At 35.4% G+C, this 72,089-nt stretch overlaps 2 protein-coding genes and 1 long non-coding RNA gene across 3 annotated transcripts; all 3 read right to left on the minus strand.

Moving 5' to 3' along the window:
- Positions 1-3,661: 3,661 nt before the first annotated feature.
- LOC149408890 (uncharacterized) lies at positions 3,662-39,251 on the minus strand. The gene is made up of 12 exons (XM_089650336.1): positions 38,973-39,251; positions 31,666-32,755; positions 28,962-29,017; positions 26,433-26,528; positions 23,725-23,896; positions 19,257-19,402; positions 17,048-17,199; positions 15,280-15,790; positions 8,683-8,857; positions 6,904-7,026; positions 6,387-6,575; positions 3,662-4,444 (listed from the first exon to the last, which is right to left on the minus strand). The coding sequence occupies exons 1-12, from the start codon at positions 39,120-39,122 to the stop codon at positions 4,260-4,262; spliced, it is 3,045 nt and encodes a 1,014-aa protein (XP_089506462.1). The 5' UTR covers positions 39,123-39,251; the 3' UTR covers positions 3,662-4,259.
- A 16,799-nt stretch (positions 39,252-56,050) lies between these two features.
- On the minus strand, positions 56,051-60,338 carry LOC149408891 (uncharacterized). The gene is made up of 2 exons (XR_016305352.1): positions 60,151-60,338; positions 56,051-56,235 (listed from the first exon to the last, which is right to left on the minus strand). It is a non-coding gene; the product is annotated as an uncharacterized LOC149408891 (long non-coding RNA).
- Positions 60,339-61,880: 1,542 nt separating this feature from the next.
- Positions 61,881-70,687, minus strand: LOC149408892 (secretory phospholipase A2 receptor-like). The gene is made up of 8 exons (XM_089650337.1): positions 70,573-70,687; positions 69,943-70,197; positions 69,100-69,285; positions 67,460-67,717; positions 66,121-66,330; positions 65,554-65,811; positions 63,694-63,915; positions 61,881-62,756 (listed from the first exon to the last, which is right to left on the minus strand). Exons 1-8 carry the CDS (start codon positions 70,625-70,627, stop codon positions 62,623-62,625), a joined length of 1,578 nt encoding a protein of 525 aa, XP_089506463.1. The 5' UTR covers positions 70,628-70,687; the 3' UTR covers positions 61,881-62,622.
- Positions 70,688-72,089: the final 1,402 nt, after the last annotated feature.

Consider the following 72,089-nt stretch of genomic DNA (forward strand, 5'->3'; position numbering starts at 1 on the left):
TTATACGCCGGATAGGTTAGGTTATCTCACTCTTACACACTTAGTTACTATACTGCCATTTAGCTTGGACAGTCTTAGCTAATCTGGACGCTAAACCTGAAAAAACCGTTAACGATTCCGGTAGGAAAAATTCCATGAATTGTAGAAGCAACCGTGACAACAGAGTTGTCACCCAACTTGTTAGAATTACCTGGTCCGTTTGTTTTATCCAATCAATCGTCCATCGACTTCATCCGTGGAGCCTTTATCAGAAGAATACTTATACGAAAGAATATTTAGAGTGGTTGCATAAATATATCTGTACATTATTGGATAAATCGGTGTTTCCATTTATCATGTCAAAATGCTTCAGATAGTGTAAATAAAAATGTTACATTTACAAAGCAATTATTTTTTGTTAACGTTACCACCCGATAATACCATATTATATCCTGCCACTTTGAGACCGTATTGTGTTAAAACCACAATGTAAATATTTAGTTAGAATATTTATTTTCAATTTTCAACTAATTGTAATCATAAGAGTTAATAGATAAATCTAAAACATATACAACTGAAATAAATATATGCATACGCAAATATCAGGTCTGCTTTTTCGGGCATACAAAATTTTTAAGAGAAATTGACTCTCGTTCATACTAAACTTTCCATTAGATTGTCTTCAGACACCTCTGGTATACTGTTGGGATCAATCGCAACATACCTCCTACCAGATGTTTCAAGGTGGCGATGACACAAGCAACAACACTATTTCAGATACCATATGGTATCCGCTGCCGTTAATGGGTTAACTTTAAACAAACATTTTAATTTTACGAAATTTTGTTTGTTTTTACCAAATAAGTGTTTTAGTTTTTAGCATTTTTGTACGCATGCACTATAATCCGCCGCTTTAACTAATTGGACACTTGCTCGGCATTTGGGGTGACAGATTAGTGAAAGAGTACTTAAGGTCGAGTTGTTTGAACATTTGATCGTAAATCAAATCCGAAGTGGATTCAAATGACGCAACCCAAGTAAATCAATAGATTGAACTGAGTTACAATTTTACATTTAGTTGAACTATACAGGGTGTTCGGGCGTAGAGTGCACAAACTTCGGGAGGTGATCCTACATGATGGTAGAAGTAAAAAAAGATTAAAATTTTTTTTCGAAATTTCAACATTTTAAGGTAGTTTTCAGGTACAAAAGTTGAATTTTTTGTATGGAGAAAATAATAAACTTCTATGAAAAAAAAATTGTGTACGGAACAAAGAACAATGTAATTTCTAAACAGTTATTTATTTTTTTAAAATCTAAAATTTTTAATCGTTGTAAAAATTTTAAATCAGAGAAAAAAGGCCCCTTTTTACACCACATGTATTTACAAAATTCCATACATAACAATAAATAATAAGAAACTTAAGAAATGAGATCAAAGTTGTATAAAGTTATGAATATTTGCACCGTTGAATTAATACAAATTGACTTTTACAGACTACTAAAAATAGCAGTGTCAATAAATTAATGACTTTTAAAAAAAGTATACATTTATAAGAAAATTAAATATAACAAATATAGTAATTTTGACATGAACCCTAAAAAGTTATCTGACAAAGTCAATAATAATAAATAATAAATTATTGACTTCATATATATGTATATTTTTTCAAAGTAATTTTTGGACACAAAACTTAGGTGGGTGCTTTGGTTTATTTAAATAATTTAAAAAAAAATTACAATTTAAATTTACAAAATATGCACCGAATAATAAAAAATGTATAAAACCTAATAACATTTATAATTTTTGTACATACCGGGTGTATCAACACATATCTGAAGGATTTTTGTACATACCGGGTGTATCAACACATTTCTGAAGGATTTTTGTACATACCGGGTGTATCAACACATTTCTGAAGGATTTTTGTACATACCGGGTGTACCAACACATTTCTGAAGGATTTTTGTACATACCGGGTGTATCAACACATTTCTGAAGGATTTTTGTACATACCGGGTGTATCAACACATTTCTGAAGGATTTTTGTACATACCGGGTGTATCAACACATTTCTGAAGGATTTTTGTACATACCGGGTGTATCAACACATTTCTGAAGGATTTTTGTACATACCGGGTGTATCAACACATTTCTGAAGGATTTTTTGAGTAAAAAATGAAGATGTCATTTTGCGGACTGATGATTTTTGTTTTCAATTAAAAATAATGCAACAAAGATTCTATCACATATCGCCTCTGGGTAGTCTAGCGGGTCACGTGATACGCACTCCATCTCATTCTAGAATATACCGAAGAGATGAGGCAGAGCGCGTATCATTGCGATGTGTTGCAGTGTATTCAATGTTAGAAAAATGTTTTTTTTATTAAAAGTATACAATACAGAATATAGTATATTATATAAAGCATTGTACTCCCAGGAGTTAATAAACTCATTGTGGGAGTAAAGTTTTAAATTTTAAATAGTAACTCCACACAGGAGTCCCTGAGGAAAATAATTTCCCTCAGGGCCTTTGTCATCTTTGGGAATGCTGTGTGGTGGGTCTTTTCAAGGAAAGGAAGTAGAGGATGTTTAGATAAGGAAAAAGTATGAGGAGCTGGTAGGAATCTGAGGGTCCAGTAGTCAAAAGGTCTCCCTCAATCAGTCTCCTCAAGAAATCTCACCCCATGAACACAGGCACCCCTGCTAAGTCACCAAACGTATCGAACCACTTGAATGGCAGAGATGTTGGTTATCCAACAAATGATTCTCGGGGAGGCGGTACCGATACCCCAAATTTTGTTGCATTTAATTGAAAAAATTTATCATCAGACGACAAAATGACATTTACATTTTTAACTCCAAATATGCTCTGGTATAACTAGTTAAATTCTTCGAGTACATTTTGATACATCCTGTATGTTAAAACCGGTATAATTATTATAAGTTACCATTTGTTTACTATTTGTAATTTTATTATGTAAATGAACAGATTGTATTTAAAAGCTAACTTATTTACATTTGTTCACCAACTGGCTTCGCTTGGCCCAATCTTCATCAGGGTAACCTTGGCGAATAAATGTAAATAAATAGTGGTTAAAAACAAATTTTACGACTCGTTTAATTTGAATACGTTAAACTACAAAGTGATAGCTTTCTAAGAAAACAGAGATTTTATTTTCAGTATTATATTATATAATATTTTATGGTGATTTATTTTTGGGGTTACCTCCCGCTTTAGCCAACAATTCGAACAGGATTACATTGACATTGACAGGCAGATGTATAATGGATGCTGGACATGGCAAAAAGGTATAATACCCCAAAAATAAGTCACTTTTTTACATTCGGCCGTGAAAACCTCAAATCATTTTTTTATTTATTAAATATACAAACACATTACAATAATTTACAAATGTAGATATTTCGAGGCTGATTGCGAAAAAATTAGAAATTTTTAACAAAAAATTGCCCAACTCAATTGAGAAATTATTTCTCGTGTTTGAGTTGGGGATCATATATATACATGGTGTCCGGAAACTCGTAGTACAAGCCGGAAACTGGAGAATGTATACCACACGGGGAACCCAAATAAACATAAAATTTTTTGATTTGAGCATTTTTATAAAAAAAAAAAAAAACAAAAATATATATTTTTCGGCTATTTCAGGGTTCAAATTTTTTCGTCATTATTTGTTTTACTTTTAAATTTTTAAATAGTTTTAATTAGTTGGGTACTTTGATCTTCAGTAATAATTTATAAGAATTTGATCAAAAAAAAAATCAACTTCTGACTCGATTTACTCGAAAACGAAAGCTCAAATCAAAAAAAATTGTACTACAAAATCGACTCCAAATGTGATGTAGATTCACCAGTTTCCCGCTTGTACTACGAGTTTCCGGACACCATGTATAATATTTGTAAAGAGAGACAAACGTTCCCGGGTTACGAATAACCTAATAATATATATATATCTTTCCACCATTATAAGTGGAAAGTTTTGCTTGTGCAATGATGGAGAACTTTTCTAGCAGAGGATTAAACATCTGGATCGGAACCCGATTCATTTGTCCACTTAGCTACTACCTGATATACATACACTACTACATAGCAAAAATAACAAATTAATACAATAATGTACTTTGGTTTTTCATTAAATCATAGTTAAAAATAAAAAGTTTTATTTTATATAATAATTTAGCATAAAAATATGAAAAATAATAGTCAATTTATTTTTAATTTTTTATGGCAACATTGAAATATTTTTGGTCAATGTAATTATGCTGAAGGGGGTGGTGTTGCCATGTAGTTAGGTTGAAGACAAGCCCTAAGAAAGTGCAGCATGGCAACGTCGAGTAGGTTGAACATGACATCTCTATTTATGAGGGAATTCTCGATTGACATTGTGAGCATTTTTAACGCTGCGGCAATCTCTTCTCTTCCAAATATGGTGAACAGGATGTCTGTAAAGTACATATCATTTTTATTAATTTTTGGAGTAATCAACAAAGTTTTTTTTACTAAAATAAATCTATTTTAAAATGTCTTGTTTGACTGAGGATTGAGCCCTTCTACTCAGGAACTTGAGTCGACAACTATTTTGTATATTAACTGCTGCAATGTCATCCGATTTCAGAGAATTGCTTTTGTGTCTGCATATCTTGATTACCACCAGAAGTGGATAGAATGTATTGTCATCGACAACGAGTCTATCTGTCGAGTTTCAGGTCGATCGGATGTCGGGAAATGGGTTAATTTCCGAATCCAAGAATTACATTCAATCATTACCGAAAACAAAAGTGAAATTCAAATAGATTCATTTAAAAATGCTAGCAACAAGTTTTAAAGTATAAAAACCCATGAAGAGATATTGCTAGACCACATTGCCATAAAGCAACTGCGGCGCACAATGGTAGTGTTGGGTAGGTTTGTATTAGTACTCAAATAAGGTGAGGTGTTAAGTGTGAGGCTTGATGCGAGGTGTGAACGGGACAAAAATAAGCAAAAATACTGTACAGCCAAGTATATTTTCATATCCTGGAATATAGCTCTAATACAAAAATATCGCGTACATGAAATGTATCTACACAAACACCTCACCACCTCAAAACATTTTTAGTAACACAAAATAAAACACTGTAGTAATGAAGACTGCAAAGTTCTTCAATATACAGACGTTAACTTGAGGAAGAAATATAGCAGATTCGGTAATGTTATTTAAAATTATACATAACTTAATCGATAGTCCTGATCTTCTTCAACGCCTATTATTTCATGTTCCTAATCGCAACAGCAGACAGTCGCGTACTTTTAATCTCCCTCTTTGCAAGACCAATTCCAAACAAAACTCATTTATCTACAGATCCACTCATTCATTTAACTTAAATTATTACCATATTGATTTTTTAACTCGACTTTACGCAATATAAAACAAAAACTCACTAATCAACATAACTCAAACTAGAAGTTCAATCCCTATATATTCCCGTCCTTTTCCTCTTAATCCTAATCCTATGTTTCCTCCTCCCCCCCCCTTTATTTTCACATTTTGTAACTAAATAAGAAATTAATTTAAGAAAACACCTCTATGACATTGTACACTATTCATCAGTGGAAAGTTCATAATTAATTATATTATAACTAACTTACAAACTAACTAACCATCACGACGGACCGCCAAACAACTCGGTCTTGGCACACGCTCCTTGCCTCATTCACATTAATACATACTCTTCTATTATTCTGACTCTTAACATGGCCCGACTCGAGTATCTGATTCACTTGATCGTGCCATATCTTCCTCGGGCGTCCCCAACTTCTGCTACCATTCGCATTTGCATCATATATCCTTCTTACACTCCTTTCTTCGCTCATTCGCTCTACATGCCCAAACCATCTAAGCGTCCCTTTCTTAATCTTACTCATTACGCTTACATCCGCCTTGTACTCTTTGCGGATCTCCACATTCCTCACACAATCATACATGGTTTTACCACACATACGCCTCAGGGATCTCATTTCAACAGCATTCAATCTACTTTCATCCTTTCTTTGCCAGTTCCATGCCTCACTTCCATACATCAGGGTAGGTACCAGCACTCCATTGTGGACTGATAGCTTCGCTTCTTTGAACAATTTTTTATTAGCGCCAACTGCGTTCAGTCCTCCATTAATGGAGTTACCTGCTATATTGTTATATAATTACAGATTTGCTGTCAACTTTTCGTAAAATATATAAATAAATACAAAGAAAAATAGTTGGGACAAATGTATTTTGAGGTGATGGATATATAACTTTTTTGTTATGGGACATATTCAACACCACACAACGGATACAAATCTTGCGTACCCAGTAGTAGGCATCTCCGGCACACCAGAGGTTAAAAACAATATTCAAAAGGTTACCGGGAATTTTTTGGATCAGAGCATCGCTAATCTGTTCAGCGTGGATTTCTTGGAGTGGTTCCTCCACTTCTATCTTGACGGGAGTCTCCTCCAAGTGTTTGGACAGGCTACGGAAGTTACCAATGATAAAGTCTCTCAGCCAGAAGTTAAAGGTGTTTAGGTTTTCACGGAGGATTTCTTCAACGACATCTGGAATAAATAAACGACAATAAAAAATTCTACACAAAATATAATTTTTTGTAGATTTGAATGGAAATTAATGTCGCTACTGACTTAATACTAGTACTGGGCGTTGACAATAATTCCATCCATCATATATTTAAAAAAAAAAATTTTTTTTTAAATATATGATGGATGGAATAATTATGATTTACATGTTTCAAAACCAATGATTTCTTTATCCGGATAAATGTATAATGAAAATTAACTAATTAAAAAATAGACAAACAAGTACATGTTTGTTCTGTTTACAAAAGGACACAAAAAGATGGTTAATATGAATTTATGGGTTGCTTACCTGCCATGGCAACACTGGTGCACTTGACGACGGCGTCTTTTTGAAGGGATCCCCCCAGGACGACAGAGACCAGCTCCATGCACATGTGGTAGAGCGGACAGCCGTTTATCAGCTCCGACTCTTCTACGAATATACATCAAAACAATAAGGCCCAAAGGGATATGCAAGTATTCAATCAAGTAGTTGGTGACTACCGCCATGCATCTATGCTGAGGTTCGTACACAGGTAATTTGAAACTTTTCAGTGATGCCAGAGATTTTAAACATAATAATCTCATCGTCACTTCTGTCAGACATTTTGTAACAATGCGTGAGCTTTAGATCAATGCATAAAACAGTCATAAAACAGACAGCTATAGCTGTTGTGAGGTTATGGAAGCTAGTTTCAACATTTCGAGAGGCGGTGGTGATGCGGATCTAGTAATTCCAGCAGAGACGTGTACGGACTGTTTGCGACATGAATGTACAAATCATAAACATCAGTATCGGATATTTGCGAATTCCTAAGATTAAATTAAAAATCAACGACTGAACATTAGGTAATTATTAATTTTAATTAGAATATAAATGCCGATATCCCCCGAGGTAAATAATTGTTCTTTATAGTAATTAAGTTGAAACGAAATGTTATTTCAATAATCTATCTGTATTAACGAAATTCATGCGAACGAAAACAAGGGTCTGCGTATTTTAATACATTACAAAAAAAAATTGTTTTCATTTTCGCACAAATCATTACAAAAAAAAAACACAAGCTTTGGCATATCTGGTGCGATTAAGGCAATGCACCACGTCGTGTAATATTTTAAATTGAGCCGCTATCAAAAACAACCCTTACGTAGATGGCGATAAGGTTTAAATTCCCGCTTTACACCATCCGCCTGTTTTGATTTATACAAGAAAAAAACATGGCCAAAAAGCGCTTTTTATTTTATTTTGTTGATGTTCAGGCATAAATATTTAATTTTTTTTCAATGATTTTATAAATAACTTAATTTTCCACATTATACAATAAAATCATAACCGAAAATGGGTTCATAAGTAGGAGATTTTGAACTTTAAAGCAGTTTTCATAGGCCTTTACATTATTTTTTTCTGGGCTTATAAAAAGACTTATCTAAAAAATACTCGATTATTTCAAAGGCCAAGATGTATTCTACTCGCAGTATTTAATTAAAGCATCTGAAACATTTCTAGGCGACCAAATTTTCGAACCAAAAACACATGATTTTGCATTACTACGTATGGATATCATGGAACTGTGTTTTTTTTCAAAATGTTTGTTAAATATTTTCTATTCTGTCGCATTCTTAACACACTTTCGGTGGGAAGGGTAGTTCTGCTTTTACACCGGTCCTACTCAAATGGCGGGAAAGGCGTTGCTGTCCGATAATTTATATGAATATTTTATATCAGTCTCTTTTTCTTTTTAAGGGTTCCAACAGCAAAAACTAAAAATTAACGTAAAAATAAAAAAAAGACAAAAAAATTCAAAAATTATTCAAATTTTTTTATTTTTTCAATAAACGACATGAACAAAAAAATGTTTAAATTAATTTTAATTTCTGTCAATAATTTAAGTACCAAAACCATCTTGAAAGTCAATCTAACCATTTGCCGGCTTCGGGGTATAAGACCAAAACTAAACAGCAATGCAATGGGTTAAGAATAGTAACCGGATAAAACAGAACATTATAAATTAATAGGCTAGGTTCGGTTAGTTTTTTTGCTCGTTTTCTTCAATTTACTGTTTTGTCATGGAACCTTTTAAAATATTACCCAAATCATCCTGCACAGTGCCGCTATTGGTGGCGCCCTGCGTGTTACCGGGGTGGCAGGTGGCACCGCTGTGTCTGGACCCCACCAGCACCTCCAGGGAGTCCTGCGCAGCCTCCACTTCCACTACACAAAATCCCCTCCTTTCTACCAGCAGCTTGCTTACTAGAATGCTCACCTGCAAAATCAAATACATCATTTTCAAAACAATTTTCTATGGAAAGAAGTAATAATTCATGAAAAATAAGAAATATTTTTTGAATAGATAGTCTCAATTGTTCCCCACTGTCACTGGCAGTGGGACTATGGCATCCACAATTGGGGTATGTTGTAAGACTGAAGGTAGTGGGGAGGGGAAGGAGATGGGGAGAGGAAGTATCTGGATATTCATATCTGGTCATCAAACATGGCTAAAACCATTTCAAGCAACTTATCGATTCAAATGGTGGTTTCACAGCATTTAGAACTCTTGAACGGTATTCATATGAAGAAATAAAAACACTACTTGTCTTACACCAGGGCGATACTGAGAGTATGTCTGAGGTGGTTTTACACTAGGGTAACACTCTCAGTATCACCCTGGTGTAAGACCACCATTCAGAATTCAACGTTGCTTGAAATGGCTTTGGCCGTGTTTGGTGATCAGACAAATAGCCAAGTACTGCCCCACAATTGGGGGTGACTACTTACTGGCAAATAAAGAAGATGTGTATAAAATATATCACAACAACAACACACGGTGAGCACATCAAATATTCGCTCTATACAAATTAATAGAAAACCAGTGAATTTATATACTCAAAAGCAGCGAAAAGTATATTAAAACGTGGCTTCAATTGCCCAAAAGTGTAACTGGTCTTACATCTTTAAAAAGAGTGATTTTAAAGTGTCAAAAGTGAAAACAAAATAATAATTAAAAGTGACTCGGTGCAAATATCTGGAAGATTATTATTGCTACCTGCCTTGTCAAACTTACTGTCTCGCAGTGTATTGTAACTACATAAGTACTCATAGACATATTACATAGGTACTCGGAGTAAACCAACTTTTCAGTGGAGTGAAACCATTGCAGTTAAATAATTAAATAAAAATAATAACCTTTTTTCTACTTGCAATCCAATTTTTACCATAATGGATGTCGAATCATGTATAACAAATGTAGAAAATGCTGTGGCTGCATTTAATACCTGTTTAACGGATCCAGCAAATAAGTTCACGAAAGACCAAATAACAAAACTAACCCCAATTACAAGTCATTTCTTAATAGCTATTGGTAGATTGGCGCAAACGGTGTCTAATAAAACTGCTAGTCTAGAGGGTGAATTACGGGCTTATAAGGAAATCGGAATAAATATCCCAGCCCCACAAAACAACCTCGACATTTGCGAGGTAATTTCTGAAATTAATGAGCGTAGCGAAAGAGCTAAAAACATCATTCTTTGTAATATACCCGAAAGCACTGAAACGACTGCGGCCAACAAATTAATAGATGACAAAAACAAGGTAACGGTTTTAATCTCTGCTCTCGATGATACCGCAAACCGTGATATGCTACGTGTTTACCGCATTGGAAAACCAAGTGTTGAAAAACCAAGGTCCCTTAAAATAGAATTCAATAACTCCACAACATCCAGAACATTACTAAGTAAACGTCATCTTTTAAAAAACAACACAAGGATATACCCCGATGCTACAATTTTTCAACAAAAACATCTAAAAAATCTAAGAGAAGAACTGGAAAAACGAAAGACAAATGGCGAAAATGATATTACTATAAAATATGTAAACGGAAACCCTAAAATAGTGCAAACACCGCCAAAAAACGATGCAAACTCAAGATATACTACCAGAACGAGCGGGGACTACGCACCAAATTAAATGAACTACGTTCTACAATATCGCTACACCATTACGACGTATATGTGCTGACAGAAACTTGGCTCGACTCGGAAATAAAATCAACAGAACTCGGACTCAACAACTACAAAATTTTTCGCTGCGATAGAAACTCTAAATCCAGTTCCAAAACAAGGGGAGGCGGAGTACTAATTGCAATAAAGAAGAAATTGATGTCAAGAAAACTCAAAACAAAAAATAATACACTCGAACAACTATTTGTACAAATTGATACCACTGTAGAAAAGATAATAATTGCAACTTTATACACACCGCCACTATCTGATGCCGGAAACTATCGAAGCCACAGCGAAGACGTTGAAAATCTACTCTACAAATATCCTAACTCTAAAATTATTATTCTCGGGGATTACAACCTCCCTAACCTAAAATGGAAAACAAGTGATAGTGGTTTCATTGTTAATGAAAGTCAAAATGATCGTGCACGTGAGATTTTAGATATGACAAATTTTTTAAATCTTTTACAACATAACTTTATATACAACATAAATGATCGCTTACTAGATCTAGCAATATCAAATTATCCTAAATTGTTCATTGAGAAATGTAATGATCCTCTGTTACCTGTTGATAACCATCACCCCCCTCTTTATATTAAGTTAAATATATGTGGCGTCGAGCCGAAACCCGTTGAAAAAACTCTCAACTACAAAAAAGCAGATTTTGAATCTATAAATTCTCATCTTTCGCATGTTGACTGGTCTTTTTTGTCTGATGTTAATACTGACGATTCCTTAGAAAATCTATATTCAATATTCTCCACCACTATCAAATCATATGTACCACTATTTACTCCTAAAAAACATACATATCCAACTTACTTCTCATCAGAACTAATAGCCTCACTACAACAAAAAAAAATACTTCATAAAAAATTCAAAAAAACTCTGAAGAAAATCGACTATACAAATTTCAGTGAAAGTAGGAAAAAATGCAAAGATCTCTCTAAAATCTGTTATAAAACATATATAAATTCTATCGAGAACACAGCCTTAAACTCGAACAATCTCTGGAAATTTATTAAAAAAATAAACAACGACAGCACAGACTATCCTCCAGAAATGCACATGGACGACAAATACGCCAACAATACGCAAGACATTGTAAATCTTTTTTCTGACTTCTTTAAAAATGTTTATGATGATGAAACACTAGAAGAAAATATTCCTTCATACACATTCAAAAAAACCACACATTTAACAGACTGCTACATCACCGAAGAATCTTGCAAAAAAAAATTAAATTCCTTAGACATAAACAAGTCTGCAGGCCCGGACACCATCCCGCCAATTTTCCTAAAACAGTGCTCCTCCGTATTGTCTAAACCACTAACCATTTTATTTAACCACCTACTATCCTCTGGATATTTTCCCGTCTACTGGAAATCCAGCTATATTATTCCAATATTTAAAAAAGGTGACGAGACTGACATTTCAAACTATCGACCAATATGCATACAATCTGTATTACCCAAAATCTTTGAATCTTTAGTTTTGGAAGAAATATATCCTACACTAACAAAATTAATAAATGACAAACAACATGGCTTCATTAGAGGTAGATCAACTACAACAAATTTACTACTGTTTCAAAACTATATATTGGAGTCTTTTTCTAAAAATAAACAAGTTGACTGTATATATACTGATTTTTCGAAAGCCTTTGATAAAGTGTCTCACAAAGTACTGATCCAAAAACTTCATGCTATAGGAATCAGAGCAAATATGTTAAGCTGGTTAAGTAGCTACATATCTGGTAGAACTTTACTTGTTAAAATAAAATCTTTTTTATCTAAACCATTTTTGGCCACTAGTGGCGTACCGCAAGGTAGTCATCTTGGCCCAATTTTATTTATTGTTTTTATAAATGACATAGTCAACTGCTTTGAAAATGTCAATGTACTGCTATTCGCCGACGATATTAAATTATATAAAGAAATAACCTCATTAAACGACTGTCAAGTTCTTCAATCTAATATAGACATGCTAAATAAGTGGTGTTCACAAAACAATTTATATTTAAATGTAGAAAAATGCAAAATTTTGACCTTTTCCAGAAAAAAAACATCACAATTTTTTGGCTATTCAATAAATAAAACAAATTTAGAAAGAGTAAAGGAAATGCGAGATCTTGGCATAATAATGGATGAGAAACTAGACTTTACGGCCCACATTCAACAAACTGTGAATAAGGGTATGAAAACATTAGGTTTTATATTAAGAACAATTAAAAACTTTAAATCTTTACAAATCATAAAACTATTGTACATATCCCTTGTTAGAAGCCTGATAGAACATAACTCCATAGTTTGGTCACCCTTCTACAATAGCGATGTGTAGGTTCAGCCGGATTGAGTCCTTGAGCCCGAGTCCTTTGCGGGAAGCGGGTCCTACTCCCACTCCTTTTCGTAATCAACCACTCCCAGAGAACTCGGTCTGGGACTCGGACCCGAATGCCTCCAATCAACGACTCCCAGAGAACCCGGACCCGAGAATGCCTCTAAGGACTTGGACTCGGACCCGAATGCCTCTAATCAACAACTCCCAGAAAACTCGGACTCGGGGTCTCGAACCCGAATGCCTCCCTCCACCACTGGCCTCGCGAGTCCTGCAGTGAGTGGTAAGTTCTGGTGGTGAAGACATCTTCTGTTTACCTGCTTTACAGTAAGTGGATGTTTTGTTTATTGTTTAATATCTAGTACTTATTGGAGTTATTTGGGGTTATGAGTTGCTTTTCTAAACCGATGAGCTAATTAGTTAAATAATAATATCGACTGACATTACTTTAAAGTTTTATTTTAATTATCGTTCACTATTTTTATTTTTTGTGTTATTAAAAATACAAATTTCAGTGGTGTCTGTCTGTGTATCCGTAACTCTGGTTCAATGAACTCTAGAATATGGATTTGCTTTGATTTTAAAAATTGGAACTGATTGTCAACTGGTATTGGAAAGATTCAGACAAGCGATAAATTAGGTACCAAGATTATTTTATTCAATAATTGTTTATTTAAAATGGCTATCTTTTGTTAAAATTTTTTAGCTATGTCGTAATAGTGTTCATTCGAAAGGCAAATTTCTGGCAAATGTTTATTTTTAATGATCCTGAGACATATATATGTATATATTTGTGAAACCAAAAGGAAAAATATACAAATCAAGTATATAATATACACAAATCCTACAATAATATATTGAACAAAGTGTGTATGTATTGTAAAAGTAAAAAAAAATGGACTGGAATAAATAGATATTAAAACATGTTGTTAATTGTTAAAATTTTAATAGTTCAATGCTGTACCTAACTACTTCCTGACTTTGTTTTTAAAACATCTCGCCTTTACTGAGTTTCATTTGATAGAGGCTTCGACCAAGTACCTTTATCTATATCGATGGACAGAGATTATGAAAACGACAAATTCTCAACGACAACCGAAATTTATGTTACTACATTTGATTTATTACTGCTTACGCGTGTGCTAAAATTATCATCTGGAACTTGGAACCTAATACTACATCCGTTACGGCCTCGCATTAGCCGTAGCCAATCAGCTGGAACACGACAAGACACGAATGGATTTCGTTGAACTTCGCCAAAATGTAAACTGCACAACTCGCGACTCGGGTGCGATGGGTGACGGGATTGACTCCGTGTTCTCGTGTGGGTCCGAGTTCTTGTGCGGGTCCTTGTCCTGCTACGGGTCCGAGTTCTTTCGCGGGTTCTATCCGAGTCCGAGTGCCGAGTCCTTGGCCGGACCCGTGCGTCCCGGTAGTCGCCCAGTACCCAGTCCGCACCCAAGAACTCGGACCCGGGACCCACTCCAAGAACTCGAGTTCTTTTAAAAGGAAGCAGTCCTCGGATGCCTCCGGAAAAATGCAGAACTCACCCACCTCTATTCTACAATGTACATATTCATAATGTTGAAAGAATTCAAAGAAAATTTCTACGCTTCGTCAATTTTAAACTTAACATCCCTTTAGAACACATAAATTACCAGTCATTATTGAATCATTTAAATATTCCGACATTAGAAAACAGAAGAAAAATAAACGACCTAACCTTTTTATTAAAATTATTGAACTCTAAATTCGATTGTTGTGAACTCCTGCATTTAATAAATCTACACATACCTACACGAACAACTAGGCAAATATCAACATTTTACATACATACATCTCATTCCAACTATAGTTTTCACTCTCCAATACAACGTTTACACAGTCTTGGTAACAAATACTTAAATAATATAAATGTATTTGACAATAATTTGAACTTGGCCAACTTTAAACGGAGTATGTGCGAACTATTTTTACATACTTTGTAAACTATTGTTATCAACTAATTTTATACCTTCTTATTAACATTATCGTTGATTTGGAGGATTTTGGCAAATTTTATATTTTTTGTCGCACTTATTTGCACTCTATCATACCTAATTTTTTAAACTCTTATATTTTATGTAACCTATATTTTGCTAAATCTGACATTTTTATATGTAATCTATATGTATTTTTTTTTATATAAAATGTATAACTAAAAAAATAAAGATGTACATTATTATATGTAAAAGCCCTATGGGCGTTTAAATGAAATAAAATAAAATAAATAAAATAAAATAAATAAAATAAAATAAAAATAATCTTACTACACATTGATTTTATTATTTAACAGCGGATGACTTACGTCAACATTTCCTTTCACGAAAATCCAATCATCCTTATGCTGGTGCGCCCTCACCATGGTGAGCTTATCGGCCCCACCACAAGATGTCTCCGTGTACCCGGCCACCGCGTCCGCCAGCGAATCGCCACCGACCGCTGTCTTGATCGTGTTAAAAACCCCGGTGACAGTTCGCGTGAACAGCTTATCCAGTCTCTGCATGTTGTTACCGTTCGATTGGATGTGTATCGCGGTCGGAATGGATCCGATTTTGTGATTTAAGGCTTCTTCCGCCTCGAAAAGCTCGGCAGAGTTGTGCGGGGTTAGTATCGTGAAGCCATTCTCTGATTCGAAGCTTGGTATGGACGCTATTTCCATTTGGTCGGATGATCTCTGATTTTTCTCCGGTACTCTTTGACTGGCGGTAGCGGAACGGTGCACGGGGGAGTTATTTGGTTGCGTTGCGGATGCCGGTTTGGATAGGGTTGCCAGTTTGTTGTCGTGGAGATGAAGTAATGCTCCGTCATCTTGGGATCTGGAAAAGTAAAAACATTTACTTATTTTTCTAAATTCTATTGTTCTGAACTCCTGCATTTAATCAAGCTACACATACCTAAACGAACGGCTGGACAGACATTAAAATTTTACATATGTATATCAAGAGGCGTGCATTCCATAAAGGCACTTAAGCACTGTCTAACCTACCTTACACATATAAAAATTTAAATAATGTTTAAATGTATGGGTAAACTTATTGCAAGAAATCAATCCATACTTTCAAAAATATGCGCAAAGTTTCACCTACGAATTGCAGCTTCGCGCACCATACCGACCGCATACTATAACGTGTCAAAAGCATAAATTAAGTATGCCAAAAGTCGTTCACTTCAGAGTATTCAATGTTTACTAAAGTACTACACAAAATATGTACATCTGTGCTGTGCTTGCATTCAAGAGATTACTTGTTTGTGTTAGTGTCTAAATAGGCAGAGCTTTTCAGAACAAAAATTGCGACAGCCAGCAAAATGGTGATCAGTGCCATGTGTTGGTACCTCTATTTAGTAAAACTTTACTAACAAAATAATATGTTGGCTTTCTTTCAGAATATTATTGCCTGTCTTTATTTAGCAGAAAAAATGGGCTTGTAATATGCATAGATGAATGATCTGGCTTATGAAATCCAAACAAAATCGACTAAAGTCGGCAGCTTAGCCATTCTTAGCAAAAACTTGCAAGAAGGGAGGTTGTCCGTGGAAAGCTTTTTTTTTTCCAATTAATTTGTTGTTTTCCTACCCTGATCCAAAACTCTGTGCATGCCACTGTGTACATATCATTCCAACTATGGATTGCATTCCTCAATACAAACTTTACACAGTCTTTTTAACAAATATTTAAACAAAGATTTGCGTCGGTGTTTAAAATGTAAATTAAAAAATATATTACCAATTCTGGGTACGAAGGAGAAGTATCACCCTGGTGAAAGCCTACCCTTCAAATACAAAAGTTACTTGAAATGGCTTTAGCCATGTTTGGTGGTCAGATCTGAATAACCAGTCACTTCCCAACCTTCCTCCACCCCATCTCCTTCCCCTTCCCACCTTCACCAGCCTCACAACATACCACAATTCGGGGATGCCGTAGTCCCTTTGACTTCCAAACACTCGCATAAAAAGACCTATTTATATATATGTTAAATTTCATCAAAGGTAAAGGTCTAACTGCAACAATTTGACTATTGGATTTAGAACTTACATAATTTGTGCATTGAATAGTCAAAATTTGGAAAACTTACACTGGTGTTACATCCCCTGTCTTCTGTTGCAAAAGACTGCGTAACTTGGCGATGGTGGAAGCGAAATCGGCTGCCTCTTCATACTCGTAATCTGGAGACTCTGTTCCGGTACCAGCTGGCTCGATGGATATCGGAATCGGCAGGTCTAACAGCTAAAAAATGAATAGAAATTGTAACAAACAGAGTAATTTTAGCTACAACATCTTCCGCTAACCCTTTTCAACAGCTTCTCCTTTATTTCAGTTTTCCCCCTAATAATATTTCTGTTAACCCTTCTTTTTTTACAAGTCCCAACGAGACGGTGAAAATTCATGGAACTTTAGGATGCTTCTGACGTATTTTGAATGTGCATTATATACAAATAAATCACATAATTACTTTTATAATATATGGACGCCCCGGTCAGATCTGTCGTTCAGAGCCTCTAATGGAATATGATGATTATGGCTAGTATTGTATGGGCGCCCCGGTCAGATCTGTCCCTCAGAGGCTCTAATGGAATATGAAGTTTGTGGCTAGTATTGTATGGGCGAACCGGTCAGATCTGTCCTTCAGAGCCTCTAATGGAATATGATGATTATGGCTAGTATTGAATGGACGCCCCGGTCAGATCTGTCGTTCAGAGCCTCTAATGGAATATGAAGTTTGTGGCTAGTATTGTATGGGCGAACCGGTCAGATCTGTCCTTCAGAGCCTCTAATGGAATATGATGATTATGGCTAGTATTGAATGGACGCCCCGGTCAGATCTGTCGTTCAGAGCCTCTAATGGAATATGAAGTTTGTGGCTAGTATTGTATGGGCGAACCGGTCAGATCTGTGCTTCAGAGCCTCTAATGGAATATGATGATTATGGCTAGTATTGAATGGACGCCCCGGTCAGATCTGTCGTTCAGAGCCTCTAATGGAATATGAAGTTTGTGGCTAGTATTGTATCGGCGAACCGGTCAGATCTGTCCTTCGGAGCCTCTAATGGCATATGGTGTTTATGGCTAGTATTGTATGGGCGCCCCGGTCAGATCTGTCCTTCAGAGCCTCTAATGGAATATGATGATTATGGCTAGTATTGAATGGACGCCCCGGTCAGATCTGTCGTTCAGAGCCTCTAATGGAATATGAAGTTTGTGGCTAGTATTGTATGGGCGAACCGGTCAGATCTGTGCTTCAGAGCCTCTAATGGAATATGATGATTATGGCTAGTATTGAATGGACGCCCCGGTCAGATCTGTCGTTCAGAGCCTCTAATGGAATATGAAGTTTGTGGCTAGTATTGTATCGGCGAACCGGTCAGATCTGTCCTTCGGAGCCTCTAATGGCATATGGTGTTTATGGCTAGTATTGTATGGGCGCCCCGGTCAGATCTGTCCTTCAGAGCCTCTAATGGAATATGATGATTATGGCTAGTATTGAATGGACGCCCCGGTCAGATCTGTCGTTCAGAGCCTCTAATGGAATATGAAGTTTGTGGCTAGTATTGTATGGGCGAACCGGTCAGATCTGTGCTTCAGAGCCTCTAATGGAATATGATGATTATGGCTAGTATTGAATGGACGCCCCGGTCAGATCTGTCGTTCAGAGCCTCTAATGGAATATGAAGTTTGTGGCTAGTATTGTATGGGCGAACCGGTCAGATCTGTGCTTCAGAGCCTCTAATGGAATATGATGATTATGGCTAGTATTGTATGGGCGCCCCGGTCAGATCTGTCGTTCAGAGCCTCTAATGGAATATGATGATTATGTCTAGTATTGTATGGGCGCCCCGGTCAGATCTGTCGTTCAGAGCCTCTAATGGAATATGATGATTATGGCTAGTATTGTATGGGCGCGCCAGTCAGATCTGTCCTTCAGAGCCTCTAATAATGATTATGGCTAGTATTGAATGGACGCCCCGGTCAGATCTGTCGTTCAGAGCCTCTAATGGTATATGATGATTATGGCTAGTATTGTATGGACGCCTCGGTCAGATCTGTCGTTCAGAGCCTTTAATGGAATATGACGTTTGTGGCTAGTGATGTATGGACGCCCCGGTCAGATCTGTCCTTCAGAGCCTCTAACGGAACATGATATTTGTGGCTAGTAATGTATGGACGCCCCGGACAGATCTGTCCTTCAAAAAATTGACATTGAAATTTGATGAATTGTTTAAATTCTGTGAAACAACCCGTCCTAAGACTTACAACTAGTGGCTCGATAAGTGTGTAAAGCTGTACCTGCTCTCTGGATTTTTCCTTTTCTCTGTCGCGTATACTACTGCCAACGTAGGAGTTGTCCTGACTGATGACATGCTGCTGTTTCAGCAAGGGGATCGGCTGAACAGGATATTGGTTCTTTCGTACTTCTGAATTTATTTCAATGTCTGGAATCATTAATTATTATTAAAATATGGAAATCAATAGATAAATGTATTAGGGTAGCAGAGAACCTTTTTCGATTTATGGTTTACAGCTGAAGGCGATGCACCACGTGGTGTAACATTTGGAATCGGCCCACTAACACTCCTTTTGTAGATGGCAATAAGGTTTGAAATCCCGCTCAACACCAGCCTGTTTTGATTTATGAAAGAAAAAAAACATCTCCAAAAAGTGTGTTTGATTTTGCAAAGTTCAGGCACAAAAGTTTAAATGTTTTACCATTATTTTTTGAAGAACTTAATTTGCCACATTATACAATAAAACCGTAACCGAAAATGGGTTCGTAAGAAGGAGATTTTGAACTGAATTGAAGCGGTTGTGTGATAATCGTGTAGACTATCGACACATGGGTTAGATTATAATGGTTATAATCTAGGCAGGTATGTGCCTATGTAAATTAACGCTCCGTTCGCTGAACCAAAAAGATAGGTATTCGCAAATGTGACTTACGGAAGAGTTGGTTGTGATTTTCGATGATATGGTTCTTTTGGCAGCGCTCGTATTGTGGAGGAATTCACAGGCACTCGTATAAAATTGAACTAATTATAACTTCAGCTAAAAATCGAATTGACACATGGTAAGCTGTTTTTGTCAACTGTCATTAGCTGACGTTTTCGCTACGGCGCGGGCGGCTCGATTCAACTCAAAGCAACACTGCGCAGATTCAAACCAGTAAAATTTGAATCCTAGCCTCCTTATTGGTTGGAGTGGAAAAAATGTTAAAAGAATTCAGTGTCACGAAACAGCAGTTTTTATAGGCCTGATATTATAAAAAGATTTATAGAAAGATAATGCTAGATTGTTTCATAGGCCAAGATGTGTTCTACTGCCAGTATTTAATTAAAACATATACAGTCTTACTTATAACGATTCCCTAATACGCCGCTACAGCGCTGGTATAGCTATACAGTGAGAAGAGCCAAATACTGCTCAGGTTAAAATATTTACTCATAATAATATTCATGCAAGATTTTTTAAGACTGGCACCACATTGTTCTAATCCTCAAAAACATGGTAATTTTTGCATTTCGCATTCAGTTGCTAACTTCACATATCTTCAGATGACATTTGCAATGTTTTTGACCCGGTCTGCTTTGAATTGCTTCGAAATTTAGCTAATTCGATTATCCATTCCGTATTTGCTTTGGTAAAACGATTTCGATTTAAAATATTCCTCTGATAGTGTTGCCAATGGGTATTACTGCTTTTTTTACATTTTAAATGCGCGACCGATTGATATTTGTCAAATCAACAAGATTTTTAACAAAGTTTGCGATATCCGTCTTAATACGGTAGTAATACGTCCCTAATCCTGGGGGTCGGGAAGTTTAAAAATCTGTCAGCCATTAATACTGCAGTATTACGGCCGGTAAACGTAGTACGATTATGTATTATCTATTATGAGTAAGACGGCTGATATATTCTAACTGAACAAATTTTCAAGCCAAAAACACGTGATTTTTCATTACTACATAGTGCTATAACTTAAATCTTCGATTTTTTCAATTAATCATTTTTTCCCAATAATTTTACAACATAATTAATAATCATAAATAATAATTTAACAAATGTAAAAAATATAAAACAAAGATAAGTGAAGGGAACCCACAAAGGCACTGCCTGTGGGTCGGTAATATTACAAAAAAATTACTAATAAAATAAGAATAGAAATATACTTATTACATAAAATAAAATACAAAAATGCTTGTTGCGAAGAAGTGAAACATATACAGGGTGTATCGACACGTACCCGACAAACTTTAACCAGCTATTCCTTAGCATATTTGGAGTAAAAAATCTTATGTGCACTTTGCTGTCGGGTAACGTTTTTTTTTAATAAAAAATTTATTATTCATATTTTCACCACAAGTCACCACTGTTTTATCCTTTGTCAAAGTTTGAAAACCCATCTGGCAAATATTTTATTCGAATTCCGTTGAATAATGCACGTGTGTACCTATATTGACGCACTTCTACAATCACAACGAAATGGCACGGCACCATTCGTCTCATTTTTAACTATTATTATTTAGTGTGTGCGAAAGAGCGAAGACGCTTTTTGACATACTTGCTTATAACAGCTGTTGAACACGAAACGCAATGCCAATGACAGTGATGTAGTGTGGAAATTTTAATTTTTTTTGTTTTTAATTGAAAAAAAAATGCTACCGGACAGCAAAGTGCCCATAACATTTTTTACTCCAAATGTGCTAAGGAATAGCTGGTTAAAGTTTGTCGGGTTAGTGCCGATACACCCTGTATAGATTCATGATTTAAAGTTTAAGTTTTTTTTTTTTTATATAACTTGCCGACTTGTACACGGCGTTGCTCGACTTTTCTCTACATTCTATAAATATAATATGCATGTTTATATATATATATATATATATAAACCTTCCGGAAGAAATTCTCTAAATGACAGTGTATTAAATGTAGAGCATGAGAATTACATTACCCTATCAAAATCCGCTGCGTAGTTGTAACATGTGGGTTATTATTCAATCGATACACGAGGGTACATCCCTACTGAAGCAATTTCAACACACTTGCCGGAGTTTGCCGAAGGCGTCTTACAATACATATATCCAGGTCATATATATACTCCGGATCATTCAGAAAAGTTATTTATAAAGGCGAGCCGAGCGAGGAGCGCAGCCCCCCGCTGTCAGTGCCTTGCGCGCTGCTCCTGCAGAAGCAAGCTCAAGAAGGTGAATCATTCTTAAAATCGGAATGAAAAAGAAAGGACGGGATGACTTGAAACAAAACGCCTCTGTTTGAGGAATGAGGACTTCGCTATTCTACACTACCGTCATTGGAAATAACGCAGCGAGTTTATCGCTAATGATACAGCAACTTCTCGGAAATGATGCAGCGAGCTGTAGATGATTCCGGGGCGGACCTTTGACGCACACACAGTAGTAATTAAATTCGCTGCAATCCCGTCATAATTTGCGTATGTTAATATAAAATTATCTCTAAATGATTCTCACTCTTTCTCTCTCTTGCTTGACGTAGTTTTAAGTTTGATCAGACATAATAATGTATTTTAAGTTGATTAAATTCACGAGTATTATTGTTTGAGAACAAGTGTCACAATCCTTTGAAAGATATCTCATGCTCTTCATTTACTACACTGTAAATTCGTTACTTTTAATATATCATTAACATTAATAGGTTACATACGTAACTATTTAACCTAGTTTTGTTTCATCACTTTTCATAACATTATAGCACTTTTTATAGGTATGTTGAAATGTCATTTTGAGATGGGAACGCTGGTAGAGATATTGAAAGAAAGGTAAATGCAGGTAACTTCATTAATGGAGGACTGAACGCAGTTGGCGCTAATAAAAACTGTCTAAGGAAACAAAGCTAGCAGTCCACAATGGAGTGCTAGTACCTACCCTGATGTATGTAAGTGAGGCATGGAACTGGCAGAGGAAGGATGAAAGTAGACTGAATGCTATAGAAATTAGATCCCTGAGGCATGTGTGTGGTAAAACCATGTATGAACGTGTGAGAAATGTGGAGATCCACAAGGAATGCAAGGCTGATTTGAGCGTAGTGAGTAAGATTAAGAAAGGGATGCTCGGATGGTTTGGGCATGTAGAGCGAATGAACGAAAAAAGGAGTGTAAGGAGAATATGACATGAATGAGAATGATAGAAGTCGGCGACGGCCAAACGAGTCATGGCACGATCAAGTGAATGAGATGAGGCAAGGAGTGTGTGCCAACACCGAGTTAACCTCACAATTGAATTTTTATTCTAAAATCGGTGTTGCCATAGTAATAAAAAAAAAATTGTCTGGGCTACCGTCTAAACAAAGTTGACGGTGAAATACATTCCCCGTGCGCTAACGTCTCAACATGACGGCACCGTGGTACAAAATTACACCCATAATGCCGCGCACTAGTGTCATCTTACGAGTCAATGTCCTTAAATGGTTAAATTTCTATTTTTTTTTTTTCTTTGTAATAACATGATTAAAACCTCAAATTGTAATATTTAATTTTTGAAGACAATATAAACGAAAATTTGAAACAGAAAAATCAGAAAAAGATGCGGTCACATCTAGGACTCCAACCCAGGACCTTTGCCTTGTCGGGGCACCGCTCTACCAACTGAGCTAATGGGACCCTATCTCCTTCGGTAATATTTAACTATATCCTTCAAATAAGAAGTACCAACATTATCTTCATTTTTCTCACCGCAAGCAACTTAATATTCTATATAATAATTAATTATTCTATATTATTGGTCAGTACCTTTGGAAGAGAGTGCTATCTTCTGGACATCGGCTTTCATGGCGCCCTCATCCGACTGACTGTTCTTCCTGCTGGCGGTCAGCGCCTGTCCGAGCGAAGACACCAGCCCACTGCCACCGCTGGACATGCTCTCCGTCGATGGCTTCTGCATGTGCATCATGCTTGTTTTCTCCTAATCAATCAAAATTTCAAGACACATAAATTATAAGCTCCTGTTGAAAATATTAACTATAACTGTCTAATGAAAAATCTAAAATTAATAAAGCTATCCAACAGAAAATTGGTATCTGATGTTATTTTTCTTTTTAAAATCATTAATTCCCTTACTGGCAGCCCTGAATTATTACAATTGATTTGATTTCATGTTCCTAATAGGGTCACATGAACTAAAAATATCTTTTACTTCAACGATAATGTCAATACCAATTGGTTTATAAACTCCCTTATAACACATAACCAATATGCAGAAATAGGATACATTTTTAAAAGTACTTCACATATTTTTTTACAGTTATTAGTTTTCAATTTAATATAATTAATTTTTGTTGTTAATTTAGTATATTTACACTGAATAATTGTTTTGCAAAGTAGAACTTTCGACATATAAACAAAAAAAAAAAAAATTTCATAGAAAATGGGTTTTTAATTTGAAAATCTTTAATTCGTAATTCGAAACTTATTGTTGTCCGCGCATGAAAATTTGTTGGTGTAATTCGAAAAAATTCGATTTATGCGAAAATAAATCATATAATCTCGTAAATCTGAATCTGACGACCGCCGTGGAGGTAAAACGCTATAAAATGCGGCCCATCGTTAACTAATGCAAGAAAACAAAAGGATAATATATATTTAAATACGCACTTCTCATATTACATCAATGGGTCTCTGCGACTTTTCTCCGAAGACCATAATTTTTAAAAATAAAGTCTTTTAGTATATTGTATTGCAATTGATTTTACACTACATTTTTAACAATATTAATTTTTTCTCGTAAATATTTTTATGCACGGTGAAACACATAACGGCACATTACATTCACCATAATATAGGTAATTGCTCACTTTTCTTGATGTTAGTCAAAGTTTTATGTTTGAACAAATACTGCAGTTTTTATTCCCATTATTTTCTAAAATATGTGGTTAAGTTCGAGAAATAATTCCACTATATCTTCTTCACTTAGATCGCGTCTTGATTTTGTCAACGATTTAGGGACATTAAAAGTAACGTTTCTTTATCCGATTCAACAATCTTGATGTAATAACAGGTAACAATCATAACATAGTCTGGTTAGAGTGAATGTACAAAAACACGCAAAAGGAGAAAACGAATTAGATACAGATTAATTAAATGTGAAACAACACCACAAAATCATCCGTAAATTTTCAATTTGAGAATAAAAAACATATATTCTCAATTTTCGTCTAACCAAAAAAACCACTTTTAGAACCATATAAATAGTAACATGTACAAGAAGACGCCAAGTGACACACTAACACGATTGCACTAGCGCGGGAATTTAGAAACTACTAAGCTGGGAACTATGGTAGTCTTCACTCTGAAAAGTTGTTATTTACTGCATTTTACGACAGGTAGCGCTAAAGTGCGCGATCAATGCGCGCGTACATTAGAAACCGAATGGTTCCGAAGTGATTCTGAACCTAGCCAACCATAGCTAGCGGCTTCAGTCGCGAGCCACTGCCGACAGAATATCTTAGAGTTTAAATAGAATAGGACGTCAGTCCTGCAACAGTACTTTTGTAATTTTTATCGTAAATACAACAACTTGTAATCTTGACGAACCCTTATAAGGCCTAGCGCGCACCACGATTGTATTTTTTGCGACACTATTTTAAAATCGTGCTATAAGAAATCGCAAAAATAATACTGCGCGCATCGCGATGAAAAATTGCGATAATTGTTCATTCTCAACATGGATTTCGTACAAATTGCTTGTATTGTTTTGCTTTTTCGGAAGAGGAGGAATAAAAGAACACATAAATACTGGACTCATCCTTTTACAGCAGAAAGATATGTTAAAGGTTTCTTTTATCTGAAATACAATGATCTTCGACAATATCCAAAAAAATTCTTTGGCTATTATAGAATGACGATTTAGACATTTGACAAACTATTAAGAATTGTTGGACCTCAAATTGCATACAATAATACTAGATGGCGGAATGCAATCTCAGCTGAAGAAAGGTTGTCAGGTAGGGATTTTAAATCGCAGTGCGCGCGTTTCCATATAACTTCAAATGCTATAATTTTATTTTGCGACAATCGCGTCGCGCGTTGTCGCAGAAAAATGTGACAAATCACAATTTTAAAATAGCAACTTTTTATTTGTCGTATATGCGCGCACATACTTACTAACTCATACGTTGCATTTCTGCGACAAAATTATCGTGGTACAGAAAATCGTGGTGCGCGCAAGGCCTAATATCATTGAAGACTCCCACAATTCACTACAGGATTAATTAAAAGACATTATAATAAACAAAATCATTGTCCCGTCTAGATAAAGGTTCAAATCAATTTTTAATCTCGTGTTTTGCGCTATTTACGTGGAGAGTCGAGATATCGAAAGATGAATTTTAAATCAAATATGTATACACATATATGAGCGCATAGCAGCCAAAGTGATAAAATACAGATTCACCAAATTCCAGCTTGTACTATTAGTTTCCGGACACCATGGAGTTTATTACCTGCAAAGATTCTTGAAGTCCTGTTAATCTAAGTCCTTTTCTTAAGCCGGCCATCCCAAAGTCCAAAATTCCTTCCATCATGCCCGCCGCTTCGTCCTTCAAAATGAAAACAACCGTATAATTTTCAATACTAAAATATTTCCTACAAAAACACTGATAAATTATAAAGTTACTTCATTTTTTATCAATGACTGTACTCGCTTACAATGACATACTAAGCCAAAATCCATTTGTAAATATGTAATTTTAAATACAAATTAATTGAGGAGAAATAATTGCAGTAAGGGCCTCGTGTTATTTTTGCTTTGTGATGAACTATTTGTATATTGCGGCACATTCTGTGAGTACTAATAAGATGCATTATTCAAGAAACTTACCTTGGCTAAAGGAATTATTGTTAATTTTGCAGTAAGTTGGTTTCGCTAAACAGATCTGTGAGATTGCAAGATTTAATTTAGAGGGAGGTTAAATAAGATATCGAAGAAATAAGATTATCTAAACAATGACAAATTGCAGCATTTAGAAACAGAGGAAGAAACGGTAAATACAGGAAGGTTTGGAAGGTAAGCAATGCTAAAACAACCAGTGACATCATTTTCATAAGTAACAATTAACATCAAATACAAATATACCAACACAGGAAGCTCCCTTCAAGTAGAAAACATTTACTATGCCGGACATGATATGAGATTCTCTCACGCAAAAATATTATTTTGATCGATTTTCGGTGTGTTAAGACGTGTTGCGCTTCCTAATTTAGTCAACATTTCAGACAGCCTCACTGTGTCCATCATCAAGGCAGGTATCTTCTCACATCTGCCATGAAGATGGACTTGATCAGTGAGCCAGTTCATTATCAGGGCAGATGTGATATGATATCTGCCCTGATAGTGGACACAGCAAGGCTGACTGAAACTTTGGATAAAGGGTGAAGTGCAACACGGCATAACACCCCAAGATAATTTACAATGACGTATATATACGATATGTAGAGGCGGTGCGATATATAACCCAACGTATGAAAAAGAACAGCGATGCCGACGGTATTGAAATCTTTTCATAAATTAACGAACTTGGTCTGTTTGACTGCTAGTCGAGCATCCTACCCACCAGTCAATGGACAACCTTAGGGGTAACTGTATTTTTATGAAAACTGTTTCAATTTGGCATAGATGAAATGTTAAAATTTTAAATAAGCAATTTTTATATTAAATTATCTAATTTTAACAATCTTTAATGCCGGTCTTTTCAACGTCAATCTATCCCATCACGCGGCACATTTTGAAACAATGTATATAATGGGAGAGCCGCGTAGATCGGGTTAGAATAAATAGATTGTAAAAAGACGCTGAGTACGTCTATCGCCTAGTATTAAAATGCCATCTTTAATAAAACATTGAAGTTTTACCATTAATAAAATAAAGTCTATGTTCACCGTTGTTGCTCTCTGTTTAACCCTTAGTGTACCAGCTGAAATGCCAAGCGGCCCGCCAAGCTAACACTATCTTCATAATAACTTATTTGTTTTTACAAAATGATGTCTTACCAGACAATGTGTTCAGGCTTTCCTGTAAATAAATACAGCACTATGACTTTTAAAAATGAAAAATAAGACATTTATCGCAGAATTTTCAACACGCTTTTCACAGATAAAAAACCAATGTTTGCAAGTGACGAAACGAAAAGCTAGATACATTATTTCCTTGCCAAGCGAATAAAATTTATTTTAGTATGCTAAGAGCATTTTTTTTGGTTCAAAATAGCACGAGATATTGAGTTTTATGTTTGAACAAATACAGCAGTTTTTATTCCCATTATTTTCTAAAATTTGTGGCCAAGATCGAGAAATAATTCCACTATATCTTCTTCACTTAGATCGCGTCTTGATTTTGTCAACTATTTAGGGATATTAAAAGTAAGGTTTCTTTATCCGATTCAACAATCTTCATGTAATTACACGTAGCAATCCAACCTCCCCGAAGATGACATCGTCTGGTTAGAGTGAATGTACAAAAACACGCAAAAGGAGAAAACGAATTAGATACAGATTAGAGATATACAAAATAGCGAGGCAAGAGCGGTGAGTTCCTAGCAAATCCGCTACGGATTCGCTGGTATTCCAAGGGTTAATATAATCATGGCAACATTGACCAGCTTTAAACCGTAGCCAACACATCCCAGTGCTCATGCAGTAACTAATTATTGTCGATAGTTTGTCAGCCATTGGGTATCAAGACAAGAAATCCCTCTCCCATGCTTGAAACACGAAACAAACAGCTGCGTTAGACAAAAACAATACAATGAATAGAAAGTTAGAAGAGTGAAGACTTTACTCTAACGAACATTCACATATCTAAGGCACATTCAAAGGGTATTTGGGGCATATTGACAAACCTGCAAGTCGCCTATTTTATGCTTAGCCTGATTGACGGTATTTTTGGATATGTTTTGCAGTTCCTTCATGTTATGTATGCTGAGAGGTTTGTTTATGTTAAAGTTAGAAATGGAATGTGAGATGTTAGTATGTACCATGTTTCTAGGGGGACTTTCTTCTGTTAAGTCCATGTCCAAGGTGTCTTCGTCGCCTATAAACAAAAGCAAACATGTACATTTTGCATTAAATACATGACATCAATGGCGGCTGTAACAAACACTTCTTTAATGGTGGGGACCACGGAGGAAGGAAGGTAGCGGAGTTGGTCATATGAACATTTTCTACGAGACTTAGCGACAGAAGCCGGGGGTGCAGGGGGGGGATTTCAAATTGAAATTTTAGTCAAATTAGCAATAGATGGAGCTAATTAAAACATACAAATAATTTAAACTTTGAACAAAACTGGTTGTGAAGTGTGACAAAGGAAATAAACCAAGGCTGCCCAACCTTTTTAACAGTTGGGCGAAATTGACGATTTTGAATCACTGGCGGGCCACTGAATACAAGTTCAACAGGTTAGATTTTTTCGTCGCTGATTCTCGTTCTGAGTAGCCTACATAGCGATAAATCGCCTTCGTTGGCAACACTGGTGACCGCGCGCAAGCTGCACTGTTTGTTTTACCGCGGACCCGCGACACTTTTTCAAATTGGCGGATTGACGGGTTTTTTGAAAATGGTTCACGCGGGCCACTTATAATTCGTTCGCCCCCAGGGCCACTTATAATTCGTTCGAAGCCTGGGCCTGAAGTTTGGGCAGCCTTGAAATAAACAAATATCTTATTTGTATAATAATATTACAGGGCAAAGTACAGTACTTCTTAAAAAAAAACCTTTTAATGTTTATTTTATTTATTACAACATTGCGTACTGACACTTTGGAATAAAAATGTTCCATCTGACAAACCAAAGCTACGCGATTTGATGTGATGTGCCCAGTTGAGTTTGTTTGATGTGATGTGCCCAGTTGCCCTAGTGCCATCTCCTCTCCCTTCTTTCCTCCATGGTGGGGACAGACATTTTTTATTTGTAATGAAATCTCACCACCTGGATAGTAATTTTATAAAGTTTCTCAAACAAAAATGTACATGTAGAATTCATGCACCTAATCTATGATGTTTAAACATAAAATAAATTAAAACCTCTATCAAAGATACATATATCGGCAAGATTTTAGATAATGTGAGACGATTAAGGAAGGGGTTCGTTAATATGGGTCTTAAAGAGGCCCGCATTAAAGAAGGGGAAAAGACAGCTCGTTAGAGATGTATGCCTCCTTATACAAGAACAAATTAGAGAACGAAGCCAACATCAACTGTGAACGGGTGTTCCGATCGTGTTCACCAGAATTATCTGCAGTAGCCATTGAAAGCTTTGTGTACCAAAGGTCAGAAACTCAAATGAATATAACACATGTTCCATAGCTGACATCAGCCAATTTTCTCCTCAACTCATTTGAATTATTCTATTTAACCTCTCAGACAAAGACATTTATTTACTATGTGTTCCTTTGAGAACTGTCAAAACGTGATAATTTTTGTGTTATTTACGAGTTTTGCTAAAAGCTTCATACCACTATCGCATTGTGTTGTTATATGTAAATATTTGCGTTTCTAAATATACATTTTATGAAAACGTCAAAAATATGTAAAAATCGCTTACCATTATTTCAAAGCCTTGAAAAATGTACTTTTTTCTGAGTATCATAAATAAATAACACTTTATATATTGAAGAAATATAATTAAAAACTATTAGTCACCTCAAAATATTAACCGTCCAAACTGAAATATTTTTAATAAATTATTTAGAAACGCAATAAATTATGAACGAACAAGATGACAGATTCAATCGGCTTAGATAATGCACTTCTACGTTCCATAGATATTCTTGAATACAGACGTGTAGCGTTATTCATTATCGATACTCTGTTTTTTAAATCATGGCAATCCGTATACTAGTGATGGAAATAAATCGATTTTTGTAAAATCTCGCGCGTTTACGTGAAAAGACAATCTAATGTCTTGACCGCTATTATCATATTTACGTCTTTTGACGTTCTGAGTGGTTAAAGTCAAATCATTTTATTTTCTTTCTGAACTTTTTCATTACGTTTAAATTGGACAGGCATTCTTTTTGGATATCCTCATTTGTACATTAGTAATTACACATGGTTTTATCATACTTGGTTATTGCCTGTTTGAAATTATCTTAGCCCTTTGTGTCTTTTTTGTCCTTTTGTACACAGAACTCTGACAGCAGTAGAGAATTCTTGTGTACTTTACGGCACAAGCTGATATGAATTCATAAAAGTCGATCTATCTCATTTTGTATTACGGTGAGACGTATGATTCAAGCAGTGTTCGTAGCCACTTTTAAAAGTTAACCATAGACACTTCCAAGTAATCATAATAATATATTACAAAAAATCATCAACCGGCATTGCTATCATGTTGCGAAAGATTTTCAAAGTTTGTAAATTTTGAATGAATTTTTTTTATACCAAATAACCTTCACAACACTGAGCATTTTGGGCTACGTTAAAAAACAGCGAATATATTTTGTAATTAATGTCAACCAGGTATATTTCCAAATAAATCATGAATCTTTTAAAGTAAATTGACAACAAAATCTCGCCAAAAAAGACCACAGTGGTAAATGAATATTATATAAACTAATAACAAATGGGTCGTCCAAGAAAACTACTTGGTTCATTTGACATATTACACATTAGGATTACCCCTTACAACTTAATTGTTAATTTAGTTGAATTGTATCAATTACAAGTAGTTTTTTTTATTTACCCCATAAGTAAGGTGTTTTGGTAGAGGATCCAGTAGAGGGTGGATTGGGACTCCAGGCCTCGCTGCTGTCAGCCCCGTCCGCCTCCCAAAGTCTCCCGAGCCGGGACTCGAACCCTATCTCGCCGTCCAACGAAGCCAACAGATCTTGACCCAAGCTGACGCACTCCAAATCAACGTCGTTGTTCCACGTTCTCACACTTCCATCCACCACCTTATCGTATATCTTAACTTCGCAACTCTTCGCTTTACCGGCAGACTGAGAATGATTCTCCTGCCCGTTGAGACTATGCGACGGCGATCCTTTTATATCAATCGGCTGGGAAGGCTTCTTCAAAATTGATATAGCGCCGATTTTTGTTTCTTTTCCTTCGTGTAATTGGTAATTTGGGACGATACTTGTAGCGGGCTTTGCAGTTATCTTTTCAATGTCTCTTTGCAGTATCGGAGCGGTCGTATTTGAAATCAAATTGGATAGGGCTGATTCGATGGATGTTTTCACAACGACTTGCGTTTCTTCCACGTTTTTATCCAAACAGTCGTACTTGCTGGTTGAAATATCTCTCTTAGTCTCGATGACAGGTGTATGAGAAATATTTCTGGGGTTGACAACGTCGCTTTGAACAAGAAATAACTCTTTTTCTTTGAAGATTTTGACTGGAGTCGCAGCTGATGTTGCTGGTGTATTTACAACTTCTGTCTTATGCGGAGTTGTCTCCAACAATTGAGATAACTTATGCCTTAGCCAAATGGGGTTCGATAGATCTGTAGATATGAAGGAATGCAATCGTTTGGCGAGGATGGAGGCTAGAAGCATAGCGTGGGGCGTTCCCCAAAGTTCCCAGGGCAGCAACTCCTTCAGGAAGGCTCGTGTGAGAAGCAAGCAATGGCTTTGGGTTGATTTTCCTTTGGTACATGTGGTGAGGGAATTTCTTTGGGCCGAAGTGGGATGGGAGTTTCTATAGTACTCTTCGATTCTTCCTTTACCCGTTCTTTCCAAGCGTTTGGAAGCTCGTTTATACTCCTTGCAATGGCGAAGGATTATTCCGAGGGAATCAGAACACAAGCTGACCGTGTCTACGTTGGGAGATATCTGGAAATAAAAAAGTATGCATATTATTTAACACACATTAAATAAGGACAGATTGTAAATCAATGAAAATTATAAAATAAAATAATGTAATATTATTATTAGGCAATATCCTGTTTGCAAAACAGGATATGATTGAAAACATTGATCCTAGCCGAGTTGTTTTATTTTTCTTATTTCAGCAAGGACTTGAAACTTGAATGTTCATTTATTACTAGTTAGCCAGAAATTAGCCAAAACTTCAGCTTAGCCGAAATCTACATTTAGGATGTGTCGGATCGTGTTCTACTTTACTCGGGCTTGTGTATATTCCTCTAGAATAACTTATATGCACACTTAAACACACATAAAAACGCTCGTAATTTCAGGGTTTATAGTGTTTTGTTTAAACTTATTTCAATAAGTTTAAGTTTCGGCTGAAACTTTAGTTGAGAATTTAGTTTTGGTCGGTCACTACTTATTATCCCCTAAATGACTCCTACAATAAACTTTCTACACAGCCCTAATACTATAAATAAATTTATAAAAAATCAAGTTGTCACGGATATATTTGTACATTTTTATAATATGTAACTAACTGACGAGTATCGTTTATTTTGCAGACGGTGAAAAATTTAAAATGAATTAATTCATTTAAATTACTATTCACTGGGTTGGTGAGAAGCAATCTAGAGTATAATTCGACAATCTGGGCTCCATTGTATAAGATTCACCAACTAAAAATCGAGAGAGTGCAGCATAAATTTCTAAGATTTATTAATTATAAATTAGCAATTCCAGTCGAAGATCTTAATTACATCTTTTTAATGGACTTACTAAACTTGACCGACTTATTATCAAAGCGCGCAATGACTGATTTAGTTTGTCTTTTCAAAATAGCGAATGGCGGATCGGAAGCCATGGATTTAACGAACCTTATTACTTTGTGTGTACCCACGCGTAATACAAGAAAGACTGCTCTCTATAATGTTCCAAAGTCTGTTAATAATTATTTCGAAAATTAGCCAACCAATAAGGAAGTTGAGTCCATTTTTTTTATTTTTTTTTATCAATGTTCGCATACAAACTTAAATACGAGTATTTTTTTTTTTTTTTTTTTTAAGTTTGTTTTCATAGTTAAATTAATTCTCAAAGTTTGAATTTTATTAAGCCCGCCAAAACGAGCGGAATCCGAGCGGTAAGAGGCGGGGTGTGGGTGTGACGTCATTCAAACTGTAAGAACCACGTCGCTTAAACATTTTGTATGAAAAAAAATTAATTCTTCAATAAGGAATTCCAGTAATTTTTTTACCAATGTTAACCGTCTATTAGAATTGATTTTATTAAAAAAAAAAAGAAAATTGATTAAGATTTCATAGTTAAATTAATATTTTAAGTTAGAATATTTGCTTTTCCCGCCCGGTACGGTATTGCCGTCGCTATTTGTTGACGTGCCCCGCGCGAATTCAGGACCACCGCGCAGAAAAGTAAAGACCAAAAGTAAAATAACGGTTTACAGCCCAGTTCACTGTGAGACTTTTCTGGGCGGCCGACAGCCTGAAGTGTATCACATGCTATGTGACATGTATAATAATAAAAACCTCTAAGTTATGCAATAAACAACATATTATTATAAAGCACTATACGAATATGTATCTTTAGAAATCCATTTCATATAATAATAACAACAAATACGTACATATATTTGACAAACCCAAATAAACGTTTGGCCTATACACCTCTCTCATCTAAACCGACCATCTCTCATGTAATAGAAAGAGATGCACCATAGGTGATCCGTTGTACGTACAAGTCACGACACATGTGACGTCAGAATTCTTTTGACCAATCGTGGAGCGTATACAGTCTATTGCTATTGAATGCTTTTTCAAGAACGTTTAACTAATTCTAAGAATAATAATATAGAAATATATTTATAATCGATATTTTTTGATCTACATGAACATATTTTTTATAGGTCAAAATATTTTTCACTCAACTTCCTTATTGCATTGATCAAATCCACGACATATCGTCGCTCACTCTCACGACATATGTAATTGATTACTAGATAACCATTGTATGTCAAACCAATATTTTGTCTAGGATAGATATGTATTTGTAACTGATCCACAAAATGTCTTTTTTCTTACATGCACACTTTATCTTTATATTAATTTTTCTATGTTCCATATAACACCCAATAGGGCGTCATAAATGTTTGTTGATTACAAATTTGTTTTACAACAAATCATTCTTGTTTATTCTTATACTAATTTTAAGCTATGTTCTGTATAATAACCAATCGGGCATCATAAAGGTTTGGTAAATACTAAAATTCTTAACAACAAACATTTCATATTTATTTTACTAAGATCAACATTGTTCTTGTTAGTAAAATAAATATATTCCAGGATTCATGCAGACCAATTTTTAAAAATCTCAAACTTCTGACAGTGTTGGACATATATATATAATGGAGTTATGCCTGTTAGTTCGATCATCTCCAGAAAAGTTCCCACAAAAAAACTCAACACATAAACAAGCTACAAGGTTCACAGAAAACTTATTAATCCCAAAAGCAAACAAAACTATATTTCAAAAAGGACTACACTACATGGCCATTAAAGTATATAACAACCTTCCACGTAGCATCAAACAAATAACCGACATACTTAAATTTAAATCATCACTAAAAACATTTCTTTTAAACAAATGTCACAACATCTTAAATAAATACCTTACATAAATTAAATACCTCAGTTTTTATTTTTTTATTTACATACATTTGTTAACATGTAATTGTTGGGTTATGTAATATAATATGTATTTGTTGGGTTAGCTGGAAGAAATAGGATGTAACCTATAAGTTATACCTAGAGATGGCAAAATTTAGCATTAATTTTCAGATTTTTTAGCATTAACAATTGGAAATTTAGCGTTTTATAGCATTTTGAGGCACAATTTAGCGTTTTGTAGCAAAATAGAAAAAAATGTATTTCCTGAATGTTTTTAGCGCATATTTTAAGTATTTTTGGTAAAATATATGTTTAGCCTTCATTTGCAAGTATTTCCATGTGAAAGATTATAAATAATTAATTTTAATATTAAATTAATAAGGAAGGAAACTCTAAGTACGGGTCGAAGACAAACACAACAAATGCAGATTGCGATTAACATCAATAGGCGTCATTTATTTTGCACAATTTGTGTAATGTCAAAAAGCAATTTTAGCCTACAGTACAAAAATATAAAATATTTACACATAAAATAGTAACAAAATTGTAAAAAGAGGTAGGACAGGCTTCCAAAAATGAAATAAAGTAGGCATATTTGAAATACAGGTAAATACATGCAACAATGGAAAAGGCAGTTTACTGATTGAATGATAGCATTGCGCACGTTTTAATAGTGGGCTCCTTCATTCTCGTACGCCTGTCAGTCAATACCCGGTATTTTCGGGAAATTCGCGCCTATTTCGCTAAATAGAATAATTTAGCTGAAATACGGCCAAAATCACGTTTTTCGCGTTAATTCGCTAAATAGAAATCACTGGAAACACTTTCAAATGCCTTGAAACGCAAAGAAAACTTATAAATGCCCTATTTTCCAACCATAAATATTTTTTCGCGTTTTTAGTTAAAACGAAATTTTGCCATCTCTAGTTATACCCTTTGTACTCTGTATTTTTGTGATATAATATTTTTTTTTGAATTTTGAATTTGAATTTTGTTACTAACCACTCAATGCTTGAGTTTTTTAGTAAAAAGTATTTTTAAAAAAATCAGGTTTTTTTAAATGTTTAAACGTAAAATACATGGCTAACTTTCACGAGCGTTACTCGTGTTAGCTAAAAATAGAATGCTGCAAGTCGAAACCGGCGAGCGTCACTTGGCCTACCAGAAATTGGAACGTGTTTAGCTAGCAAGTGTGACTCGTTTAAAAGCATTAAGCGGTTAAATATTGTTCCGCTACTACTTTCATAGTACCTTAACCTTTAACTGTGGACGCCGGGTCTCAGAGGCCCAGCCCCTTCTTCAATTTCTCGGAATAAACTCCTTCCCCGGGCGCGCCAAATCCGCGCGTCTAAGTAGCTTCAGTTTTAGTTGTGTTTGGACCAAGGAGGGAGAAAGTCGCGTCGTCCGGCACTTATCACGTTAGTAATTAATTAGAAAATGTTAATTAAGTGTTAATCTCAAGTGACCTACCAGGTAAGTATTGTACTGTATATTTTCTCCATAAATAGTTAAGTAATAACATAGATCACTATAGAAATGTATTATAAGTTTGTACAGCGCCCTTGAGGTGTTTTTGCACAAAAAAGGCGCTATACAAGTCATCCAAGTATTATTATTATTATTAATAATCATTTAAAATTTGATCAGGGTCTGTGAGACCCGCTGACTATAATTTCCATACAAATATACTGGGGCCTATGTGACCCACCTACTATAATTCTCTTACATTTTAATATTATAATCTTTTTTAATTTGTTCTAGATTTTGAAAACAAAATGGCAGACAGTAGTGAGCCGAGTACATCAGCGGTGAAACGTGATGCCCAACCAACAAAAGAAAATTCCAGGCGTAAAGTCATGCTTGTACACAGCCAGTTTGTCTTCAGTGTTCCAAGCCTCTATGTTCTGAATGCCAGTAATTTTACATAAGTTTGATCCTTGTCAGAATTTTTATTTTATTTCTTTCAGAAGTTTTTTTTATGAGGTTTTGTTACTGTTTTCTTTATTAGCTAGGAAAAATGATTAGTTTTGATGTATGTGATACCTACTATAATTAAGGAGCCTTAATATGATCTCAAGTCAATTAAGACTGAAAACTGACTAAATTTGTTAAATTTAGAGATAATTATTAAAATATGAATAAAAGTTGATTATTTTTATTACTCGATCTTTTATTTACAAATACTTTATACGTATAAACTCCTTGCTAAAGTCAGATTGGTCCAGGTATGAAAATTAGAAGAATTTTATGAAGGGGTCCGTGTGACCTGACATCCATGGGAGTGTGATTTTTATTTCACGTCCAAAGTTAAGGGTTAAGTACTCTTATTATTTATTGAACAAATATTATTTGAATGTAAAACAACTCTCCACGACAACTAGTATTGTACCTGCTTATATTGTCTGTACTCGGCCTGTTGTGCTATGTAAGATACACTCATTATTGTAATCCTGATCAGTTTACCTTAAACATTGTATACATGTAAAAGCCATCATGGCGTGAATAAGTAAATAAAAAGAACTAAGCTCACAAACAGAGGGATGCGGATAGCGACTTTACTTTAGTAAAATAGACAAGAGAAGAGCTATACAACTTTTCTTCATTTAATTTCAAGCATCTGCATGTTTGCAAAAGATATTTTAGGAACAGTATATTTATTGGGATTGTTAAAGTCCCAGGTTGGGTTGGTTGGAATAAATGGCAATTTGGCAATAAGATTGAAAGTTAGAAAAATTTAGTTAAATTATTAAAATAATCCAAACAAACAACCTAAAAATGGTAAAGTTGTCGAATTCCACCTCATGCAAAAAACTTTAAAAAAAACAACACTTGATTTCAATTTAAATATTTAAATGAGACAACTATTTAAGTCGGGGATTTACGAAAACATGCACAAAATAGGTGTTAGTTTGGGTTATTTTAATAATGTATGCATATTTCCTAACCTTCAAATTTAACTTTGATTGAGAAAAAATTGAAAAACTAATTGTTGTTTCTTAAAATTAAAATGAAACTTAGTAATTAAAATGAAACCAAGTGCTATTTATAATGTTTATGCGTATTAAGCGTGAGGCGGATTTCCACAACTTTATCACCACTGTGCGTGTTTACATCTCTTTCGGCTAAAATAGTTGTCTCCGTTGAAAATTTAAGTTGAAATCAAGTGTTGTTTTTTTAAAGAGCCTTTGCATGAGGCGGAATTTGACAACTTTACCAAAACAATAACAGTGAAAAGACATTCATAGGACAATACATAATTTAGTGAAGGTCGCAACAAACTATGTTGGATTAGAAAATTGACTTTGCATAAAAGTTGTTTCAATGATACCAATACCAGAATATATTTTTCCACTACAATAAATGTGTTTTATGCAAAATATCAACACAATGTTGTATTTATAATTAAAATGTAGAAACTAAACTATTACTGGCGCAAATATTACTAATTTTAACATCCAACATTGTTCTTTGAGACGGTTGTCATGGAACTTGTAATTTAGTACCTGAAATATTTTTGTTACCATTTGATCAAGCAGTTCTTTGCAAGCGAAAGGAAAAGCAATTTCTTTAGACACGTATTGAGAGTACCATGCCCAAACAAACTTCCTCTCAATAACACTGGCAATGGTACTAATATCCGAACAAGAAGACATGTTAATGGCTTTCTTCCTTTGCTCAATTTCAATTTTACTCTGTCGAACATCTTTCCCAGTCAGAATCTTTTTGAAAATATGAATCACAGACGACACAATATTGATTTTTGAATGCTTAGATGATATATCAAATTGCAGTTCTGTCTTCAATGGCGTGTTTTGCTCCAGCAGAAATTGAATATCACGACATGTCACCCATATGGATAAAACTATCACAGAAACCGTGTATATAAACAGCCAGACATTGTATATTGTCGACTGTATGAATACATTTGAAAGCAACAGAAACAAAACGGTTCCGAGTGAAAATAAAATTACTCTTTCGCACCAATTGCTTCGACCCCACATTTTTTACTGCGGCGTTTAGATATTTAATTTCAACATTTCATATAGAAGTATACGTGTAGTTAAGTGTCTTCGTATCACATTATGATAAACACTTTTCACCAGAGGATATTCTTCAATAGTAATACTATTGATTACAATATAGTATTATATCTTGTTTTCGACGAAAGTGTATTGTATACAATACAACCTGATACAACACAACCGCACTTCAACCAAATTTGACAGTTGACAGTTGAAAAGAAGCGAGGAAATGTTGCCAGAAATAATCCGATCGATAATAATTTATTTTATTTTTGGAATAAATGAGTAATTCATATGTCTATGGTAATATTTAATCATTCAAGGCGTTCAAGGCTATATTAGCGACTCTCAAACGAAAATTTGAAACAGAAAAATCAAACTAATTTAGTTTGGGAAGACTCTTGCAATCATATATAAAGATAAGTCAATAAAATATGCATTAAGAAAGTGAAGATAATGTTGGTAGTTCACAGTGGAAGTATGATATAATTTAAAATGACTGAATGGGATAGGGTCGAATTAGCTCAGTGGTAAAGCAAAGCCCCGGAAAGGCTGAGTTCCTGGGTCCAATTTCTAGATGCAACCGAATTTTTTTGCTTCTTCTGTTTCAGATTCGAGTTTAATAAGTTTTTCGCCTTTCTTTTGTAAATTATTAAAAAGATTTATTTAAAAATTTACTTATTAGAATTCTTTAGTCTTAAACACAACAAAATTTATCGGGAACAAAAAAAATATTATTCGAAAGGTTTTAAATGTCTAATGAACTCCCTTTTTAAAGAACAGTTTTTCACGGTTTATTCTCAATGTTGAGATGTTCAAATTTTACATGGACCTTTTTGGAAGAATTTTTTTTTATTATTACACATTTTTGCACCTTTTATCTGCAAAATATTGGATATCTTTTGTTAAAGTGGCTTCGACGAAAATTGAAATAATATAATAGGGGTGAGAGGAATGAACCTCGGAGAAGACCAGGCTCGTGCGAGCCTAAAAAGAAATACTATAGATTGTTCCCTCTAGTAATGAAAAGACCAACATTACGTTTTGTATTTTTTTGGTATTTTTTGCCGAATATATTTATATATTTTTTTTATATTAACTCCACACAGGAGGCCCTGAAGAGAATAGTTTCCCTCAGGGCCTATGTCATCTTTGGGGATGCTGTGTGGAGGGTCTTTTTGTGGAGAGGAAGGAGTGAACATGGGTCTTAAAGAGTCCCATGTTGTAGGAGGGAGGAAACACAGAGGCCGGCAGTTCGTTCCACAGCCGAGCTGTTGAACTTAAGAACGAATCGTAAAAGCGACCCGTTCTCATGTGACAAATGTCAACCATGTACAAATGTTGGGCGCGCGTTTGGCGTGTATCCCGACTACGCACCGGTGCCGAAGGGATCAATGACGCTAGTTCCTCAGAGCATCTTCCATTGTAATACCGATAGAACAAGGACAGCATACCTACCTGACGCCTGTGCTCTAAAGATTGCAGTCCGTTTGTTAAGATTGGGGAATCTATCAAACGGACCGCCCGTTTCTGCACAGAGTCAAGTGTTTTTTTAAGGTATTTAGGGGCTCCGGACCAGAGATGGCTGCCAAATTCGACAGTAGGGCGCACTTGCGATTTGTACAGGGTCAGCAGTTGTGTACTATTAAAGTATCTGCGGGCCCTGTACAGTACGCCCAGCTTCTGAGAGGCCAACTTTACTCTGGCTTCGATGGGGCCCCCGTACCTGAGCTGGTCACTTATAGTTACACCAAGCATATCAATGGAAGGCCTGTTCGGAAGATTGCTTCCGTTGAAGGAGACTAGATTATCATTTGGATCCCTTTGAGACGTAATTAGACAGGATTGGGTCTTTGAAACATATATATAGAATATTTTTTTTTTTATTTTTTTTTATAGTGAATACCTCACAAGAGTCCCAACTGCTCCCGTCTGGAGCCAGTGAGACTATGGCATCCCCAATTGGGGGATGTTGTGAGGCTGAAGGTAAGTGGGGAAGGGAAAGAGGAAGGTGGGGAAGTACCTGGCTATTCAGATCTAGTCACTAAACACGGCTAAAACCATTTGGAGCAACGTTTCAATACTGAATGGTGGTCTTACACCAGGGCGATACTGGTAGTATCTTCCACTCTGGAACGTGCCGCAAATATACTATATATTATTTTAATTAATTAATTGTGAAATAACACAAATTAATCAAATAAAATTTATTTGCGCACGCCGGGTTCGAACCCGCGACCTTCGGAATGGCAGTCCAATGCCTTACCACTGGACTATGCCGGCCGTCTATCGACGTATGGCCACAAAATCGATATAAATTATTCAAATTTAATAATTCCTTTTTTATGTTACATAAAAAATACCATATTATGGTTTACAGTAGTAGCTAAGTATTTAGGTACCTACTTACAAATGTTATGATTTCGGAAGAAATTTTGGTTTCGATTTATATAAGAAAAAAATGAAAACATACTTTTTTGAACGCGAGTTCTACAGTTGTTGACACACAAGTTGACTATAAGTAGTATTAGTTTTATGGCAGTTTTTTTTTCCTATGGCGTTATAAAAAGTTGATCACTAGACAAGGTGTTCTGGGGTAAAGTGCAGTAACTTCCAGGGCCGGCCCTATGCAGGCCCAATTGGAGCAGTCGATAGATAAAACAATACCTATCACCTAACAGTCCAAACACATCGCCTTTGAGATTATTTTTCATAAAAACGGCTACACAAAAATGCAGTAAATAAAATAAAAGAGCAGTGGCATTTTTGCATCTCAGGTTTTTAAACTGGCTATTTTGCATCTGATTGAAATTTACTTGCCCAGGTTCATCAGGTGAGGTGTGTTCAGGATGTGCTTGCCCGCCAGCTTCGTGGGGTGCCAGATCGGGAGAGGCTGGTTTGGAGAGACCCTTTGACCTTAACAACTGGTATCTCAACCCATCGCCTTGGCATACTGATCCCTAGATTCCTACCTTTTCCTTCCCAGAATATCCTCTACTATGTATTATCAATAGCCCCACGCGTAGCCTAAGTACACTTGCAACTCGAGTCTGTTTCCCTTGTAATCCGAGGAATTGTAATTGTAAGGCTTAGGGGCGCGGACGCCGAGTCTCACTTGCAGGCGGAACGATCTCTCCGTTTATCCTTGGAGGGACTGCAGCTCAGCTGATTTGGTCAATTCAAATATTCTCATCGCAATTTTTCTTCAAACTTCTCTTCTTTCAAATATGAAAGAAGAGAAGTAAAGTAAAGTTTATTAATAAATAAACTTTACTTTCAGCAATTCAAGTGGTGGAGATGAGACGTGATACAGTGAAATAAATTACTAACAACATGTAGCACTTACATACTGTCTGCTAACAATGTATGCTTCGACATTGGAAGTGTAGAGTCATTTCAATAAAAATTTATGGCTTCCCTTTATAAAGAAAAAATTAGGGTCCTGGTATGTATGGTGAAGGAGGAACCCACGTTTCCTTAGAACGCCGTGGGAAAGTGGTGGGCACCCTCCAATGTGACATCTTACCAGATAATGTGTTAATATACAGGGTTTTCCAATAAGAGGTGTTATTTTGATATTCAATCGTGTGGCACTTAGCGCCGTCTTATTGAAAGTAAACGTTGTCCAGATCAATACCATCCAATTCCGGCCATAAAAAATAATTAATCAACTCTCGATAGCGCAATCCATTCACCGTAATTGTTGCTCCAGCCTCATTTTCGAAAAAGTAAGGTCCAATGACTCCGCCGGACCATAAACCGCACCAAACAGTCACAAGTTGAGGATAGAGAGGCTTTTCAACAATAACTCTTGGGTTTTCCGAGCCCCAGATATGACAATTTTGCTTGTTGACGAAGCCACCGAGGTGGAAATGAGCCTCATCACTCTAGATGATTTGCATTTGATTCACTCAAGTGAATTTTAATAATTTCAATGCGTTGTTGAAGCGTGTATCGTTCCATTTTTATTAATGGCGTAGTTTCTACTTGTCAAATGTCAAAAAATGACAGCTTCAAAAGTAACATCTACCGAAATAGCGGGCTATTCAAAATAACACCTCGTATTGGAAAACCCGTATATATATATATATATATATATATAAACAGATGAAATATATAATCTACAATATGTAGCTTTCGCAGAATAGCTACTTATATTTAGAGAAATGTTTTATTAATAGAATCATTAGGATATGTATCTGTGATTCAATCCAATATTGTATTTGTATCCCTTTCTTGAAAGAATTGAGCTTTTATACGGACAAAACTATGTATGTATTCATATTCATATTACGAATATTTAACTTATAACTAGCTGACGTGTACCCTAGGGACGCCGGCGTCGCTTGGAGATTTTTCTCTCCTTTCTATAAATACAATACATATATGCAAGTATTATAAATATAAGCCTTCCGGAAGAAATTCTCTATAGCAGTGTTCCGCAAAGCGTGTGCCGCGGTATACTGGTGTACCGTGGTCATCAGTTGATGTGCCGCGGAAAATTTTAAGGTATTGTGAAGATAATAAGAAAGAAAATGAGAGCAGATCATCAGTTACTTCTGTTCATACAGTTTTTAAAGGCCCAAGGTTCAGATTTTGCTTCTGTGTTTAAAAAAGAAGAATTGGTAGTAAAACTTGCATATCTGGCGGACATATTCGCTCATTTAAATGAGCTCAACAGAAAAATGCAAGGTAAGAATCCTTATATTTTAACGTCTTCGGACAAAATTGAAAGCTTTCGCGCTAAATTGGTATAATGGATGAGCCAAGCTGTCAATGTTAGTAATGAATTGTTTCCAAATGTCATGGCTGCCGATTCAGAAACAAAGTGCAGGCTTTGATAGTGAAACACTTGGAGCTATTAGCAGAAAAAATGAACTGTAATTTTGCTAAGTGTTGACCTACAACCTATGGATTGGGTACGAAATCCACTCTCGGTTAACATTTCCCTTGGACACTTACCGATAAACGAGCATGATGAATTCATGGAGTTAAAAACTGATTGGACATTAAAACTAAAATTTTCCAAAGTAGGGCTAGAACATTTTTTGGCTGCATGTAAAAAATGAGTATCCACTGCTTTCAAAGCGTGCTGTTGAAAATATATTACCATTTGCCACAACCTACTTATGTGAATTGGGATTTTCTTCTCTCACTACTATTAAATCGAAAGAAAGAGAACGCCTGAGGACGATCAATGAAGAGATGAGAGCAGCCTTATCAACGATTGCTCCAAATTTTGATCGCCTGTTCTCAGTTAAACAGGCTCACATTTCTCACTAAACATCTTTTTGTATCAGGTATATTGATTTTATTAATAAATAAACATTGCTTTTTTCTTTGGTACCTATAAAAACTTTTGATTTGATAGGTGTACCTTGAACACAAAAAGTTTGCGGAACACTGCTCTAAAGGATAGTAAAAACCCTATCAAAATCTGTTGCGTAGTTTAGAAAATCTAATTGAAGTGATAGCGACTTTATTTTATACTATTTGCTAGCTAATGTGTTCCCAGCGTAACATATACCATCGTTAACTTTTTTAAGATATACAATTCGGTACTACATTACATTGATATATCTCATAAGGTTTAGCCAGCATTAGCTATGTAAACACTCGAAAATGTATATTTTTACGACTTGATTATAAAACATCACTTCTCTACTTTCTATAAATATAATATGCATGTTTTATATAAGAAAAGTCGAGCAACGCCGGGAAAACGTCAGCTTGTAGTACATAAAGTAAAAATATTGTAAGATAGAAAAGAAAAATAATAAAATATATACAAAATAATATAAAGAGAATAAATCAGAAATTGGTTCCATTGCTTGTAATTAGGACCCTGCCAGAAGTCCAGTGCTGCCAGCACGAGCATTTTCGCTTGTGGCTAGTAGCATTCTGTATCTGGTGGAATTGTTGCCAATTTAGTTAATTTATATTTTTGAATATCTATTTCGTCTAGGTATTATTCTCATTGGTTTATTTTGGAGAATTTGAAATTTCTTTGTTATCTGTCATTGAATAAGAAAAGAATCTTTGAACGGAAGTTAAAATGAGTAAGTCCTTTAAAAGGAATGTTGTGTGTAGTTCACAGACATATGAATATATAGACTAGAAATTAAAGGTGAGGGGTAAAATCAACTGTTGAAGAACGAAGGGGGTAAAGCTGACTGTGATTCGTCAATAAATCAATCTGACAGTATACAGGCATCTCGCATTATAATATCACCATTAAGTTTTTAAAAGTAAAATCTGCTTTTGAATGAATAGACATTTTTACATGGGAGCGCAAATTACTCGCCACGTTATGAACAAATTTGCGAAGTCCAAATTCGGCAAAAAAAAATTTCTTCTATTTTCAGAGTCGAATATTTTTTTTACGTATTTAGTTAAGACACTTTTATAAGTGTTCATAATTTACTTCCCAGTAACAACGATGCGCACACTTGAGAATCGCTACATTCGACCAATGTTGGCTCGATGTGATAGTATATGTTTCTACAACTGATTCATATTATACGACGTGAATAAGCTTAAAATGATGCTTACATATGGAATGTAATATGACAATAATTGGGTTTATTCTCTTTTTCACATCTATGTTTACAAGTTTTCATATCACAAGCCACTATTTTGCCTTGTTATTTCATAAAATGCCTCGACCATAGCTCGACGCTAATTCGAACAAGAATGATGACGTCACATTCTCAAGATTCACGGGAAGCCATATGCGAGCCCAGCCGGCTCCAATGGAACCGGTATGGGGAGTGGGGAATAATACGCTTTTAATCACTTAGGGCAGGTCTACTAATATTCATATGTCTATGGTGTATTTAGTTTTTGAATGTGGCATGTGTAATAGTCGATTTGATTGTGTTTCATACTGGACAGTAGAAATAAAGGTTTTCTAGACATGAAGAAATTAAACACCAAGCAATTTATGTGATTATTACATATTTATTATTTATAATATACTAAATTAATAAAATTTGGAATTGCATAACGTAACATAATTTTGGTCCACCAAGCAGGTATTTATAGGGCAACATATTGTTCTCATGGAAAAACTCAACCAGAGTAGCAGAATATCTGGAAAGAAACAAAAAAAATATTTGGTTAATTATCTTAATTCGACATTATTGTTTCTCATTATATGTATTTCCGACATAAGCAAAAAGGCAGCTAAGAATTCACATTCTTAATCTTAATTTAATTGTTGAGAATGTGTTAATATTACCACTTTTATCATAAGCATGGTACTACAATAATACTTAAATAATGACCATTAATAGTCATTATTTGGACTCGTGTACATAATTATATTAAAATAAAAATCAATCCCATTTAAGTAGTAACATCTTTTGGACAACTCCGTATTTACCATAAATAATAAAACCCCAGGGTTAAATACATTATATTTAAAAAAAGCGTATTAAAAACGGTAGTTGTAGGTAAATGTTTACCAGATAATTTACTTAGGTACCATTGTTTTCTTATTTAAATGCTGAAAAAAAGATTAAGAAAAACATGGTTTTTATCTTTCAAAACATGGTTTGGTAAACTTGTTGAATTCCTCTGCATGCAAAGGCTCTTTAAAAAAAACAACACTTCAACTTAAATATCTAATGGAGACAACTAGACAAGTCGGGGGTTTACGTAAACATGCACAAAATAGGTTTTGTGTTTAGTTTGGATTATTTAAAAAAATTATGCGTATTTCCTAACCTCCAAACTTAACTTTGAGAAAAAATTGAACTTTAATGGTTCTTTTACCATCTCCCACCACATAATTAGTTATTTCTTGTGGAAATTAAGGTGAAACCAAGTGATATTTAATAATATTTTGGAGACTAAGCGTGCAGCGGAATTCGACTAGTAAGTGATAATAACTAGGCTTGTGTTTAATTTAAGCCACCGTAATAAATAAACCCACGTACAATGTAACTTTAGAACGGTGTACCCGAAACCCTAAGTTTGTCTGCGATTAAACAATGACGTAGATTTAATAACAAATATCATATAAAATCTAGCAGAAGGTATTTTACGCACATGGTTATTATATGAATTCCGATCTGGACAGTCTTCTAGAATAGGATCCGAGGCAGGCTAGAATCCCAGTAGCGCTGATGAACACTCCGAGACAAAGCGCAAGGAAGTCTCCGAAGTCAAATCCCTGCGACGCTTCGGCCATTCCGACTCCAAACATCGAAATTATGAAAAGCACGACGAGAAACATCTTCGAACTGCGCTGTGGTCAAATGTATTTTCTAAGTTGTTTGTGCGGATTTGAGTCGCTCTGTCGGATGTTCGTTTATTATTATTTTGTTTGTCACTATTCTGACGAAACTGCTCAGAACTGTCAGATGTCAAATCGTACGATCATAGCATAAATATACCACTCTCTAGATCGATATCTTCCGGCTTTTTGTATACAACAGAATTATACAGTACTTAACCACAGATATACAAGCAGTACCTACCGTGCGGAACAGAGCAGTAGACAAGGTAGAGGAAACTCAAGGCCATTTAAAAAAAGATGCGAACATAGACAACATAATTTCTCTCAGCCTACTCTATTCATTCACTAGCCCAAAAAAACTATTATAAAAATAAAAATGTCCTTGAAGCAGAAAAATGTCGAAATGTTTTCCAAGGGCAAGGTTCATCTGACTAAGAAAATAAACTTTTACAGTGCATTTCCTTAAGATGAAACTTGTTAATCTGAGAAGAAGAAACCCAAAATGGCCAAAATGACAAGAAATTTGCAAAAACACTGAAGAAAATTTCCAAAACATGATTGTCCGACAGTACGACGAAAAATTCCGACATTTTTCAGCCTCATGAACTCATGGTTACATATGTTTAAAAATCTTTAATTTCACCAAAACAATAAAATAATACAGGATAACACTAATCAATAACATGAATAAGTTTATCGATATAATAAATAACATTTATACGTTGTGGAGGAAGACATATGTCAAGTATGAAGCATTGTTCAAAAGACCGAACGAATAACCTAAAACTGTTAATTCACTTTAAACTTGAACTTACGTAGGTAGGTTGAATATAATATGTTTGTAACTCGCTGACACTATACTGGCTTATATTGTATTTTTATCACGAACAACTTTAACACGCAATATTTTCGACGGAAATGATAGTATTTTGGCAGCAAATGACAACCCGCGTGTATAAATAAACCACTCTCATTTTGTTTGAATGATTTGAAACTGTCAAACGGCAAAATTCCGTCATCTCTTTCTGTTACACGAGTCATTATGGTAGAGAGTAGTGGTGGGTCAAAAAACGACAAACACGTTTGCACAACATGTTTGGAGTAAAAAAATGCCCAAACTGTTATTTATAATCCGCACAAACAGTTTGTCCGTTTTGTCGACTCTTCTAACTTTTATCAAGAAAGCACGAGAATGAATGAAAAAGAACTATTCCAAACGAATAACATTATATTACTCTCTCGCACTAACGTCGTATTAATATGTAAGAGTGAGATAGGTCTGTTGCAGGCGAAAAACAGTACCTGTTTTTTCCGGGAAAAAACACTATCTTAACGTTTCACACTTAAGGCCCATTACGGGTAAAGAGCGAGAAGGCAATCCACAACAGGTAAGGGCTGTTTTCTGTAAGGCACCCTGTTTAGCTGTTTTTTCCAGGAAAAAACACTATCTTAACGTTTCGCACTTAACACCCATTACGGGCAAAGAGTGAGAAGGCAATCCTGTTATTTTTAAAACGGGTTGAAATTGAAATCACATAAATATGGGGCTGTTTTCCGTTTTCCATTCAGTTGTTTATTATTACAAAACGAGAACGAGAGTAACGAGAAAAACGAACAGACCTCACCAAACGGCTCGTATACTCAGTATACTGAGTGTTGATAGTGTAAAGTTGTTTATTTTCTGAACGACGAATTCTTTGTTTTGTGAATATAACTTAATTTTAATGATACCTAGCTATCTCGCCCCTATAGATAGCAGGGTTTTATTACTTTTATTGTTATGGACTGTAACTTACAGTTACGCTACTAACCCATTACTAATTCACACAAATTACCTCAAAAACGGCTCGTTTTTTTTCAACAGTTTGGGCAAACAGTTGACATTTTACAAATAACAGTTCGTTTTCGTTTTTTAAAAAGAACAAAAACGCCCACCACTAGTAGAGAGCTAGAGATCAAACCAATCCTTCTGTTCTCACCAATGAGATCTGAGCTTTTAGCCATATTATTCGTTTTCTATAAGAATTTTGAGGTGGGCGTGGCGGTTTCAAATGAGTTTCAAGGCCAAAGCTTAGTTAAATGCCCCTGGATCATAGACAATACATTATAGACCATAAATCATAAATAAACCACTCTCTAGATCGATATCTTCGGGCTTTTTGTATGGCCCCATTTTGTCACCCCCTTAACCACAGACGACCACAGATAAAACGGTCGTTTGGTCCAGACAGGTAAATATATGGTGGACCATAAAGAAATCTCAAGGCCATTTAAAAAAAGAGCAAACATAGACAATATACCTGCACTCAGCTAACATCGTTCATTCACTAGCCCAAAAAAATTATATTTTAAAAATAAAAATAGTGGAATGCAGGAAAAGGAAAATATAAAAAAAACCCACAGCTATGCACACATCAAAATATTTTTTATTTTCAAAAAGACAATGGACGGTAATACAAAACAGGGTCAGTACAACCGATGTATTGAGCATTGATTTATCATTGAAGTAGAAGATATTACTAATATATCTAAACAAAACATGAAACAGAACAAGACACAGAAAAATTAAAAGTAACAGTCTCAACTAGGAATCGAACCCAGGATTTCTGTCTTACTGCAACAACTTAATAGGATTTAATTTGATCTTGCACAAAAATACAAGAATATATACACAAAATATAATGTGTTGAAAGATATGTCAAGTAATAAAAAAAAGAATTAGAGGCAGGTCCGACCCTGTGCGGGGGCAATTGGAGCAGTCCGCTTCAGGCGCTGAATTTCAAAGGGTGATAATACCTAAACTAACGTAAGATTATCTTTCATAAAAACCACGCTACGCATACATGCAAAGCATCAAAATATAATTGATTAAAGTGATCGCCTATCTACTACCTAGGGCCTAGGCATCTACTGGTTTTATTTATTTATTTATTTATTTACGGACAAATAGTCCATTAACAACATATTAATTACACGAATAAGTTTTATAAACAGAGATGACAGTGAAAGGAGAGCATATATAAATGAGGAGCGAAGACAATAACAATGACAATAATAATATAAAAGTAAGAATGGGAGATAATAATAAGTCAAAGCATGAAGATGGTTCAAAGGGCATTAGAAATTAGACATTGCGTATTGACTGTCGAAAGTCATTTAGGCATATACCACAAAATTCAATGCTTTGACTTGACAGTGAGTTGACAAGTCTCGACATTCTGGACAAAGGAGAATGGTATCCATAATTGGTAGAATGTTGATTGACGAACAGCAATTCATTATTTCGGAGTCTACGGGAAGGGATGTTGAATTGGATAAGTTGCAACAAAGTTGGTTTTGACAAGGAGCGCTAAAATTTTACTTGCGCCATGCACCATTTGGCTCAGGGCCGGCCCTGACTAAACGAACAACATTAGTAACGCCTTTTGACTTTTACGTGGTATAATTTAAATAATACATAAACCATAATAACAACAAAAGATATTATAAAATAGAAGTTAAGAACATATAATCAATATTTCTATTTTGGATACTGACAATTCGTGGTGGAATCCGTTATCCCTAAATAGTATAAAATAAAGTGACATTCGCGTCTGTCTGTTTGTGCGCTTAGTTCTTCTTAACTATGCAACTGATTTCGATAAGGTTTTCACCATTATTAAGAGAATTTATTCCGGAAGGTTTAGATAAATAACACATGCATTGACACATATTGATAAAAAGCAGAGAAAAGTCGATATAAAGATTATTTTTGGCCGCTTGCATTGCTAACGCTGGCGAGACCTTATGAGAATATCAAAATAATGTACTACGGAATTGTATACCTTAAAAAGACCTACATAAAAGTTTGTTATATATATATACAAATGTTATACATATCGCAGCTGCCGTCTGGTCCCCAAAATCTCCAAGTGCGTCTTCCGTTTCCTGGGAGAAAGGGCTGCCGTCGGACAAATGCAGCTCAAAATGCCCTTCGTCTTACCTAGACAAAGACAAAATTTGAGGCCAATGATTACACTATTCTAGTATTGTACACAAAGATATTAGAAGAACGAGATGTGCTATGAGCAGTTCGTACTGAGTGGAATTGTTTTGCCGAGTGTCGCCGGTTTTGTTCACCAATACTACTGCACACCTTCGCTTGCGCTAAGGTATCCGCACTAATACATAGAACAGATTTCTGTGCGTACACGTCCCGATACCGTTCAAAGTACCCTAATTAGGTAGTACTCCGGCTACGGTCCGGCGGCCAACATAGCATATCTCGTTCTTCTAATATCTTTGATTGTACACCTATTTAATAAATTTCATTGATAAAATTAATTAAAAATATTTTGAGAAAAAGGGGACATTTATGGTGATGGATTTTCACTGTCGAACTTTCTTATATGGGAAAAAATCGTGTTTTATGCAAAAAGAAGGAGTTAGCGCAACACGGCATAACACCCCAAAAACAAATAACAAAAAAAAAAAAAAAAGTGTTTTATGCAGTTTCTGCAGAATTTGTAGGGACCGAAAACAAAACTTCTTGAGCGAGTTTCACTGTAGTATAAATTAGGTGTATACCTTCAGAATATTCCTTCAAATCAGGATTCTACACTGTTGAAGCGTACTGCAGGTGACTTACATATTATAAATATTAGTTAAAGAATAACAAATTTAAGTGTTAATTATTATTGCCACAACACTAGAAGTTATTCAAGTTCTCCTGCAAGGGTTTCATATAATTTCCACAGCTTTGTCGTCAGCAAACATCATTGAAAATACTGGTTAAATCTGAATAAGGTACTTACATGATGTAATTCTGGAGAGGTTTAAATGACCTTGTTTGATGTAATCGTGGCTTTGTTTAGCAGTTTTAGCATCCTAATACGTGGTATAAGATCGCGTCGGAATACGGATAGGTCTGAAAAGGAAAATTAATCAAATTATTAGCCAATGAAGAACATTCAGTAATCAGGAACATTGTATCAAAGAACGAGAGGTTAGTACCTGTATTTAACAACGGGATCGAGTATCGAGTCCTTCTTTCAATTGGTGGAGATAGACCGGGTATTTTATGATGATTGGAAGATTAAGCGTTGGCAACGCATTATTTTTTAATCCCAAAAGTACCTATGCTTTCAATCGCGAAATGACACTTACAAACAAACTTATTTCTTGCTGCTTCTTGCTAGCACTGGATTATCGAATCCGTCTGAGCAACCTTTAATACAACACGGCATTAATTTATCACCTTGAAGAATTTTAGCACTCAACATTATTTTTGATGGGTTAGACGATTTTCGAAAATTCAAAATATTTACGCTAAAAACTTCAACTGACTTCAAACTTTCGAAATGGGGAGTCGCTATATGCACAGTGACTAGTCGACAGGGGGCGTGGCCAACATATCCGAACATACCCGAAGTGAAGTGTTTCGGCGCTTTATTTGAAATTGGTTCTCCGCTCAGATTTTTTTTGTGACGTCACGGCCGAGCATTTCCGAATATTGCCGAGCAGCTGATAGCTAATTTTCATCTTTAGTTTCATACAATTCTTGCACCGTGATTTCATTTGGTTAGATTACATTACTATATGGCCAATATCATAAAGTCGATTCCAAAGCCTCAATAAAGACTGTTTGGTATGGCAACCACTTTCTAATTCCTGCAAATATAATTAATTTTGGACAGTAAAAGACTTGAGGTAGGCCCTATGTTCAACTTTTGTACAGATTCGTACTAGGCCTATAATATATACTCAAAGTATCTAATCTTTTTACATTACAAAACAGTACACCTATGGGAAAGTAAAACTAGCATTATTTGGAGTCTATGTGAAAATTTGGATGCCATATAGTATGTTGAAGGATAAATGAGCAATGAAGGAAGTTGGGCAATTCATTGATTCATATACTTAGAAAAATTTAGCATTATAGACCAAAAACAATATGGCTTTCAAAAGAAAAAAAGCACAGAGAATTTATTACAGGATTTTTCAAATGATATTAATAATGAATTAAACCATAAAAGACATGTTTTAGTACTATTTATAGATAACTCCAAAGCGTTTGATACAATTGACCCACAGAAATTATTGAAAATCTTAAAAGCAATTGGAATTAGAGGTAACCTACTTAATTTGTTTAAAAATTATTTATTTAATACACATATCTGTGTAAAAATATTAGAAAAAATGAGCTGGAGGAAAAAAATCTATGCTGTAGTCCCGCAGGGGTCGATTTTGGGTCCAACCCTTTATATTATATTTGTATCAATAATGAAAAAAATATTTAAATATGTAAGACACTTTGTATATGCTGACGACACTGCTCTTATCATATCCGATGAACAATTATCCATTGCGATTAAATATATGCAACATGACTTTACGTCCCTGATAAAATGGTCACATGACGCAGGTCTAATCATTAATACCAAGAAAACTAAATTGATGCACATACGGTCTCCACATGCTTCATTTCAGATCATGACTAAAATAATTTCACATAACTTTATATGTATTCATCAAAACATTTGACAGCCCTGTATGTGTGAAAGTATTGAACTGGTAAATGAATACGTTTATTTGGGGGTGACTGTTGATTGTCATTTCAAATGGGATACACAAATAAACAAAACTTGCAAGCGGCTGAGAGCGATAGTGGGTAGGATATACAAACTGAAATGTTTCGTTCCGGTGAATATTTAAAAAAATTATTTACCTATCACTCGCAGAATCAACTTTACGGTATGGTTTAACTACTTGGGGTCACTCTTGTAAAACTAATTTAAACCACCTGCAATCAGTACAAAACTCTATGGTTAAGTTATTAGCTCAAAAACATATTTTTTCACAGAGACGAAACATATCATTGTTGTATCGGAATTTAACAATATTACCGGTGCAGGCCTTATTATGGCACAAAGTATTGATTCAACATATATCTGAGTCTGATTATAAAAAGAAAGTGGAACATGAATATAATACAAGGTTTACAAAGAATGAAGGAATGCTTGTTCCAAAATATAATAATAAATACGGACGGCGAACCCTAGAATTTAACGTGCCAAAAATGCTTAACATGTTACCCATTAATATAAAAAATTGCGATTCTACAAATAGATTGAGATATATGCTGAAACAATGGTTACTAAATAGAGATAGTTTATATTAATTTGGGTGTGTTAATTGTATAGTTATAGTAATAATAGTATGTGTGTATGTATGTAATTGATCATTAACATCCTGTTGACAAACTGCTTAAGGCTGGCCGCATACATACGTTTTTCGTATTCGATTTCCGAATTCGTTTTCCGTATTCGGACATCCGAATGCACGGAATCAGTAGAAAATACATTAACTGCCGCACACGTTCGTTTTAGTTCAAACGGAAAATTTGTTCGAACGGAACAAATTCCTTACGCACGTTCCGAATGCGAGCCGGCGCGTTCGGAGAAACCGAATGGAAAGAAACCTAATGACGTCATGTGGAACGCAGCTATTGCATACAGTTTGTTTGTGCTGACGCAAACGTACGGAAATTTCCGTTCGTAATACAGTGTTGCCAACGGATCTTGACCTAATATCGCCGTTTCTCATACATAAGGTAGCGTAAAGTAGCCGAATTTGCTGTTAGGTGGGACATGTTTAAAATTGATGTTTTTACGTGAAAATAAAAGTTTCGTGGGGGGGGGGGGGTGGCTAGAGAATTTCAAGAAAATATAAAATTTGTCCCCAGAAAAATAAATGGGGGGGGGGGGGGTGGCTAGAGAATTTCGGGACATGTTTAAAATTGATGTTTTCGTTTTTGAAGTAGCTTAATTGGCGACCAGTCACCTTTTAGATTTTTTCCGGCGCCGATTCTCGCTCTGAGTAGCCTAAATGGCGATATATCGCCCTTGTTGGCAACACTGGTACTGACGTTTATACATTCCGAATGAAGAAAAACGAACGTTTGCGCTAGTCTGACGGAATTCCGAATACGGAAAATGAATTCGGAAATCGAATACGGAAAACGTATGTATGCGGCCAGCCTTATTGCAGTTTAACGGGATTGTAACTTGAAGACCAATAAAAAAATAATAATAACAGTTAATAGTAATACATACTGTTAGTTATTATTATGATTTTTAATTTTTTTTATTTATATTGTCCTGATGATGTAAATGAAAACTAGTTACGAAACTAGGCGGTAAAATACAATATAAATATTCGATAATATGTATTTATTATTATACTATGCGAGGAAAATTGGTCAAATGTGAAATAGCAAGCTGGTATAGAAATAAGAAAATAGTTTTATTGTTGATTTATTTATTTGATTCCAACATTATCAATAACTTAGGGTAGTATTTTTCTCACAGATAAATACAATTTCGTAATCACATGTAACACTAAATAGCTGGAAGAGTCCAAGCTTGGCGCCCGATTTTTGTCGGAGGGCCCCGCAGGGATAACCAGTAGGGGAGGGTTCATCGGGGAGCCAGTCGCTGTAGCCCGCCTCCGAGAGAGTTTTACCTGCAAAAAACAATCATAAAAATCCTACAGAAAATACTACGAGATGCGAATAACGCATGTCCTTTAAAAGAGTGCTTTCATGGTAATCCGACATTAAAAATAATATAACTCTATACGCATCATGACTTGGTCTATTTCAACATATCACTCTCCATACACTACCATTGGTAATGTATGGCGAGCGATACGCTGAAATAGGCCAAGCCACGAAAATATAGCGCGCTTATAGCGTGGTCTGTCACATGCTTAATCCTGTTGCGAGATATGTAGGTTTTAGGCTAAATACGGAGGCAGCGCAACATGGCACAATACCCCCAAAATAAATCATGATTATGTTTATGTAGTTGTTATTATTTGTAAGTTTTAAACTAGATGTCACCCGAGCTAATACGATTTTTTAAAAAGAAATTTTTAGTATTTCAGAGCAATGGAACATATTTTTTAAAGTTATTATTTAAAGTGAACAAGTTTTAAAAAAAAAGCTAAATTCCTCAAAAGAACTAAGAATCTAACATATATATTTTAAAGCTAGATTTAGAGTTGAGTTGGCAACACTGGTGGTAATTGACTATTTACCGATACATTGCATAAAACCATTCAACATAATCTCTACTTAATCTATAACATTTATTTATTGATGCGTTATTTGTAACTGTTCAAGATTTGTATTTGTAAAAGAAATAAACCTATGTTAATTGGCTCATTTGAAACACTCCCCGGTTACCAAAGCAGGCCCATTACTTCATTTATATTCGTCTAATGTCCACGTTTACTAATATTTTTCTAGCACATTAACAATAATGATGAACGTTTGTTCCGGAATTTATCAATCGAAAATAGTTGTTTTTCTCCAGCATTATTGACAATAATTATGAACGTTGATTTGGCATAATACAGGGTGTTAGGGGGTATAGTGCACTAACTTTGGGAGGTGATTCTGCATGATAGTAAAAGTAAAAAAATTATTTCGTAAAATGTGTAAAAAATACTTTTTCTCGTTGGGGGTGTACCGGACAGCAGATGGGTGAACCTAATAATTAATTAATAATTAAGAAAATGAATATTCTGATATCACACATTTTACGATGAAGAATCCTTTGAGGCTTATCTCGCACGATGAGTCATCTTGCTAAGAATTTAAAGCACCGTACACGTGTCATATCGCCAGTTCAAGGATGAATTACTCGCACGACAAACCGTGGGACCTTAGTATATGTTTAGATTTCAGAATAATTGCTCCACATTAACACGTGTAGAAATTGTTGAATTCGAACCACGTGTCATATCGCCAGTTCAAGGATGAATTACTCGCACGACAAACCGTGGGACCTTAGTATATGTTTAGATTTAAGAATAATTGCTCCACATTAACACGGGTAGAAATTATTGAATTTAAACCCAATAAATACGCCAAAAACTGGCTCAACCAGTCAGTTGTCCGACGACTTTCGCAAGTTGTGTTTGTATTCAAATCCTTACCCAAGGTACCCCCAGAGGAAACCGGCATTTACAGTCAATGTCACTGGCGTAGGTGTCCAGTACATTTATGGTCCTTCGAGCCGGATCTTCCTCAGAAATCAGGAAACATGACACCGTCACTGCGCTCCTGGAAAGGCGCCGAAGCACCTGCTTCCAGGAGAGGATTAGTGCCGGCACCCGAAGACAGCGGCAACTCACGATCTACTTGGGAAACAGTTAGAGCACTACGGGAGGAGAATTGGCGCTTACAACGCCAATTAGAAGAGCTTTCGCGCTTACAACACCAACTAGAAGAAGATGGGCGCCCTCAGCCTCCACAAGATGAGGAGACTGCACGGCATTTGGATGCACTGATTGCAGATTTCCAGGGTGGCCGGATGTCAACCCTCACAATATTGGCTGAGGATAACTTGCAGACTTCGTTCTCACCTCAGCAGATTACGCCAGATGGATTCACGGCTGTGATGGACATTCCACAGTTATCGTCGACTTCTGAGCAGATCCTTCATAAAAATGAAGAAAATGAAAATGCACAGAGTGCAACTGGTGGTGAGAAGACCACCCTCACATTACTGCCTGAGGATATACCGGAAACACCGTTCTCGCCTCAGGATCCGCCAAAGGATTCCACAGCTGTGATAGAAAAGCCACAGCTAACGTTAACCTTTGTGCGGCCGCTTCATAAAAATGAGGAATATTTGGAAAGAACACTGTCGCTAAGGAATGTAAGCAAAAAAGAAACGACTCACAACGGAAGGGGTCGAAAACCAGCCACATAATATGGCGCTGATGGAAAGTAAAATAAATTATGCTGCACTATCATCTGGAGGCGTATGGTGCCCCGGAAACACAATTCACGAGGACGATTCAAGATTTGTAAAAATAGTAAAATCTGTGAAAATTGTGAAATCTTTAAAAAATGTGAAATTTATAAATCTGCCTAGTGATACTTATCAGCAAATTAATCCATGTGAAATCGGAACACTAGCGGTACAAAAAGTACCACAAATAATATTAATCGAACGAGATAATGGTGATAACTTTGTTACTCAAGAAACAAGTGAAGAAAATGTTTATGTTAAGCCTATAACGGCGCCCGAAGACACAAACCATGAAGAAATAAACAATAATAACGAGATTGCGTACGCGGCAGTTGTGCTTGAAGGAATCTTCCAATATAAACAATGGAGAAAGTCAACTTGGTTCTTAGATACCGGACAAAGAATCGCCATTGCAGCGTAATTGAAATAAAGATTGGAATAAATAATAAGGAACCAGATAAGGTTCAGATAAACCCAATAAGAAGAGACAGTAATAACAATAACACTGATTCACGAACTTGAACTACAAACGAAAGATTTGTTTATTATAAACAAATACCACACATGTAAACACTTGACATGTGGATCATATTACTCGCCAATGTGTTAGAGGGCCCGAAGGCCGCCCGTTACTTAACAAGAGATGTTCATTCATTCTTCTGAAATATATGAGCTGATTAGTGATTACTTACTGATATCTTCATGCCGTGAAAAGATACGGATTTTTAATTGACATTTAACACAACATAACAGTACCTCTCAACGACAGAAATTTCAAAGAATATCTACACTTAGAAGAAACCAACACACCTTCCGTAAAAACCAACGTGTTCAACCCCTTAAGAAGAAACCTTGCTGTCCGAGGAAATTATCTGGTGAAAAAATACTTTTTCACGTTGGGGGTGTACCGGACAGCAGATGGGTGTACCTAATAATTAATTAATAATTAAGAAAATGAATATTCTGATATCACACATTTTACGATGAAGAATCCTTTGAGGCTTATCTTGCACGATGAGTCATCTTGCTAAGAATTTAAAGCACCGTACACGTGTCATATCGCCAGTTCAAGGATGAATTACTCGCACGACAAACCGTGGGACCTCAGTATATGTTTAGATTTAAGAATAATTACTCCACATTAACACGTGTAGAAATTGTTGAATTCGAACTCAATAAATACGCAAACAACTGGCTCAACCAGTCAGTTGTCCGACGACTTTCGCAAGTTGTGTTTCTTTTCAAATCCTTACCCAAGGTACCCCCAGAGGAAACCGGCATTTACAGTCAATGTCACTGGCGTAGGTGTCCAGTACAGTTGGAAAGGTGAAAAACTTGAATTTTTGTACGGAAAAAGAAGTATTCTTCTACGGAAGAAAACATTGGAATTTCCAAAAAGTTATTCATCTTTTTTTACTTACATCATCATCTAGAATCACGTCATGAAGTTAGCGCACTTTACCCTCGGACACCATGTACATCTGGAGATATTTATTTTTTGCAAAAACAATCAAACGAATATAATTAAAGTACCTACTGTAATGTATTAAAACGCATAAGAAAGTTAATACTTTCACAATGAGTACATATAGAGATATTACACTGTTGTTTTTACCATCGATTGTTCTAAATTCTCCTTTTGTCACTAAGTTAGTAACGCCCACATGGAAAAAGTCCTTAATGGTGTCTGTCGTTGTATTAGCATGCTCTAGGAACATATCCGCGGAGAGTTGGACTTCTTCAACACTGTTCAGAACAATGAGGTGAGCTTGTTCAGCTTCACACACTTTCAACGCGTTGTTCCAGCTGGAGATGTTGGTTAGGGTGGATCGCCATTGTATGGAATTTTTTATTTTTTATAAATTAGTTTTCGCGGGGTGCGGAATGGATGCTCTAGGTACATACAATTAAGCATACAAAATATCAATTTAAAATTTTGATAGCAAGTACTGCCCCAAAGCAGTTGAATTATTTAAAATCTGGTAAAAAATTGTCCCTTTATAAAACAGTTTTGTGTCAATATTAATACTTTAATTTTTACTTTTACATTTCATAATGAATAAAAATTGCCGCGCATTATTTAATAATATTAAAAAAATGTGATAATATTTATTTTCCCGCGAAAATTTGACAAATTGCCGAGTCCACTTTCTCGCGCCTCGCTCGCGTACCGCGCATCTTTAGATCAACCGTCCATATCTCGCAGTACAGTTTCAAGTTTTACTAACGTTGATCTTCCAACTGACCAACATTACTTTGCTTCATCTACTCCTTCTTCTTATGTTATTCTTATGTTATAAATCCAACAGACAGTGGACTATCTGTTGTATCCAGAACATTGGATCGATACAGTATTTCTGATCAGGCAGGTGCTGCCATCGTCTGCGCTACATTGCGAGATATTGGATTAGTGACAACAGATAATCTAACAAACGTGATCGATCGTAATAAGATTCGACGTGCTCATGCCAAAACTAGGACCACACTGACTGCCATCAACCAGCCCCATTTTGATTTGTGCATTTGCATATCGTTTGACGGTCAAAGGATAAAACATTAATCATGGAGGACGGACGCAGAAAAGTTGTGATAGAAGAACATATCAGTCTTTTGAAAGAACCTAGCTCACAATACATTGGCCACATGGGCGTTAAAATAATAGCTCACAAATTGTTTGCATATTTTGTGGCAAAATCGATTGATTTAGCGTGCATCGTGGCTATCGGATGTGACGGAACAACAGTTAATACTGGAACTAAGTCTGGCATTATTCGACTTGTTGAAGGAAAGCTCCATCGTCCACTTCAGTGGTTGGTCTGTCAGTTACATGCTAATGAGTTAAGTTTGAGACACCTTTTCAAATACCTTGATGGAACGACAACAGGTCCTAGAAGCTTTAGCGGCCAACTAGGAAAGTTACTCAAGAACTGTGAACATCTTCCTGTGATAGAATTTCAAGCAATATAATGCAACTTACCTATGAACCTTACTTATGAAATTACAAAATCCCGTGACGACCTTAGCACAGACCAGCTTTATTTATTGGAAATGTGCCTAGCAATCGCCGAAGGACAATGTAATGAAAACTTAACGAAAATAAACCCGGGTAAAATCTGTCATTCGCGTTGGTTAACAACAGCTAATACTATTCTCTGACTTTACACATCAACCAAGAATCCGACAGAAATCAGGTGATATTGACTGAATTTGTGCTAAAAGTGTATGCTCCGACGTGGTTTAAAATAAAAACACAGCCTTCGAGACAACCAAGAGCAGACTTCAACAGGCGAGACACCTCCACAAAACCATAAAATTGTCTCATTACCGTCCAGAGAATTTGAAAAAGGTGGTAGATCCCGTAATTCAACGCAACGGGTATTTTGGCCAAGCGAAAATATACTTATTAGTATGTTAAACGACGAACGAAGACAGATTAGAGATTTGGCTCTCAGACGGATTCTAAGTATCCGAAAACTTACGTTGGGGTTCTCTCCAATAAGAGTATTTGCTACCTACTTTTAATTTCAACGCAGAAGACTATATTGACTTGATCTACTGGGAAAAAACATCAGAAGCACCTCTTACAAAACTGATATCTAGCGAGACAATAATTGATGCCATTGCAGACCACGAAATTATCGAATCCAACATTTTGTGTAGGTTCCGATTGATGCCCTGTCACACGCAAGCCACGGAAAGATGCATCAAAGTGGTAACGGCATCATGTTCTGCTGTTTGCGGCCCTGAAAGACGTGAAGGGTGGATACAAAACAAGCTAGAATCTTGTCGTATAATGTCAGTATTGAATTCGAAGAAGGACTATAAAATACAATAACTTTTATGATTTTTGACTATATTTTTTAACAGTGTTTGTGATTTTTTGTGTAGCAATGGTACTTTTATTGTTTCTTGATTAGTAGATAATATTATTAGTAAATGAAAAGTTAATTTTTTTTTATATTTTAACTACTTTTATTGAGCAAAAATTAAACCCTTCTTTTTCTAGTTTCACGCTATTTTTTAAAAATTAGAATTGACTTGGGGCAGTACTTGCACTCAAAATATCTTAATGCTGTCATAATGACTTTTAAAGGTATCCCCATAGAGCATCCATTCCACACCCCGCTGCTAAGAGAAACATAAAAACAAAAAATCGATCCACCCTAATGTTGGTGTGCAGTTTGTAGCAGCTCTCTGGCATAGACGGATAGTGTTTATATCCTGTAACAGATAATAGACATCTGCAATTTAAACTTTAAATTTTTAACTGACCGATAGTGATGGGAAATTAGGAGTTATTTGGTATTAACAAGGAACCTGCCTCCGTTGGAGATACTTGCAGCTTTTGGGAGTAAATGGCTTCTTGGACGACCTCCATGGCCGAGGGGTAAGGCACTTGAATAGCAATTCGAAATTCGCGGGTTCAAATCCCTGCGTGCGCAAGTAAGTTTTGTCTTATTTGATGAATTTGTGTTATTTCACAATTTATTTATTAAAAATAATATACAGTATACGTGCGGCACGTTCCAGAGTGAAAGGTACTCTCAGTATCGCCTTGGTGTAAGAACAACATTCAGAATTGAAACGTTACTTGAAATGGCTTTAGCCGTGTTTGGTGACCATATCTGAATAGCCAGGTACTCCCCCACCTTTCTCTTCCCCATCTCCTTCCCATCGTTAATTCCTTCAACCTCACAACATAGCCCAGTCGGGGATGTCATAGTCTCACTGGGAGCATAGCAGGAGCGTCACCACTTTCCCAACGACGGTATAAGGTAACTGAGTGTTTACCTCCTACGTCTTCATTTGATAAGATTTTTTCTAATGGAACGAAGTTACATTAAATTATTATGAGCGACTCTAGACCCTCCAGTGTCCCTGGAAACAGTTCACATAACAGTTCGGAGCATTTAAAATTAAAAAGTGTATAGCTGTTTGGATGTGAAGAGTGCGAAGAAACGCCGAATGGTCTTTGGTGTGAATATTCCGATTAGTCTGTATCTGAGGTACCACGTTGTGGAACAAGGAGACGTCGACAAACACCCTCGGTAAAGCGACAGAGCTAGAGTATAAAGAACAAGGTGAAACATGGGAGGTTACGTAATGGGACATGATAAATGATGTGCTTTGATAATATCAAATGGAAGTTTATTCATACCATTGCCTGAACATGATTTGATAGCGCAGATGTCCTTCTTCGGATTTGATATGTACTGCTCGCAAATGAAAAATAGTTCCAAAGACACACATGGTACAACGTTCAGCTGGAAGGACCCGCGCGAGGTGTCATTGTGCTGCAAGAGCGCCCCGCATTGATCCGTTCCGTTGGAGGGACTCCCGGGGGCCCAGTCGTTGTAGCCTGCATCCAGGAGAGTCCTTCCTAAAAAATACAGATGTCAACACTTTTAAAATCGATAAAAACGATGGTTTGACCGAGCATTGAACCTTCCTCGCCGGGGACTGGAGTCAAAAACGCTGACGCCAAATTCTAATTTTATAGTACCTACATTTATTTTATATAATAACTGCTGTTAATTTCATTTATTACTTATTTAATAATTGCGTCATTACTTTGTAACATCATTTTAATTTGAATTAAATAAATACATTTGTTTACACTATTTAATCAAAAAGCATTGCCATCTTTCGAAAGCTAGTTTCTTTGTCAGAATTTTTTAAAAATATAATGTCATACAATGTTAGAGAAATAAAGAATTGAAACGCTTAGGGGGGTGATTACTAGTAGGTAAGGTAAACATTCCAGAGTAACCGATTATTAAAGACAAAACAGTTAAATTATAATTACTGAATGGGTTATATTCGATTTAATCACAGTGTAGTGGTTGCAGGTGGGTAGTGTAAACAACGAGATGTGGTTGCAGGTGGGTAGTGTAAACAACGAGATATCTGGTCTGAACAAATTCTGAATATATAAAATGAAAAATACACTTTGTAAAACACCACTTTTATTTTGAATTAATATTAACAGCCAACCAGGTTTCGCTTAGCTCAAGCTTCATCAGGGCTTATTATATCAACTAAAGTTATTTTCATACAGACACATATATATAGAAGAAAATGAAACAATGAGTGAAAGAGATAGAAATAAAATACACAAGTGAAAGAGATTGAGGTGAGGTGAGGTGTTTAAATAATAATGCTTTTTCAGAATTCGCGAATCATCTACTATAAACTAACCATTCATTGGATAAAACCTCTGGGACTACAATATTACATAAAAATGGTATTGGAATTGGGTTAAACAATTTAGAAGCCCTCGAAATTAAAAAAGCCGTCAATAATAAATCAAATATAATCAACAATCAAATCAATTTAACTAATAGTCCAATATTTAATTTATTCCGTTAACCTCTGATAAAACTGTTTCCTCCCTTCCCCCTCCCTTCCTACTCATCCTGTAATCAGTATACATCCTTTCTCGTTCTAGCACTAATAAGGTGTCTGCTCTTTTATTTCTATCTCTTTCACTTGTGTATTTTATTTATATCTCTTTCACTCATTGTTTTATTTTCTTCTATATATATATGTGTCTGTATGAAAATAACTTTAATTGATATAATAAGCCCTGACGAAGCTTGAGCTAAGCGAAACCTGGTTGGCTGTTAATATTAATTCAAAATAAAAGTGGTGTTTTACAAAGTGTATTTTTCATTTGATATATAATGTCACATCACAAAGTGTTTGCTTCCTTCGATAAAATTCTGAATACACTATTTAACGAAATTAGTTTTCATTGTGGAGAATACCAAGTAAACCTTTATGTGCCTAAAAATATATCTGCTTTTCATTTTGGATATTGTGTAGTATCAAGTCTATTTTAAATTAAGTAAAATATCAAGTATCAAAGATGTGTCAAAAAATTTAAAAAAAAATTATAAAAAAGTTTTAATATTATTTTCATTCAGGGGGGGTTCATCACTACACAAGCAAGGGTTTCTTTAAAATGGTTTACCTGTACATTCACTTATAAAATACCAAAGAATAGTGTTGCCCTCACCATCGATTGTCCTGTATTCCTTTGTTAACCAATTATTGACAGCCACCATAAAACCGTCTGTATAAAAGTCACACATCTGTGATTTAGCACGGGTATATTTCGTAAATATGTCTACGCCAAGTTTGGCTTTCTCAGCGCTGTCCAGTATAACAAGGTGGGCTTGTTCAGCTGCACACACTCTAAATGCGTTGATCCAGGATTTAGCTGTGGTATGAAGTTTAAAGCAGATCTTTGGCATCGCTGGATAATTTTTATATCCTGCAAAGAAAAGTAAAAATAAACGGTAGTATAACAACGCAGTGTTGCAATAAGTAAATTTTCTCAATTATCGTTAAAAAAAACTTTTTCACACTCAACCATATTGTCTTCTTTGGAGAGGAAGGAAAATCCTTGAATATCATTAAATAAAACATTGTTGTATTATATTTTAAATGAATAGATTGCTTGAGTTTTAGTGACATGTTATAAAGTGAGTATTGCTTCTTTAGAAAGTTGTATGTAAAATGTAACTGCATTTTTTTTGCGATTTATCCTGAAATTGAGTTGGTTCTATAATGTTATGCTTACCTGCAGGACAAATATAAACTGGATTGATGAGACCTTTCTTATCGTGTGAAATGTTCCTCTCGCACATGAACAAGAGCCGTGTCTCACAGGATTTTTCGTTCAGCTTTCTACCCAAGCCTACCATCAGAGTGCCACAGTGTTCTTCGTTATTGATGTTGTCGGGCTGCCCGACCTGCCATTCGCTGTAGCCCGCTTTCTCTAGCTTCTGTCCTACAATATGAACAAGATACTTGAAACACAAACAGAGGTTAAATAACTGTCATTTCAATTCATAGTTGCTTCCCTATGGATTTCAATTGCATGGCGTTCTGAATGGACTCCAAGAATCTTGAGTCCGGAAAAAATTAAATGGGTACAGCCAATCTTCGGAAGGGGCAAAAACTGCCGCAATTTAGTTCCAATTCCTCAATAATCTCGAAGCCTGTGGATCTATGAAATCCCCAACTGAAGTAAGTGACCAGTGCGAATGGAGTGGAAAGCTAGTTATAACTGCCAGAAAGACACACAAAAGCGTCGCAGGTACAAATTTTTCTTGAAGGGATGGAATATTAATTAACACGTTCACAAAGACGGTTCGGAAAGTCAGTATCCCAACAATATTTAGACGTGAACCCTTTATCAGTTTCTTAAATGGAAATATTTAATATTTTTTAAAACGGAAACCTTTAAAACATGTCAGCTTAGCCCGGTAGTGGCCGAGTGGACAGATTCGTTGGGCTCCCACACAGGCGTCGCGTGTTCAATCCAATGCTAGCTAACTCCTTCATTATTGCGCAAGCAATATTTTTTGCTTACATAAAAACGTGATTTTTTTTCCAATTCCCATGTCCTCAATGTATATCATTTTTGGCACCTAACCGGGGCCCCCTCCAAGGTTAGGGCTCTACACAACCATTGATACATTATTTCCCGAGTACCGTGTCTTCATAGCATCCCCAAAGATATTACACCTATTTGCTGTACGGGCCTCCTACATTGAGTATTTATTTGTTATCTTAAGGGCTTTATATTGGGTAAGTACTGCGATTGCTCGGGCCCTGGACGGCTTGTACCGGGCTGATTTTCCGGAAAGAACTGTTGCCTTCCAATGGATGAGCAATGAGCATCATAGACATTCAAATTATTTATATCTATGGGGAGCTTGTAAAAATGTGATCTTACGTGATTTAATGCTGAATCAGCAACACTGTAATAAAAATAAAAACGCCCACATCCAGAAGGCTCAAGAAATAATGAGAAATAATCATGACAGATAATAACCGATAATAATAAACGAAATAATGTAAACATGGGCTAGAAAAAAAATAATAAGGTTTAATAAGTAAACTTCGAAACATACCGTGGATTGTTTCATATTGTCCTGGAAGAATCAAGTCATGAAACCCAAGCCAAATATGACTCCTGTCAAAGTTGGTATCCAGTGAGCTTCCGGCATATTCATTAAACGCGTCCAAGCAGTGTTGAGCCTCCTCCGCACTGTTGAGGACCACGAGATGACCTTGTTCGGCCGAACAGACTTCAAAGGCATCGTACCACGACTTTGGCGTACGATGGAATTTGAAACAACGATCGTCCATTGCATGAAATTTTTTATATTCTGGAAAAAAAATTAAACATCGTGTTAGTTATATTGAATAGATTATGTTATTCATGAAAAGTTCTTACATAATATTAAATTCCCGTGGAATACAAGGAAAACAAATTGTTCTGTTGAGTGCGATGGTTCTAATCGGTTCATCTCGGTTAATCTCTCTATCGTTGTGTCCGTGTATCCGATTGAGGCGAAGCTTAATGCTAAATCACTATTTTGATAAATCTTTATAACGCTATGCAGATTTTTTAACAATATTAGTTCTGAGAAAAGAACGCAACAAATTCGTACTACAAGAATTGGCTCTGGTCTGAACTTTATGGCAATTCACCCTAAATCCTCATTTGGGCAGAGACATTATTTGTACCAGGCTCCACTTCTATTTAATAGCCTTCCAGATCACACTAAATCGTCAAATTCCTTGTGTGCATTTAAAAAGAAAGTTAAATTATTTCTGCCATCCGAGGGTTTCCAACATATTCTTTCATCTTTGTCCTTTTAAATTGTGGCATAATATTTTGAATAAGTTAATTTTTTCATCCTTTTCTTTTTAATGTAAATTTTTTTCTCTCTTTCTTTCTTTTCTGTTTTTAAAAAAATAATAGTTTGTTACATTTTTATTGCAATCAAATATCATGGTCACCCTACATGTTTACAGCATTATATTGTAATGAATAGGCTGATAGGTACCATGTAGGTATCCAATTCGCAGAAACGTCAATGTAACAATATTGTTATCTTAATATTTGTTTTATTTTTATTTTTTTACTATTTGCACTATTTAAAATCTCTTATAATATTTGTACTATTTTTTTAATATTTTGTAAAATTATTAACATCAACACAGGCTTGTCCTAGTGAGGTTAAAAATTATAACTTTAAAAAAAAGATACAATGTAAAGAAATGATAAATAAATAAATTGGTGTACATTATGAATACCAAAAAATATGCTTTAGATAAATTGAAGGTTTTCCTAACGTTTAGCTTGAGAAGAATACAAATAAAATAGTAAATTACCCAATAAAAAAATATAAATGTAAACTACCAAAAGATATTTTTTTTCAATAGAAATGTGCGAACGCGTAAAGGAAACAACTTTAAAAAAATACAGTATTATAGCTAAAATTATCTGTGACAGTTTCACTTGATTAACTTTTTTGCTTTCTTATAAAATTATTTACAAAATAAATAAAAACCAGTTTTGTGCTTGAAATCGAACGTTTCTAGACTCCGTTTGTCAAGCGATTTTAATGCCTATTACCTACCTACAAAATAAGGTATACCGAGAATATACACATTTTTGGCTTGTAGCTTCCTCTTAAAACTAGAAGTGGTGTTCTAGTACCTGTTCAGTAACAAATAACATTAGTGGAGTTGTTTTCCATACCCGTATCGTAGGTTCCACAATCCACATTAGCTGTCAGAGTGCTGAGGGATTTCTTACAGATAAACAGGCTGGCCGCCTCACAGGGCCCGTCGGCGTATTGTCCGTTTCGCAGCATTCGCACACAGTCGCGTCCATCGCCCGGGTTGGGCTCTGGATGGTTCAAGTATAACTCTGATGTTGGAATGCCTACAAAGAGTTGACAACGCAAATAGTCAGTAATTAAATGTCTTCTACTATTTCATTTGAATGGGTGAAATCAATTATTATTACAAAAATAAAAATAAATATTATACATTTTTCGCATTTTTAAAAACCCTTTTAAAAGTTCGAATTTGCGAGCGCTGAGAATTTTTTTTTCAGAATTTCTATCTTTTTCATTCATCCGCTTTGATCTAAATACGTAGGCATTTCATAATTATTTTCATTTTTTAAAGTCCTGTTTAAAAATTTTAATTATAGAAAAAAAATTTAATATAGGATGATAATATTTGCTTTTCTTAACTTTTTCATGTTGTTATTAAAAAAATATATATTATTCTTAACGTAATACGCCAAATACTTTCTACACTAACCGTGTGTGTCATCATCAAGACAGGCAATATAAATAAATAATTATAAAAAACAGTATTTTGAAACATTTCTAAAAGAATAAAATGAACTGGCGTGTTCAGTACTGACGAAAACATTAAATAAGCTTTACGAAAATAACAATATTAGACGTGTGCCAACCTCCATTTGCTGATCTAAGATATCCAACTTGAGAAGAAGATATTTTAGAGGAACTCAATAAAAGTGGCTACATGTATATGCTAAACTTTAGACTTTTAAAACATGGTTACATACCATTGATTGCCACGTAGTTCTGTTGTTGGAATAAGTCATGTACCCCAATCCACACATTGCTGGTGGTGCTGGCCATGTAGATTAGCAGGGCGCGAATCTCGTCCTCAGATGTTGGCACCACGAGCTCAGCGCTTTCCAAGGAACACATGGACACCGCCTCTCTCCAGCCCAGCGCCGCTTTGTGTTCTTTGTAGAACGATTTAAATTCGGTGGAGTAGAAATAGTCATCTCTGAAAAATGGTTCAGCCTGCTCCGCTGATGCGACCATAATAAAACACGATGTTGAAAATATCTTTTGGAAACAGTGAAATTATACGAGGCTTGTTTAAAAATAATCAATGGGTACTTAGTGCTGCCAGATGGCAATGAAAATCGTAACCAAGTAGTTGCCAGTGGAAACGACCAGCGGCAAACTGTAGAAAAGGGAGTAACTGACTGCGTGATAGTCGATTGGAGCAGGACGAATGTCTGGAGGCCCGGAAAAAATGACAGCAGACCAAAAATCAATGAATAATATTTACGAAGGAGTTCAAACTCCGTCCTTAAATGTAGCCCACTGATGATGGTTAAAAAATATTTTTCAGCTTCTCTCGCATGACAAGAATGTAGAAATGTTTAATGGTTACTTACCATCTATACAAGATATGCGTAGAATTCCCAGCAGAAACAATGCACTTCGAAACATGCTGCAATATACTTGTGCGGTTGTGTTTTGCCAACTAGGACAAGTCAGCGACACGGTCAGATAACGGTGCAAATGAGAATGATTTATTTCTGGAAAGACCACCATTATTTATACAAAATTTTGTGATAAACTTTAACCCATGGCGTGCTGTACACAATTTGTGTTATATTTTTATCATAAATTAAAAAAAATAACTTTGTTTGAAAGCCACTTTTTTGGGTAAGTATACTAAAATATCATAAAATATAAACCGGTTACGGTTGAACCTGAACCTTCCTTGAGGCTATATACATTTTATATACTTAATGGAGTTATTTTCAAAACAGGTATTTTCTAAATAAATTGTAATTACAATTATATTGAAACACAAATAACTTTGTTTACATCACTTTAATATATATAACCTCTACATGTTTCATGAAAAATGTTCACCTCATCAGGAGCAAGTATATACTTTATAAACATAAGTATATAAATTAAGTTATTTGGGTTTTAATATAATAAAAAAGACATCACAAAGTGATAAGCTTTTAAAATAAATTTTTGAAAAATTGAAATTATAAATTGATCCCTGCTTTTGATATTTCAAAACTTACTAATGTGGTGGGCCACGGGGTCACACATTTTTAAAAATCACTTAATCTGTTCTTTATATATATATTTATACATACAGTGTCCGGAAATAGTGAATTTAAATGAAATTTATAGTCGATTAAGAAAGAAAATAAACATTCTGTTATGTTTTCTTTATTCATACGAATTTTATCTGAATTATTTTTTTTTGTCTGAACGGTATTTCGTCGAAGAGTAATGACGGATTGTTTCGTCGAAGAGTAAGGATTGGTTGTTTCGGAGAAGAGTAAGGACGGGTTGTTTTGGAGAAGAGTAAGGACGGGTTGTTTCGGAGAAGAGTAAGGACGGGTTGTTTTGGAGAAGAGTAAGGACGGGTTGTTTCGGAGAAGGGTAAGGACGGGTTGTTTCGGAGAAGAGTAAGACTCTCGACAATATTAAAAGTCGAATCCGAAGATCCCGGCTTCGCACTTTAAATATTATGTTATTAATTCGTGTTTTTTTCAAAATTAATTAATTCTATTATATTTGTAGCATAGAGTGGAAGAAAGTAATCTCGGTAACTCCCGGTGTAACTTGAAATGGCTGAAGCCTTCACATCTGATGTTAAATAAGGGGAAGATATTTGCTCTCCATTTCTAATTTATAAAATCTGTGTAAAAACCGGGCAACGCCGGGGAGTTCGAAATAAAGCCAATAGTCACGGAAAAAAGTTTATATTTATGAGTCTAATTTAAATATGAAAGAAAATAACGTTGTAACCGCTGTGATAATCATTATGACCATATCAGCTAATTCACAGAACAGAAGGAAGTAAAATTAAAATAATATATTATAAATGATATCTTTCATTGACATCCGTCACCCGCCCACACACACAGGTCCGAATCGC

This window comes from Hesperophylax consimilis, unplaced genomic scaffold, assembly GCF_061612785.1.
Source record: "Hesperophylax consimilis isolate HC1 unplaced genomic scaffold, BYU_Hcon_1.0 scaffold_45, whole genome shotgun sequence".
In the NCBI taxonomy this organism is placed as follows: domain Eukaryota; kingdom Metazoa; phylum Arthropoda; class Insecta; order Trichoptera; family Limnephilidae; genus Hesperophylax; species Hesperophylax consimilis.

Excerpts from the sequence above, each read along its gene's own strand:
- LOC149408890 (XM_089650336.1), bottom strand. The coding sequence starts at position 39,122 with ATGTCTTCTTGTTCGGATATTAGTACCATTGCCAGTGTTATTGAGAGG. Across the intron at positions 17,200-19,256 it reads AGGAAAAATCCAGAGAGCAG|CTGTTAGACCTGCCGATTCC; the intron begins GTACAGCTTTAC and ends TTCATTTTTTAG. Across the intron at positions 6,576-6,903 it reads CACCAGTGTTGCCATGGCAG|ATGTCGTTGAAGAAATCCTC; the intron begins GTAAGCAACCCA and ends TATTTATTCCAG.
- LOC149408892 (XM_089650337.1), bottom strand. The coding sequence starts at position 70,627 with ATGTTTCGAAGTGCATTGTTTCTGCTGGGAATTCTACGCATATCTTGT. Across the intron at positions 69,286-69,942 it reads GAACTACGTGGCAATCAATG|GCATTCCAACATCAGAGTTA; the intron begins GTATGTAACCAT and ends AACTCTTTGTAG. Across the intron at positions 62,757-63,693 it reads CAAATCATGTTCAGGCAATG|GATATAAACACTATCCGTCT; the intron begins GTATGAATAAAC and ends TATCTGTTACAG.